Raw genomic sequence first — 72,089 nt, forward strand, 5'->3', positions numbered from 1 at the left:
GATGAGGTTGGAGACCGTCAGTTGTTTGGTCCGGATTTGATTAAAGAGTCAGAAGAGAAAGTTAAGCTGATTCGAGATAGACTGAAGGTAGCTCAGTCCAGATAGAAGAGTTATGCAGACTCAAAACGAAGGAAGTAGTCTATGAAGTCGGAGACAGAGCATATCTGCGAGTGTCACCCTTGCGAGGAGTTAAACATTTGGAGTTAAGGGAAAGTTAGCCCCGAGATTTGTAGGACCGTACCGTGTCTTGGAACGCATGGGAGAGGTTGCCTACAAGTTGGAGTTACCTGAAGGACTATTGGGAGTTCATGATGTGTTTCACGTTTCCCGGTTGAAGAAGTGCCATGCAGAGATGGCCGACATTCCTTTGAGAGATACAGTGCCCCTGGGAGAAATTCAGTTGGACAGTGATTTGACATACGAGGAGAAACCTGTCAAGATTCTCGAATTTGCCAGCCGAGTTACTCGTAGCAAGGTTATCAAGTTTTGGAAAGTTCAGTGGAGCCACCATACCGAGGATGAAGCCACTTGGGAATGAGAGGATGATCTACTTAAGGACCACCCACACCTATTTTCTAGCCAATCCAAATCTCGGGGACGAGATTCATCTTAAGGGGGTAGGTTTGTAACATCCCAAATTTTCAATTTGGAATGTTATACATAGGTCATTCATGCATATCATATTTTATTGCATTTCATTTCGCGATCCTCGAAATTCTAAGCAACTCAAGGACCCACGGAGAGAGTTCGGGATTTCACGTTTTTCATATTTGAATTTTATCAAATATTGAAACAAGGATCATTTTGGTTTTAAATAATTTTTCTCTCCTAAAATATTTTGTATTAAAATATATGAGAGGAGATAATATGACTTCTCAAAAATAAATGAAATATTGGAGGAAAAACATTAAAATCAATATATAAATTTTATTTGGAGTTTATTGCAATTTTATTTGAATTAGGAAAAATATTTGTTTTTCAAAATTGCATTAGAGGCCCAAGTAAATGTTCACTTTGTCTTCTATATTTTTAGAGTACGGGGAAAATTTATTTCAGGATTTTTAGAGTCCGTTTAGTATTTCTTTTAATCATTTTTCTGCGCGTCAGAATATATATATATTAAAAAAGTTACCGACCTTACCAGGCCGTGTCCGCCAGGGACACTAACCCGGCCGGCCCTTTAAGAGCCGCAGCCCCGAGCCGCTAGCCCACCCCACCGCACCCCAAACCCTAGCCCGACCCCGTCGCCGCCGGATCCACCGCCGTGTCCCACGCCGCCGCCGCGTCGTCTCACCGCTGACCCCGCCGGAGTTGCCCAGAGCCGCACCGCTGTCCCGCCGCCGCCTCGCCGACCGTCGCCGGAGGTAGCCGCTGCCGGTTTTCGCGAGAAAATCGATCGGTTTTATTTCGAAAACCCTAGATCTCGTTTTTTTATTTTAGATCGGTTTTGTTTCGGTTTTCCCGGTTTAGTTAAATAGCGGACGTATGTTTCAACGAACGGTGTTCATCCATTACTCACAGACAGCGAACATTCGTTCATTAGCCTGTTCGTCAGTTTTTCTTTTTCCAGGGTTTTTCCGCGATTATTTTCGATCGCGATTTCTGCCCTGATCTTCGTTTTAGTTTATCTTTTTGCTCGTCTATCGGAATCAGGCGATTCAAGCGACTAGATCTTCGTCTCGAAGCCCTCTTTATGTTTTACCAACTTGAACAAGATTTTGGTACTGTAAAATTTGACTTTAGTCCATATTAGTAATTGGATCTTGTTTCTTTCACAGTTTGAGTTTCGTTGCTCCGTTTGATTTGATTCTTTTTGCAAACCGGAGTTCTTCAGTTTAAATTTCTGGTTATATCTTCTTATTTGAGTTTTACCCGTGCATCTTTGCTTGATTTATTATGTATGCTATTGTTTGCTTGCGATAGAATACCCTGAGTGCGAAGCGTGCTACTACGAGTCACTAGGTTTTGCAGATCGTCAGCAAGGCAAGTAACACATTGATCATACCCCTTTCATACCCAGTTTTATGCATTAGTTACAATCCTTACACATTGCATGAGTAGGATCTCTTAACATGTGGGTTTGGGAAGTAGATGATGAGGTAGAACCTATTGCCCTTTTATTATCAAACCCTGGGAGTTACTTCTACGTTATGCTTATATTGCTATGCTATGCTCGTAGACGTGGATTGGGTTTGAGTGTTCCATGATAGATGTGAGTTGTTAATTAATGATTCAACTTAAGGTGGCAACTTTAATACACATCTGGGTGGATTGCTTGTGGGCACTTGGAGAATCCAGTGTTGTCCTAGGATATCCCGGATGACCCGTGTGATCATCCTACGGTCCGCCACCTAGGCTCAAAGGGATCATAAGATTATTCATGCTAGAAACTTACGTGTGCAGACACAAGCTATTATGGGCTCTGGCATAGTGGAGTAAGTTGTGTGACCTATTCCAGTGGTAGGCTAGCAGATGTAGGGGATGTAGGTTGGTACTGTCTACCCGGGGTTAGAGTTAATGCTTCTGAAAAAACTGTGTCTCGGTCATCCGCTTCTCAAACACCATGTAGTGCGAGAAATCCAACATAGGAGATCGAGTCTTGTGGGGAAAAGTGCGTAAATCTCTGCAGAGTGTATAAACTAATCATGGTTAGTCGTGTCCCCGGTTATGGACATCTTGAGTATCTGGTACTTGAATTATTGATTTGATCTCATCACTCTAAATTAATTTGTTGGGTTGTTAATGATTACTTTAATGGGGATTGAGTTGGAGGAACCTTCTCAGTGATGTTTCAACCACCATGATCGTTAAATAAAATTTATTCCTTTGATGTAGGGAAAAATTGGCTTTCCGCAAAAACAATATAACCATAGAGCCTCCACAAGCCATATATGCATGTACTGATAGCATTTATCTGTTCATTGCTCTACTGTGTTATATTGTCAGCATATTCCATGTGATGACCCATTTTCGGGTTGCAACGTATCATGTTGCAGACTTTTCAGACGACCCTTAGGAAATTTGAAGGCTTGATGGTCGAAGAGGTGCAGAAAGTGTTGATGGAAGCGCATGAAGCTCTCTCTTCAACCCTCGATGATCTATAACATGATCTCTTGAACAAGAATCAAGAACTTGAATCATTGAAAGATTCTGATGATGAGCTCATAGAAGAAAAGGTTTCTCTCTCTGCCGAGCAAACTAAAAAACTTCCTGACACTTCATGCCACCCTCCATCTGGAGTCCGTTTGGGGCTTCGGAGAGGGGAATCCGTCGCCATCGTCATCATCAAACATCCTCTATCACCAATTTGATGATGCTCACTGATGACCCACAAGTATATGGGATCTATCGTAGTCCTTTCGATAAGTAAGAGTGTCGAACCCAACGAGGAGCAGAGGGAAATGATAAACGGTTTTCAGCAAGGTATTCTCTGCAAGTACTAAAATAAGTGGTAACAGATAGTTTTGTGATAAGATAATTTGTAACGAGCAACAAGTAACAAAAGTAAATAAAGTGCAGCAAGGTGGCCCAATCCTTTTTGTAGCAAAGGACAAGCCTGGACAAACTCTTCTATAAGGAAAAGTGCTCCCGAGGACACATGGGAATATCGTCAAGCTAGTTTTCATCACGTTCATATGATTCACGTTCGGTACTTTGATAATTTGACATGTGGGTGGATTGGTGCTTGGGTGCTGTTCTTACTTGAACAAGCATCCCACTTATGATTAACCTCTATTGCAAGCATCCGCAACTACAACAAAAGTATTAAGGTAAACCTAACCATCCGATGGACAAAGGGAATTGCATACGGGATTGATTGAATCCTCGACATCGTGGTTCATCCAATGAGATCATTGTGGAACATGTGGGAGCCAACATGGGTATCCAGATCCCGCTGTTGGTTATTGACCGGAGAACGTCTCGGTCATGTCTACATGGTTCCCGAACCCGTAGGGTCTACACACTTAAGGTTCGGTGACGCTAGGGTTGTAGGGATATGTATATGCAGTAACCCGAATGTTGTTCGGAGTCCCGGATGAGATCCCGGACGTCACGAGGAGTTCCGGAATGGTCCGGAGGTAAAGAATTATATATAGGAAGTGCTATTTCGGCCATCGGGACAAGTTTCAGGGTCACCGGTATTGTACCGGGACCATCGGAAGGGTCCCGGGGGTCCACCGGGTGGGGCCACCTATCCCGGAGGGCCCCATGGGCTGAAGTGGGAAGGGATCCAGCCCAAAGTGGGCTGGGGCGCCACTTCCCCCTAGGGCCCATGCGCCTAGAGTGGGGAAACCCTAAAGGAAGAGTCCTAGAAGGGAAAGGCACCTCCTAGGTGCCTTGGGGAGGAGGGATTCCTCCCTTGGCCGCTGCCCCCCAGGAGATTGGATCTTCTAGGGCCGGCGCCCCACTAGGCCCCCTATATATAGTGGGGGGAAGGGAGGACCTCTTACCTTGCCTTTGGTGCCTCCCTCTCCCTCTCCAACACATCCTCCTCCTCCATAGTGCTTAGCGAAGCCCTGCCGGAGTACTGCGGCTCCACCACCACCACGCCGTCGTGCTGCTGTTGGGGCCATCTTCCTCAACCTCTCCTTCCCCCTTGCTGGATCAAGAAGGAGGAGACGTCGCTGCTCCGTACGTGTGTTGAACACGGAGGTGCCGTCCGTTCGGCGCTAGGATCATCGGTGATTTGGATCACGACGAGTACGACTCCATCAACCCCGTTCTCTTGAACGCTTCCATGCGCGATCTACAAGGGTATGTAGATCCACTCCTCCCTCATTGCTAGATGACTCCATAGATAGATCTTGGTGACACGTAGGAAAATTTTGAATTTATGCTACGTTCCCCAACAGTGGCATCATGAGCTAGGTCTATGCGTAGTTTCTATGCACGAGTAGAACACAAAGTAGTTGTGGGCGTTGATTTTGTTCAATATGCTTACCATTACTAGTCCAATCTTGATTCGGTGGCATTTTGGGATGAAGCGGCCCGGACCGACCTTACACGTACTCTTACGTGAGACTGGTTCCACCGACAGACATGCACTAGTTGCATAAGGTGGCTAGCGGGTGTCTGTCTCTCCCACTTTAGTCAGATCGGATTCGATGAAAAGGGTCCTTATGAAGGGTAAATAGCAATTGGCATATCACGTTGTGGTTTTTGCGTAGGTAAGAAACGTTCTTGCTAGAAACCCATAGCAGCCACGTAAAACATGCAAACAACAATTAGAGGACGTCTAACTTGTTTTTGCAGGGTATGCTATGTGATGTGATATGGCCAAAGGATGTGATGAATGATATGTGATGTATGAGATTGATCATGTTCTTGTAATAGGAATCATGACTTGCATGTCGATGAGTATGACAACCGGCAGGAGTCATAGGAGTTGTCTTTATTAATTGTATGACCTGCGTGTCATTGAACAACGCCATGTAATTACTTTACTTTATTGCTAACCAGTAGCCATAGTAGTAGAAGTAATAGTTGGCGAGCAACTTCATGGAGACACGATGATGGAGATCATGATGATGGAGATCATGGTGTCATGCCGGTGACAAGATGATCATGGAGCCCCAAGATGGAGATCAAAGGAGCTATATGATATTGGCCATATCATGTCACTATTATTTGATTGCATGTGATGTTTATCATGTTTTTGCATCTTGTTTACTTAGAACAACGGTAGTAAATAAGATGATCCCTCATAATAATTTCAAGAAGGTGTTCCCCCTAACTGTGCACCGTTGTGAAAGTTCGTCGTTTCGAAGCACCACGTGATGATCGGGTGTGATAGATTCTAACGTTCATATACAACGGGTGTTGACGAGCCTAGCATGTACAGACATGGCCTCGGAACACATGCAAACACTTAGGTTGACTTGACGAGCCTAGCATGTACAGACATGGCCTCGGAACACAGAAGACCGAAAGGTCGAGCATGAGTCGTATGGTAGATACGATCAACATGAAGATGTTCACCGATGTTGACTAGTCCGTCTCACGTGATGATCGGACACGGCCTAGTTGACTCGGATCATGTAATCACTTAGATGACTAGAGGGATGTCTATCTGAGTGGGAGTTCATAAGATGAACTTAATTATCCTGAACATAGTCAAAGGTCTTCGCAAATTATGTCGTAGCTCGCGCTTCAGTTCTACCATTTAGATATGTTCCTAGAGAAAAATTTAGTTGAAAGTTGATAGTAGAAATTATGCGGACTAGGTCCGCAAACTAAGGATTGTCCTCATTGCTTCATAGAAGGCTTATGTCCTTAATGCACCACTCAGTGTGCTGAACCTTGAACGTTGTCTGTGGATGTTACGAACATCTGACATACACATTTTGATAACTACGTGATAGTTCAGTTAAATGGTTTAGAGTTGAGGCACTGAAGACGTTTTGAAACGTCGCGAAACATATGAGATGTTTCGAGGGCTGAAATTGGGATTTCAGGCTCGTGCCCACATCAAGAGGTATAAGACCTCCGACGATTTTCTTAGCCTGCAAACTAAGGGAGAAAAGCTCAATTGTTGAGCTTGTGCTCAGATTGTCTGAGTACAACAATCATTTGAACGAGTGGGAGTTGATCTTCCAGATGAGAAAGTGATGTTTCTCCGAAGTCATTACCACCAAGCTGCTAGAGCTTCGTAATGAACTATAATATATCAGGGACATATATGATGATCCTTGAGATATTCGCGATGTTTGACACCACAAAAGTAGAAATCAAGAAGGAGCATCAATTGTTGATGGTTAGTGAAACCACTAGTTTCAAGAAGGGCAAGGGCAAGAAGGGATACTTCATGAAACGGCAATTCAGCTGCTGCTCTAGTGAAGAAACCCAAGGTTGAACCCAAACCCGAGACTAAGTGCTTCTGTAATAAGGGGAACAGCCACTGGAGCAGAATTACCCTAGATACTTGGTAGATTAGAAGGCTGGCAAGGTCGATAGAAGTATATTGGATATACATTGTGTTGATGTGTACTTTACTAGTACTCCTAGTAGCACCAGGGTATTAGATACCGGTTCGGTTGCTAAGTGTTAGTAACTCGAAATAAAAGCTACGGAATAAACGGAGACTAGCTAAAGGTGAGCTGACGATATGTGTTGGAAGTGTTTCCAATGTTGATATGATCAAGCATCGCACGCTCCCTCTACCATCAAGATTGGGGTTAAACCTAAATAATTGTCATTTGGTGTTTGCGTTGAGCATAGACATGATTGGATTATGACTATCGCAATACGGTTATTCATTTAAGGAGAATAATAGTTACTCTATTTATTTGAATAATACCTTCAATGGTCTTGCACCTAAAATGAATGGTTTATTGAATCTCGATCGTAGTGATACACATGTGCATGCCAAAAGATATAAGGTAGTAATGATAGTACCACCTACTTGTGGCACTACCACTTAAGTCATATCGGTATAAAACGCATGAAGAAGCTCCATGTTGATGGATCTTTGGACTCACTCATTTTTGAAAGGATTGAGACATGCGAACCATGTTTGTTGGTAGATATGCATGAAGAAACTCTATACAGATGGATCGTTTGGACTCACTTGATTTTGAATCACTTGAGACATACAAATCATACCACATGGGCAAGATGACTGAAAGCCTCATTTTCAGTAAAATGGAACAAGAAAGCAACTTGTTGGAAGTAATACATTTTGATGTGTGCAATCCAATGAGTGCTGAGGCATGTAGTGGATATCGTTATGTTCTTACTTCACAGATGATTTGAGTAGATGTTGAGTATATTTACTTGATGAATCACGAGTCTGAATTATTGAAAGGTTCAAGTAATTTCAGGGTGAAGTTGAAAGATCATCGTGACAAGAGGATAAAATATCTATGATATGATCATAGAGATGAATATCTGAATTATGAGTTTGGCACAGAATTAAGACATTGTGGAAGTTGTTTCACAACCAATACAGGCAGGAACACCATGGTGTGATGATGTGTCTGCATCGTAACTGCACCCTATCGGATATGATGCATACCATGATGTCTCTTATCGAATTACCACAATAGTTTATGGGTTAGGCATTAGAGACAACCACATTCACTTTAAAAGGGGCACCACGTAATTCCGATGAGATGACACCATATGAACTATGGTTTAGGGAAACCTAAGCTGTCATTTCTTAAAAGTTTGGGGCTGCGACGCGTATGTGAAAAATTTCAGGCTGATAAGCTCGAACCCGAAGCGGATAAATGCATCTTCATAGGACACCCAAAACAGTTGGGTATTGTTGGGTTTCATAGTAATTTCAAAAAATTTCCTACGCACATGCAAGATCATGTGATGCATAGCAACGAGAGGGGAGAGTGTTTTCTATGTACCCAACGCAGACCGACTGCAGAAGCGCTGACACGACGTAGAGGAAGTAGTCGTACGTCTTCACGATCCAACCGATCAAGCACCGAAACTACGGCACCTCCGAGTCCGAGCACACGTTCAGCTCGATGACGATCCCCGGACTCCGATCCAGCAAAGTGTCGGGGAAGAGTTCCGTCAGCACGATGGCGTGGTGACGATATTGATGTATTACAGCAGCAGGGCTTCGCCTAAACTCCGCTACAGTATTATCGAGGAATATGGTGGCTGGGGGCACTGCACACGGCTAAGGAATAGATCACGTGGATCAACTTGTGTCCTTGTGGGGTGCCTCTGCCTCAGTATATAAAGGAGCCAAGGGGGAGGGGGGCCCTGGCCAAGAGGAGGGCGCAGGAGGAGTCCTTATCCTTCCGGGAGTAGGACTCCCCCCCCCAATCCTAGTTGGACTAGGATTCCCCGAGGGGGAAAGAGAGAGAAGGGGGGCCGGCCACCTCTCCTAGTCCTAATAGGACTAGGGGAAGGGGGAGGCGTGCAGCCCATGTAGGGCTGCCTCTTCTCTTTCCCACTAAGGCCCATCATGGCCCATTTAGCTCCCGGGGGGTTCCGGTAACCTCCCGGTACTCCGATAAAATCCCGATTTCACCCGGAACACTTCCGATATCCAAACATAGGCTTCCAATATATCAATCTTTATGTCTCGACCATTTCGAGACTCCTCGTCATGTCCGTGATCATATCCGGGACTCCGAACAACCTTCGGTACATCAAAATGCATAAACTCATAATATAACTGTCATCGTAACCTTAAGCGTGCGGACCCTACGGGTTCGAGAACAATGTAGACATGATCGAGACACGTCTCCGGTCAATAACCAATAGCGGGACCTGGATGCCCATATTGGCTCCTACATATTCTACGAAGATCTTTATCGGTCAAACCGCATAACAACATACGTTGTTCCCTTTGTCATCGGTATGTTACTTGCCCGAGATTCGATCGTCGGTATCCAATACCTAGTTCAATCTCGTTACCGGCAAGTCTCTTTACTCGTTCCGTAATACATCATCTCACAACTAACATATTAGTTGTAATGCTTGCAAGGCTTATGTGATGTGCATTACCGAGAGGGCCTAGAGATACCTCTCCGACAATCGGAGTGACAAAACCTAATCTCGAAATACGCCAACCCAACATGTACCTTTGGAGACACCTGTAGTACTCCTTTATAATCACCCAGTTACGTTGTGACGTTTTGTAGTACCCAAAGTGTTCCTCCGGCAAATGGGAGTTGCATAATCTCATAGTTATAGGAACATGTATAAGTCATGAAGAAAGCAATAGCAACATACTAAACGATCGGGTGCTAAGCTAATGGAATGGGTCATGTCAATCAGATCATTCAACTAATGATGTGACCTCGTTAATCAAATAACAACACTTTGTTCATGGTTAGGAAACATAACCATCTTTGATTAACGAGCTAGTCAAGTAGAGGCATACTAGTGACACTAAGTTTGTCTATGTATTCACACATGTATTATGTTTCCGGTTAATACAGTTCTAGCATGAATAATAAACATTTATCATGATATAAGGAAATAAATAATAACTTTATTATTGCCTCTAGGGCATATTTCCTTCAGTCTCCCACTTGCACTAGAGTCAATAATCTAGATTACACCGTAGTGATTCTAACACCCATTGAGCTTTGGTGCTGATCATGTTTTGCTCGTGGAAGAGGCTTAGTCAACGGGTCTGCAACATTTAGATCCGCATGTATCTTGCAAATCTCTATGTCTCCCACCTGGACTAGATCCCGGATGGAATTGAAGCGTCTCTTGATGTGTTTGGTCCATTTTGTGAAATCTGGATTCCTTTGCCAAGGCAATTGCACCAGTATTGTCACAAAAGATTTTCATTGGACCCGATGCACCAGGTATGACACTTAGATCGGATATGAACTCCTTCATCCAGACTCCTTCGTTCGCTCCTTCCGAAGCAGCTATGTACTCCGCTTCACATGTAGATCCCACTACGACGCTTTGTTTAGAACTGCACCAACTAACAGCTCCACCGTTTAATTTAAAAACGTATCCGGTTTGCGATTTAGAATCGTCCGGATCAGTGTCAAAGCTTGCATCAACGTAACCTTTTACGGTGAGCTCTTTGTCACCTCCATATACGAGAAACATATCCTTAGTCCTTTTCAGGTATTTCAGGATGTTCTTGACCGCTGTCCAGTGATCCACTCCTGGATTACTTTGGTACCTCCCTGCTAAACTTATAGCAAGGCACACATCAGGTCTGGTACACAGCATTGCATACATGATAGAGCCTATGGCTGAAGCATAGGGAACATCTTTCATTTTCTCTCTATCTTCTGCAGTGGTCGGGCATTGAGTCTGACTCAACTTTATACCTTGTAACACAGGCAAGAACCCTTTCTTTGCTTGATCCATTTTGAACTTCTTCAAAATCGTGTCAAGGTATGTGCTTTGTGAAAGTCCAATTAAGCGTCTTGATCTATCTCTATAGATCTTTATGCCTAATATGTAAGCAGCTTCACCGAGGTCTTTCATTGAAAAACTTTTATTAAAGTATCCCTTTATGCTATCCAGAAATTCTATATCATTTCCAATTAGTAATATGTCATCCATATATAATATCAGAAATGCTACAGAGCTCCCACTCACTTTATTGTAAATACAAGCTTCTCCGAAAGTCTGTATAAAACCAAATGCTTTGATCACACTATCAAAACGTTTATTCCAACTCCGAGAGGCTTGCACTAGTCCATAAATGGATCGCTGGAGCTTGCACACTTTGTTAGCTCCCTTTGGATCGACAAAACCTTCCGGTTGCATCATATACAACTCTTCTTCCAAAAATCCATTCAGGAATGCAGTTTTGACATCCACCTGCCAAATTTCATAATCATAAAATGCGGCAATTGCTAACATGATTCGGACAGACTTAAGCATCGCTACGGGTGAGAAGGTCTCATCGTAGTCAATCCCTTGAACTTGTCGAAAACCTTTTGTGACAAGTCGAGCTTTGTAGACAGTAACATTACCATCAGCGTCAGTCTTCTTCTTGAAGATCCATTTATTCTCAATTGCTTGCCGATCATCGGGCAAGTCAACCAAAGTCCATACTTTGTTCTCATACATGGATCCCATCTCAGATTTCATGGCTTCGAGCCACTTTGCGGAATCTGGGCTCACCATCGCTTCTTCATAGTTCGTAGGTTCATCATGATCTAGTAGCATGACTTCCAGAACAGGATTACCGTACCACTCTGGCGCGGATCTTACTCTGGTTGATCTACGAGGTTCAGTAGTGTCTTGATCTAAAGTTTCATGATCATTATCATTAGCTTCCTCACTAACTGGTGTAGGTGTCACTGAAACAGTTTTCTGTGATGTACTACTTTCCAGTAAGGGAGCAGGTACAGTTACCTCGTCAAGTTCTACTTTCCTCCCACTCACTTCTTTCGAGAGAAACTCCTTCTCTAGAAAGGATCCATTCTTAGCAACGAATGTCTTGCCTTCGGATCTGTGATAGAAGGTGTACCCAACAGTCTCCTTTTGGGTATCCTATGAAGACACATTTCTCCGATTTGGGTTCGAGCTTATCAGGTTGAAGCTTTTTCACATAAGCATCGCAGCCCCAAACTTTAAGAAACGAAAACTTTGGTTTCTTGCCAAACCATAGTTCATAAGGTGTCGTCTCAACGGATTTTGATGTTGTCCTATTTAACGTGAATGCGGCCATCTCTAGAGCGTATCCCCAAAACGATAGCGGTAAATCAGTAAGAGACATCATAGATCGCACCATATCTAGTAAAGTACGATTACGACGTTCAGACACACCATTACGCTGTGGTGTTCCGGGTGGCGTGAGTTGCGAAACTATACCACACTTTTTCAAATGTACACCAAACTCGTAACTCAAATATTCTCCTCCACGATCAGATCGTAGAAACTTTATTTTCTTGTTACGATGATTTTCAACTTCACTCTGAAATTCTTTGAACTTTTCAAATGTTTCAGATTTATGTTTCATTAAGTAGATATACCCATATCTGCTTAAATCATCTGTGAAGGTGAGAAAATAACGATATCCGCCACGAGCCTCAATATTCATCGGACCACATACATCGGTATGTATGATTTCCAACAAATCTGTTGCTCTCTCCATAGTACCAGAGAACGGTGTTTTTGTCATCTTGCCCATGAGGCACGGTTCGCAAGTACCAAGTGATTCATAATCAAGTGGTTCCAAAAGTCCATTAGTATGGAGTTTCTTCATGCGCTTTACACCGATATGACCTAAACGACAGTGCCACAAATAAGTTGCACTTTCATTATCAACTCTGCATCTTTTGGCTTCAACATTATGAACATGTGTATTACTACTATCGAGATTCAATAAGAATAGACCACTCTTCAAGGGTGCATGACCATAAAAGATATTACTCATATAAATAGAACAACCATTATTCTCTGATTTAAATGAATAACCGTCTCGCATTAAACAAGATCCAGATATAATGTTCATGCTCAACGCTGGCACCAAATAACAATTATTTAGGTCTAATACTAATCCCGAAGGTAGATGTAGAGGTAGTGTGCCTACCGCGATCACATCGACTTTGGAACCGTTTCCCACGCGCATCGTCACCTCGTCCTTTGCCAGTGCCCGCTTATTCCGTAGTCCCTATTTCGAGTTGCAAATATTAGCAACAGAACCAGTATCAAATACCCAGGTGCTACTGCGAGCTCTAGTAAGGTACACATCAATAACATGTATATCACATATACCTTTCTTCACCTTGCCATCCTTCTTATCCGCCAAATACTTGGGGCAGTTCCGCTTCCAGTGACCAGTCTGCTTGCAGTAGAAGCACTCAATTTCAGGCTTAGGTCCAGACTTGGGTTTCTTCTCCTGAGCAGCAACTTGCTTGCTGTTCTTCTTGAAGTTCCCCTTGTTCTTCCCTTTGCCCTTTTTTCTTGAAACTAGTGGTCTTGTTAACCATCAACACTTGATGCTCCTTCTTGATTTCTACCTCCGCAGCTTTCAGCATTGCGAAGAGCTCGGGAATAGTCTTGTTCATCCCTTGCATATTATAGTTCATCACGAAGCTCTTGTAGCTTGGTGGCAGTGATTGGAGAATTCTGTCAATGACGCAATCATCCGGAAGATTAACTCCCAATTGAATCAAGTGATTATTATACCCAGACATTTTGAGTATATGCTCACTGACAGAACTGTTCTCCTCCATCTTGCAGCTATAGAACTTATTGGAGACTTCATATCTCTCAATCCGGGCATTTGCTTGAAATATTAACTTCAACTCCTGGAACATCTCATATGCTCCATGACGTTCAAAACATCGTTGAAGTCCCGATTCTAAGCCGTAAAGCATGGCACACTGAACTATCAAGTAGTCATCAGCTTTGCTCTGCCAGACATTCATAACATCTGGTGTTGCTCCAGCAGCAGGCCTGGCACCCAGCGGTGCTTCCAGGACGTAATTCTTCTGTGCAGCAATGAGGATAATCCTCAAGTTACGGACCCAGTCCGTGTAATTGCTACCATCATCTTTCAGCTTTGCTTTCTCAAGGAACGCATTAAAATTCAACGGAACAACAGCACGAGCCATCTATCTACAATCAACATAAACAAGCAAGATACTATCAGGTACTAAGTTCATGATAAGTTTAAGTTCAATTAATCAAATTATTTAAGAACTCCCACTTAGATAGACATCCCTCTAATCTTCTAAGTGATTACGTGATCCAAATCAACTAAACCATAACCGATCATCACGTGAGATGGAGTAGTTTTCAATGGTGAACATCGTTATGTTGATCATATCTACTATATGATTCATGCTTGACCTTTCGGTCTCCGTGTTCCGAGGCCATATCTGCATATGCTAGGCTCGTCAAGTTTAACCTGAGTATTCTGCGTGTGCAAAAACTGGCTTGCACCCGTTGTAGATGGACGTAGAGCTTATCACACTCGATCATCATGTGGTGTCTGGGCACGACGAACTTTGGCAACGGTGCATACTCAGGGAGAACACTTCTTGATAATTTAGTGAGAGATCATCTTATAATGCTACCGTCAAACAAAGCAAGATAAGATGCATAAAAAGATAAACATCACATGCAATCAATATAAGTGATATGATATGGCCATCATCATCTTGTGCTTGTGATCTCCATCTCCGAAGCAACGTCATGATCACCATCGTCACCGGCGCGACACCTTGATCTCCATCGTAGCATCGTTGTCGTCTCACCAATCTTATGCTTCCACGACTATCACTACCGTTTAGTAATAAAGTAAAGCATTACATCGCGATTGCATTGCATACAATAAAGCGACAACCATATGGCTCCTGCCAGTTGCCGATAACTCGGTTACAAAACATGATCATCTCATACAATAAAATTCAGCATCATGCCTTGACCATATTACATCACAACATGCCCTGCAAAAACAAGTTAGACGTCCTCTACTTTGTTGTTGCAAGTTTTACGTGGCTGCTACGGGGTTAAGCAAGAACCAATCTCACCTACGCATCAAAACCACAACGATAGTTTGTCAAATAGACTCCGTTTTAACCTTCGCAAGGACCGGGCGTAGCCACACTTGGTTCAACTAAAGTTGGAGAGACAGTCGCCCGCAAGCCACCTATGTGCAAAGCACGTCGGGGGAACCGGTCTCGCGTAAGCGTACGCGTAATGTTGGTCCAGGTCGTCTCGTCCAACAATGGCGCCGAACCAAAGTATGACATGCTGGTAGGCAGTATGACTTATATCGCCCACAACTCACTTGTGTTCTAGTCGTGCATATAACATCAACATAAATAACCTAGGCTTGGATGCCACTGTTGGGTTTCGTAGTAATTTCAAAAAAATTCCTACGCACATGCAAGATCATGTGATGCATAGCAACGAGAGGGGAGAGTGTTGTCTACGTACCCAACGCAGACCGACTGTGGAAGCACTGACACAACGTAGAGGAAGTAGTCGTACGTCTTCACGATCCAACCGATCAAGCACCGAAACTACGGCACCTCCGAGTTCGAGCACACGTTCAGCTCGATGACGATCCCCGGACTCCGATCCAGCAAAGTGTCGGGGAAGAGTTCCGTCAGCACGACGGCGTGGTGATGATATTGATGTATTACAGCAGCAGGGCTTCGCCTAAACTCCGCTACAGTATTATCGAGGAATATGGTGGCTGGGGGCACCGCACACGGCTAAGCAATAGATCACGTGGATCAACTTGTGTCCTTGTGGGGTGCCTCTGCCTCAGTATATAAAGGAGCCAAGGGGGAGGGGGGCGCCGGCCAGGAGGAGGGCACAGGAGGAGTCCTTCTCCTTCCGGGAGTAGGACTCCCCCCAATCCTAGTAGGACTAGGATTCCCCGAGGGGGAAAGAGAGAGAAGGAGGGCCGGCCACCTCTCCTAGTCCTAATAGGACTAGGGGAAGGGGGAGGCGCGCAGCCCATGTAGGGCTGCCTCTTCTCTTTCCCACTAAGGCCCATCATGGCCCATTTAGCTCCCGGGGGGGTTCCGGTAACCTCCCGGTACTCCGGTAAAATCCCGATTTCACCCGGAACACTTCCGATATCCAAACATAGGCTTCCAATATATCAATCTTTATGTCTCGACCATTTCGAGACTCCTCTTCATGTCCGTGATCATATCCGGGACTCCAAACAACCTTCGGTACATCAAAATGCATAAACTCATAATATAATTGTCATCGTAACCTTAAGCGTGCGGACCCTACGGGTTCGAGAACAATGTAGACATGACCGAGACACGTCTCCGGTCAATAACCAATAGCAGGACCTGGATGCCCATATTGGCTCCTACATATTCTACGAAGATCTTTATCGGTCAGACCGCATAACAACATACGTTGTTCCCTTTGTCATCGGTATGTTACTTGCCCGAGATTCGATCGTCGGTATCCAATACCTAGTTCAATCTCGTTACCGGCAAGTCTCTTTACTCGTTCTGTAATACATCATCTCACAACTAACATATTAGTTGTAATGCTTGCAAGGCTTATGTGATGTGCATTACCGAGAGGGCCCAGAGATACCTCTCCGACAATCGGAGTGACAAAACCTAATCTCGAAATACGCCAACCCAACATGTACCTTTGGAGACACTTGTAGTACTCCTTTATAATCACCCAGTTACGTTGTGACGTTTGGTAGTACCCAAAGTGTTCCTCCGGCAAACGGGAGTTGCATAATCTCATAGTTATAGGAACATGTATAAGTCATGAAGAAAGCAATAGCAACATACTAAACGATCGGGTGCTAAGCTAATGGAATGGGTCATGTCAATCAGATCATTCAACTAATGATGTGACCTCATTAATCAAATAACAACACTTTGTTCATGGTTAGGAAACATAACCATCTTTGATTAACGAGCTAGTCAAGTAGAGGCATACTAGTGACACTAAGTTTGTCTATGTATTCACACATGTATTATGTTTCCGGTTAATACAATTCTAGCATGAATAATAAACATTTATCATGATATAAGGAAATAAATAATAACTTTATTATTGCCTCTAGGGCATATTTCCTTCAGGTATACCTCCTGTCTCAGAACCGAAAGCAATAAGGGATTGTTTCTAGAATCGGGTCCTTTCTCGAGGAAAAGTTTCTCTCGAAAGAATTGAGTGGGAGGATGGTGGAGACTTGATGAGGTTATTGAACCGTCTCTTCAACTAGTGTGTGGCAGGGCACAGGAAGTTGTTCCTGTGGCACCTACACCAATTGAAGTGGAAGCTTATGATAGTGATCATGAAACTTCAGATCAAGTCACTACCAAACCTCGTGGGATGACAAGGATGCGTACTACTTCAGAGTGGTACGTGATACTGTCTTGGAAGTCATGTTGCTAGACAACAATGAACCTACAAGCCATGGAGAAGCGATGGTGGGCCCGGATTCCGATAAATGGCTCGAGGCCATAAAAACTGAGATAGGATCCATGTATGAAACCAAAGTGTAGACTTTGGAAGAACTACTTGATGGTCGTAAGGCTGTTAAGTACATATGGATTTTAAAAGGAAGACGGACAACGATGGTAAATGTCACCATTAAGAAAGCTCGACTTGTCGTTAAGAAGTTTCTCGACAAGTTCAAGGAGTTGACTGCGGTGAGACTTTCTCACTCGTAGCGATGCTAAGAATCTGTTGGAATTATATTAGCAATTACTACATTATTTGTGAAATCTTGCAGATAGGATGCCAAAAACCATTGTTTCCTCGACGATTTTTGAGGAAAGGTTGTATGTGATACAACCAGAAGGTTTTGTCAATCCTGAAAGATGCTAATAAGTATGCAAAGCTCCAGCAATCCTTCTAAGGACTGGAGTAAGCATCTCGGAGTTGGAATGTATGCTTTGATGAGATGATCAAAGATTTTGGGTGTATACAAAGTTTATGAGAAACTTGTATTTCCAAAGAAGTGAGTGGGAGCACTATAGAATTTCCGATGAGTATGTGTTGTTAACATGTTGTTGATCAGAAATGACGTAGGATTTCTGGAAAGCATATAGGGTTATTTGAAAAGTGTTTTTCAATGGAAAGCCTGGATTAAGCTACTTGAACATTGAGCATCAAGATCTATAAGGATAGATCAAAACGCTTAATGGTACTTTCAAATGAGCACATACCTTGACATGATCTTGAAGGTGTTCAAGATGGATCAGTCAAAGAAGGAGTTCTTGCCTGAGTTGTAAGGTATGAAGTTAAGACTTAAAGCTCGACCACGGCATAATAGAGAGAAAGGACGAAGGTCGTCCCCTATGCTTAAGACATAGGCTCTACAGTATGCTATGCTGTGTACCGCACCTGAAGTGTGCCTTGCCATGAGTCAGTCAAGGGGTACAAGAGTGATCTAAGAATGGATCACAGGACATCGGTCAAAGTTATCCTTAGTAACTAGTGGACTAAGGAATTTTCTCGATAATGGAAGTGGTAAAAGAGTTCATCGTAAAGGGTTACGCCAATGCAAACTTTGACACTAATCCAGATTATTCTGAGTAGTAAACTGGATTCGTATAGTAGAACAGTTATTTGGAATAGCTCCAAATAGAACGTGGTAGCTTCATCTAGGAGATGACATAGAGATTTGTAAAGCACACACGGATCTGAAAGATTCAGACCCGTTGACTATAACATCTCTCACAAGCATAACATGATCAAACCCAGAACTCATTCAGTGTTAATCACATGGTAATGTGAACTAGATTATTGACTCCAGTAAACTCTTTGGGTGTTAGTCACATGGGGATGTGACCTTGAGTGTTAATCACATAGCGATGTGAACTGGATTATTGACTCTAGTGCAAGTGGGAGACTGTTGGAAATATGCCCTAGAGGCAATAATAAATTGATTATTATTATATTTCCTTGTTCATGATAATCATTTATTATCCATGCTAGAATTGTATTGATAGGAAACTCAGATACATGTGTGGATACATTGATAACACCATGTCCCTAGTAATCCTCTAGTTGACTAGCTCACTGATCAATAGATGGTTACGGTTTCCTGACCATGGACATTGGATGTCGTTGATAACGGGATCACATCATTAGGAGAATGATGTGATGGACAAGACCCAATCCTAAGCCTAGCACAAAGATCGTGTAGTTCGTATGCTAAAGCTTTTCTAATGTCAAGTATCATTTCCTTAGACCATGAGATTGTGCAACTCCCGGATACCGTAGGAATACTTTGGGTGTGCCAAACGTCACAACGTAACTGGGTGACTATAAAGGTGCACTACGGGTATCTCCGAAAGTGTCTGTTGGGTTGGCACGAATCGAGACTGGGATTTGTCACTCCGTGTGACGGAGAGGTATCTCTGGGCCCACTCGGTAGGACATCATCATAATGTGCACAATGTGATCAAGGAGTTGATCACGGGATGATGTGTTACGGAACGAGTAAAGAGACTTGCCGGTAACAAGATTGAACAAGGTATCGGGATACCGACGATCGAATCTCGGGCAAGTATCGTACCGATGGACAAAGGGAATTGCATACGGGATTGATTGAATCCTCGACATCGTGGTTCATCCGATGAGATCATCGTGGAACATGTGGGAGCCAACATGGGTATCTAGATCCCGCTGTTGGTTATTGACCGGAGAACGTCTCGGTCATGTCTACATGGTTCGCGAACCCGTAGGGTCTACACACTTAAGGTTCGGTGACACTAGGGTTGTAGGGATATGTATATGCAGTAACCCGAATGTTGTTCGGAGTCCCGGATGAGATCCCGGACGTCACGAGGAGTTCCGGAATGGTCCGGAGGTAAAGAATTATATATAGGAAGTGCTATTTCGGCCATCGGGACAAGTTTCGGGGTCACCGGTATTGTACCGGGACCATCGGAAGGGTCCCGGGGGTCCACCGGGTGGGGCCACCTATCCCGGAGGTCCCCATGGGCTGAAGTGGGAAGGGATCCAGCCCAAAGTGGGCTGGGGCGCCACTTCCCCCTAGGGCCCATGCGCCTAGAGTGGGGAAACCCTAAAGGAAGAGTCCTAGAAGGGGAAGGCACCTCCTAGGTGCCTTGGGGAGGAGGGATTCCTCCCTTGGCCGCCGCCCCCCCTAGAAGATTGGATCTCCTAGGGCCGGCGCCCCCCCTAGGCCCCCTATATATAGTGGGGGGAAGGGAGGACCTTTTACCCTTGCCTTTGGTGCCTCCCTCTCCCTCTCCAACACATCCTCCTCCTCCATAGTGCTTAGGGAAGCCCTGCCGGAGTACTGCAGCTCCACCACCACCACGCCGTCGTGCTGCTGTTGGGGCCATCTTCCTCAACCTCTCCTTCCCCCTTGCTGGATCAAGAAGGAGGAGACGTCGCTGCTCCGTACGTGTGTTGAACGCGGAGGTGCCGTCCGTTCGGCGCTAGGATCATCGGTGATTTGGATCACGACGAGTACGACTCCATCAACCCCGTTCTCTTGAACGCTTCCGCACGCGATCTACAAGGGTATGTAGATCCACTCCTCCCTCGTTGCTAGATGACTCCATAGATAGATCTTGGTGACACGTAGGAAAATTTTGAATTTATGCTACGTTCCCCAACAACCTAACCATAGCATGAAACATATGGATCCAAATCAACCCCTTACGAAGCAACACATAAACTAGGGTTTAAGCTTCTGTCACTCTAGCAACCCATCATCTACTTATTACTTCCCAATGCCTTCCTCTAGGCCCAAATAATGGTGAAGTGTTATGTAGTCGACGTTCACATAACACCACTAGAGGCTAGACAACATGCATCTCATCAAAATATCGAACGAATACCAAATTCACATGACTAATAGCAAGACTTCTCCCTTGTCCCCAGGAACAAACGTAACTACTCACAAAGCATAAACATGTTCATAATCAGAGGGGTATTAATATGCACAAAGGATCTGAACATATGATCTTCCACCAATTAAACCAACTAGCATCAACTACAAGGAGTAATTAACACTACTAGCAACCTACTAGCACCAATCCCGGACTTAAAGACAAGAATCGGATACAAGAGATGAACTAGGGTTTTGAGATGAGATGGTGCTGATGAAGATGTTGATGGAGATTTCCCTCTCCCGATGAGAGGAGCGTTGATGATGACGATGGCGATGATTTCCCCCTCCGAGAGGGAAGTTTCCCCGGTAGAACAGCTCTACCGGAGCTCTAGATTGGATCCGCCAAGGTTTCGCCTCGTGGCGGCGGAGTTTCGTCCTGAAAGGTTGCTTCTTATTTTTTCTCGACGAAAGACTTCATATAGGAGAAGATGGTCATCGGAGAGCCACCAGGGGGCCCACGAGGTAGGGGGCGCCCCCACCCTCGTGAGCAGGGTGTGGGCCCTTGGTCTTCATCTTTGGTGAGGATTTTTCATTATTTATTATAAGGTATTCCGTGGAGTTTTAGGACTTTTGGAGTTGTGCAGAATAGGTCTCTAATATTTTCTCCTTTTCCAGCCCAGAATTCCAGCTGTCGGCATTCTCCCTCCTTATGTAAACCTTGTAAAATAAGAGAGAATAGCCATAAGTATTGTGACATAATGTGAAATAACAGCCCATAATGCAATAAATGTCGATATAAAAGCATGATGCAAAATGGACGTATCAACTCCCCCAAGCTTAGACCTCGCTTGTCCTCAAGCGAAAGCCGATAACAATAAATATGTCCCCATGTTTAGAGGTAGCGGCGTCGATAAAAATAAAATACGGACATGAGGGCATCATGATTATTCTCATAACAGCAACATATATAGATATTATCATATGATTACTTATGTTCTAGTGATGATCTATTCACAATGCAAAAGTATGAATCAAAAACCTTATTGAGAACCAACAAACTGTAACCTCAATCATTGAAGCAGTTGCAATTTATCATAACATCAGAAAGAGTCTATGTCAGAGCTAAAAAGCAAGTCCACATACTCAACTATCATCTAGTCCTTCATAATTGCTAACACTCGCGCAATACTTGTGGTTACGGAGTTTTAATCGGACACAAAGAAAGATAGGGGCTTATAGTTTCGCCCCACAACCTTTTACCTCGAGGGTAATGTCAACAATAATAACTCATGCCCCCCCACATCCAATTATATATATATATATATATATATCAGGTTCTTTCCAACATGCTGGGCTTGCCAAAGGATAAAATGAAAAAGGAAAGGTGAAGATCACCATGACACTTGCATAAGGTAGAAGATAATAATAAAAGATAGGCCCTTCGCAGAGGGAAGCAGAGGTTGCCATGCGCTTTTATGGTTGGATGCACAAAATCTTAATGCGAGAGAACGTCACTTTGCCCTTGTGATATGAACCTTTATTATGCAGTCCGTCGCCTTTATTACTTCCACATCACAAGATCGTATAAAGCTTATTTCTCCCACACCAATCAATCATACATATTTAGAGAGCAATTTTTATTGCTTTGCACTGATGACAACTTACTTGAAGGATCTTATTCAATCCATAGGTAGATATGGTGGACTCTCATGGCAAAATTGGTTTAAGGGTATTTGGAAGCACAAGTAGTATCTCTACTTGGTGCTGAGAATTTGGCTAGCATGAGGGGGAAAGGCAAGCTCAACATGTTGGATGATCCATGACAACATACTTTATCTCAGATATAAGAAAACATAACCCATTACGTTGTCTTCCTTGTCCAACATCAACTCTTTAGCATGTCATATTTTGATGAGTGTTCCCAATCATAAAAGATGTCAATAATAGTATATTTATATGTGAAACCTCTCTTTCCTTATTACTTCCTATTAATTGCAACGATGACCAAAGCTGTGTCTGCCAACTCCCAACAACTTTTAATCATCACACTCTTTCTATGTGAAGTCATTACTATCAATAAGATCAATATGAACTTTTGTTTCTTCTTATTCTTTTTCTCTTTTCTTTTATTCACCCAAGATCATAGCAAGAAAATCAAGCCCTTGACTCAACACTAATCTTTATTATATAGCTCACGAACTTGATTACATAGAGAGATCATAAGGCAAAACTCAAAACTATATCATGCCATAAACTTTATTCTACTAGATCAAAATACTACTAATAGGATCGAACTAAGGAAAACGGTAAAGATAGGATTTGTGATTGTGATACGATACCGGGGCACCTCCCCCAAGCTTTGCGGCTGCCAAGGGGAGTGCCCATACCCATGTTATTATATCTCCTTCTTTGTTGTTGGTGAAATATTCTTGGCGATGATTCCTCTCAGGATACGATTCTCCCCCTCGAGCTTGTTGACTTGCTACTTGAGGTCCATTGTTTACTTACGAAGCTTTCATGTGTCGGCTAAAGCTCCTACTCACAGTTTTGGTTTTGCAGGTCATAGATTTGGGCTTGGAGGTGCTCGATCTTCTCATATAGCTTGAAGATGGCCTCCTCGGTGTTCTTGGCATCCGCTTGTAGTTGTTAGTGAACTCCGCGAGCATCGTGTGGCTAGCGTTGATTCCACGCTCCATCCCCTGGCACTTGAAAATTTGTTGCTCCATTGCTTCGAGCCTCGTCTCCACGCTTCGGTTCCCTTTGGTCCCTCAGCATCGCGGATGTGCAGCAACCCATCACGCATCTCAATGGTTTGAGGGTGTCGCAGCACCTCCGCGAGGTAAGGGTTGATGACCTTCTCGAAGAACTTGTCCTTGGAAGCACTTGGGGACGTCATGATAATCTAGATCTGTCAGAAAAACAGCTCGAAACAAAAACAGGAGATTTTTGCGTGATACGGGAGTCAAAACCCCCGGGAGATTATATAATGAACTTTTACCGACCAAAACACGTATCGTGCAAGAAAACAGAGTCCGGAAGGCACACGAGGAGCTCACGAGGTAGGGGGCGCGCCCAGGGGGGTAGGGCGCGCCCTCCACCCTCGTGGGGCCCTCGTGTCCTTCCCGGACTACTACTTAATTTTCTATTTTTCTAAATATTCCAAAACAGAGAAATATTGCCTTAAAAATTGTTTTGGAGTCGGTTTACTTACCGTACCACATACCTATTCCTTTTTGGAGTCTGAAACGTTCTGCAAAGTATCCCTTATGTATTCCTTCGGGGTTACGGTTTCAATAATATTGGTTTCAACATTTATGGGATTACCTGAGATATAATGTTTAATTCTCTGACCGTTTACCACCTTCGGATTTGTGCCTTCGAAGTTGTTGATTTTTATGGCACCGGAACGATAGACCTCCTCGATAACATAGGGGCCTTCCCATTTAGAGAGAAGTTTTCCTGCAAAAAATCTTAAACTAGAGTTGTATAGCAATACATAATGACCTACATTAAACTCACGCTTTTGTATCCTTTTGTCATGCCATCTTTTAACTTTTTCTTTAAACAACTTAGCATTTTCATAAGCTTGGGTTCTCCATTCATCAAGTGAGCTAATATCAAATAACCTATTTTCACCGGCAAGTTTTAAATCATAGTTGAGCTCTTTAATAGCCCAATATGCCTTATGTTCTAGTTCGAGAGGTAAGTGACATGCTTTTCCATATACCATTTTATACGGAGACATACCCATAGGATTTTTATATGCAATTCTATAGGTCCATAATGCATCATCAAGTTTCTTGGACCAATTCTTTCTAGACCTATTGACAGTCTTTTGGAAAATCAATTTGAGTTCTCTATTACTCAATTCTACTTGACCACTAGACTGTGGGTGATACAGAGATGCAATTCTATGATTGACGTCATATTTAGCAAGCATTTTACGGAAAGCACCATGAATAAAATGTGAACCACCATCAGTCATTAAATATCTAGGGACTCCAAACCTCGGAAAAATAACTTCTTTAAGCATTTTAATAGAAGTGTTATGATCAGCACTACTAGTTGGAATAGCTTCTACCCACTTAGTAACGTAATCAACAACAACTAAAATATGTGTATATCCATTAGAGGCAGGAAAAGGTCCCATATAATCAAAGCCCAAAACATCAAATGGTTCAATAACAAGTGAATAATTCATAGGCATTTCTTGACGTCTACTAATATTACCAATTCTTTGACATTCATCACAAGATAGGACAAACTTACGAGCATCCTTGAACAGAGTAGGCCAATAAAAACCGGATTGCAATACCTTATGTGCAGTTCTATCTCCCGCCTGGTGTCCTCCATAAGTTTCGGAGTGGCACTTGCGTAGGATCTGTTCCTGTTCATGCTCAGGTACACAACGTCTAATAACACCATCTACTCCTTCTTTATAAAGATGTGGGTCATCCCAAAAGTAATGTCTCAAATCATAGAAGAACTTTTTCTTTTGTTGGTATGTGAAGCTAGGTGGTATAAATTTAGCAACTATGTAATTAGCATAATCAGCATACCAAGGGGTACTACGAGAAGTACTTATGACATTTAATTGTTCATCAGGAAAGCTATCATCAATAGGTAGTGGGTCATCAAGAACATTCTCTAACCTAGATAAGTTGTCTGCAACGGGGTTCTCAGCTCCTTTTCTATCAACAATATGCAAATCAAATTCTTGTAGCAAGAGAACCCATCTAATAAGTCTAGGTTTAGCATCTTTCTTCTCCATAAGATATTTAATAGCAGCATGATCAGTGTGGATAGTTACTTTAGAATCAACAATATAAGGTCTGAACTTATCACAAGCAAATACAACTGCTAAAAGTTCTTTTTCAGTAGTAGCATAATTTCTTTGAGCATTGTCTAGAGTCTTACTAGCATAATGGATAACATTTAATTTCTTATCAACTCTTTGCCCTAGAACAGCACCTACAGCATAATCACTAGCATCACACATAATTTCAAAGGGTAAATTCCAATCAGGTGGCTGAACAATAGGTGCAGAGACTAATGCTTTCTTAAGTATTTCAAATGCTTCTACACAATCATCATCAAAGACAAATGGTATATCTTTTTGTAATAAATTAGTCAGAGGCCGAGAAATTTTTGAGAAGTCCTTAATGAACCTCCTATAAAATCCGGCGTGACCAAGGAAACTTCTTATACCTTTGATGTCCTTGGGACATGGCATCTTTTCAATAGCATCAACCTTGGCTTTATCAACTTCAATACCTCTTTCAGAAACTTTATGCCCCAAGACAATACCCTCATTAACCATAAAGTGGCACTTTTCCCAATTCAAGACAAGATTAGTTTCTTCACATCTCTGCAAAACTCGATCAAGATTGCTCAAGCAATCATCAAAAGAAGATCCATAGACGGAAAAGTCGTCCATGAAAACCTCACAAATCTTTTCACAAAAGTCAGAGAATATAGCCATCATGCATCTTTGAAAGGTAGCAGGTGCATTACATAAACCAAAAGGCATACGTCTATAAGCAAAAGTACCAAAAGGGCATGTAAAAGTAGTCTTTGATTGATCTTTAGCCGACACAGGTATTTGAGAGAAACCAGAATAACCATCTAGAAAGCAGTAATGTGTATGTTTGCATAATCTTTCTAGCATTTGATCGATAAAAGGTAAGGGGTAATGATCTTTCTTAGTAGCCCTATTTAATTTGCGGAAATCAATTACCATCCTATAACCTGTAATAATTCTTTGTGGAATCAATTCATCTTTATCATTAGGAACAACAGTAATACCTCCCTTCTTAGGGACACAATGAACAGAACTTACCCACTGACTATCAGCAACGGGATAAATTATACCTGCCTCCATAAGCTTTAGTATTTCTTTTCTTACCACTTCTTTCATTTTAGGATCCAGACGTCATTGAGGATCACGAACTGGTTTGGCATCTGCTTCCAAATTTATTTTATGTTGACATAGAGTGGGACTAATGCCCTTAAGATCATCAAGAGTATACCCAATAGCAGCATGGTGCTTCTTCAAAGTTTTCAATAATCTTTCTTCTTCATGCTCTGAAAGGTTAGCACTAATAATAACAGGATATATCTTCTTTTCATCAAGATAAGCATATTTAAGATTATCAGGCAACGGTTTAAGGTCAAACACGGGATCACCCTTAGGTGGAGGGGGATCCCCTAGGATTTCTACAGGCAAATTGTGTTTCAGCATAGGTTCTTGTTTAAAGAATACTTCATCTATTTCCCTTCTTTCATTCATAAACATATCATTCTCATGGTCTAGCAAATATTGTTCTAAAGGATCACTAGGAGGTACGACAATAGAAGCAAGACCAATAATTTCATCCTTACTAGGAAATTCTTCTTCACGGTGTTGTTTACTAAATTTAGAGAAATTAAATTCATGAGTCATATCATCCAAGCCAATAGTAACAAAATTCTTTTCGCAGTCTATCCTAGCATTAACAGGGTTTAAGAAGGGTCTACCAAATATAATGGGACAAAAGCTATCTTGTGGGGAACTAAGAATAAGAAAATCAGTAGGATATTTAGTTTTCCCACACAAGACTTCAACATCTCTAACAATTCCCATTGCTGAAATAGTATCTCTATTAGCAAGTTTAATTGTGACATCAATATCTTCTAACTCAGCAGGTGCAATTCCATGCTTGATTTCTTTATACAAGTCATAAGGTATAACACTAGCACTAGCACCCATATCACATAAGCCATGATAACAATGATCTCCTATATTAACATAAATAACAGGCACGCCTACCACAGGTCTATGTTTATCTTTAGCACAAGGTTTAGCAATTCTAGCAGTTTCACCGCAGAACTGAATAACATACCCATCAATATTATCAGACAAGAGCTCTTTAAAAATAGCAATATTAGGTTCTACTTTAACTTGCTCAGGAGGTGTATATGTTTTAATATTGCTTTTACGAACCATAGTTGAAGCTTTAGCATGATCCTTTATTCTAACAGGGAAAGGTGGTTTCTCAACATAAGAAGTAGGAACAATAGGATCATTATAAGTGACAGTCTTTTCTTCAACTTTAATAGGTGCAGCTACTTTTACTTCTATGGGAGGATGATATTTAAACCACTTCTCCTTAGAGAGATCAACATAAGTAGCAAAAGATTCACAGAAAGAAACTACTATCTCAGAATCAACTCCATATTTAGTGCTAAACTTACGGAAAATATCGGTATCCATAAAAGATTTAACACAATCAAACTTAGGTGTCATACCTGACTCCTTACCATTGTCAAGGTCCCAATCTTCAGAGTTGCATTTAATTTTATCCAATAAATTCCATTTAAATCCAATAGTCTTCATCATAAAAGAGCCAGCACAAGAAGTATCAAGCATGGTGCGATTGTTATCACAAAGCTGAGCATAAATTATTTGAAGAATTGTTTCTCTTGGAAGCTCATGGTTGGGGCATGAATATAACATTGATTTAAGCCTCCCCCAAGCTTGAGCGATGCTTTCTCCTTCGCGAGGCCAAAAATTATATATATAATTATGATCACGATGAACAAGATGCATAGGGTAATACTTTTGATGAAATTCCAATTTCAATCTTCTATAATTCCATGATCTCGTATCATCACATAGCCTATACCATACCAATGCGTCTCCCTTCAAAGATAAAGGGAAGACCTTCTTCTTAGCAACATCATCAGGTATACCTGCAATCTTAAATAATCCACAAACTTCATCCACATATATTAGGTGTTCATCAGGACGCTTTGTTCCATCTCCTGTAAAAGGATTAGCTAGTAGTTTTTCTATCATATCTGAAGGATACTCATAAGGAATTTCATTTTCATATTCATTTTTAATAGGTTCAGTAGGTTAAGGAGCAACTCTTTGCTCTACCGGTCGGGGTGAAGATACCCCGAACAAGCCCCTTAGAGGATTACTTTCCATAGTAACAAGTGACAGTAAATTTCAGCACACTATATAAATTTTTCCTTACCAAATTCCACCTACCAAAGGCGCTTCACTCCCCGGCAACGGCGCCAGAAAAGAGTCTTGATGACCCACAAGTATAGGGGATCTATCGTAGTCCTTTCGATAAGTAAGAGTGTCGAACCCAACGAGGAGCAGAAGGAAATGATAAACGGTTTTCAGCAAGGTATTCTCTGCAAGTACTGAAATAAGTGGTAACAGATAGTTTTGTGATAAGATAATTTGTAACGAGCAACAAGTAACAAAAGTAAATAAAGTGCAGCAAGGTGGCCCAATCCTGGACAAACTCTTATATAAGGAAAAGCGCTCCCGAGGACACATGGGAATATCGTCAAGCTAGTTTTCATCACGTTCATATGATTCGCGTTCGGTACTTTGATAATTTGACATGTGGGTGGACCGGTGCTTGGGTGCTGTTCTTACTTGAACAAGTATCCCACTTATGATTAACCTCTATTGCAAGCATCCGCAACTACAACAAAAGTATTAAGGTAAACCTATGAAGGAAATATGCCCTAGAGGCAATAATAAAGTTATTATTTATTTCCTTATATCATGATAAATGTTTATTAGAATTGTATTATCCGGAAACATAATACTTGTGTGAATACATAGACAAACTAAAACGTCACTAGTATGCCTCTACTTGACTAGCTCGTTAATCAAAGATGGTTATGTTTCCTAACCATAGACATGTGTTGTCATTTGATTAACGGGATCACATCATTAGGAGAATGATGTGATTGACATGACCCATTCCATTAGCTTAGCAACCGATCGTTTAGTATGTTGCTATTGCTTTCTTCATGACTTATACATGTTCCTATGACTATGAGATTATGCAACTCCCGTTTGCCGGAGGAACACTTTGTCTGCTACCAAACGTCACAACGTAACTGGGTGATTATAAAGGAGCTCTATAGGTGTCTCCAAAGGTACATGTTGGGTTGGCGTATTTCGAGATTAGGATTTGTCACTCCGATTGTCGGAGAGGTATCTCTGGGTCCTCTCGGTAATGCACATCACATAAGCCTTGCAAGCATTGCAACTAATGAGTTAGTTGCGAGATGATGTATTACGAAACGAGTAAAGAGACTTGCCGGTAACGAGATTGAACTAGGTATTGAGATACCGACGATCGAATCTGGGGCAAGTAACATACTGATGACAAAGGGAACAATGTATGTTGTTATGCGGTCTGACCGATAAAGATCTTCGTAGAATATGTAGGAGCCAATATGAGCATCCAGGTTCCTCTATTGGTTATTGACCGGAGACGTGTCTCGGTCATGTCTACATTGTTCTCGAACCCGTAGGGTCCGCACGCTTAACGTTACGATGACTTTTTCATTATGAGTTTATATATTTTGATGTACTGAAGTTTGTTCGGAGTCCCGGATGTGGTCATAGACATGACGAGGAGTCTCAAAATGGTCGAGACATAAAGATTGATATATTGGAAGCCTATGTTTGGACATCGGAAGTGTTCCGGTTGAAATCAGCATTTTACCGGAGTACCGGGAGGTTACCGGAACCCCCCGGTAACCTAATGGGCCTTAATGGGCCTAGTGGAGGAAGAGGAGAGGAGGCCTAGGGGCTGCCGCGCGCCCCTCCCCCCCAAGTCCGAATTGGACAAGGAGGGGGGTGGCGCCCCCCCTTTCCTTTCTTCCCTCTCCTCCTTCCCCCCAAGTCCTAATCCAACTAGGGAAATGGGGGAGTCCTACTCCCGATAGGAGTAGGACTCCTCTGGCGCGCCTCTCCTAGGGCCGGCCGCACCCCCCTTGCTCCTTTATATACGGGGGCAGGGGGGCACCTCTAGACACACACATTGATCCTCGTGATCGTTTTCTTAGCCGTGTGCGGTGCCCCCTTCCACCATACTCCTCGATAATATTGTAGCGGTGCTTAGGCAAAGCCTTGTGACGGTAGAACATCAAGATCGTCACCACGCCGTTGTGCTGACGGAAGTCTTCCCCGACACTTTGCTGGATCGGAGTCCGGGGATCGTCATTGAGCTGAACGTGTGCTAAAACTCGGAGGCGCCGTAGTTTCGGTGCTTGATCGGTCGGGCCGTGAAGACGTACGACTACATCAACCGCGTTGTCATAACGCTTCCGCTGTCGGTCTACGAGGGTACGTAGACAACACTCTCCCCTCTCGTTGCTATGCATCACCATGATCTTGCGTGTGCGTAGGAAAATTTTGAAATTACTACGTTACCCAACAGTGGCATCCGAGCCAGGTTTTATGTGTTGATGTGATTTGCACGAGTAGAACACAAGTGAGTTGTGGGCGATATAAGTCATACTTCTTACCAGCATGTCATACTTTGGTTCGGCGGTATTGTTGGATGAAGCGGCCCGGACCGACATTACGCGTACGCTTACGCGAGACTGGTTCTACCGACGTGCTTTGCACACAGGTGGCTGGCGGGTGTCAGTTTCTCCAACTTTAGTTGAACCGAGTGTGGCTACGCCCGGTCCTTGCGAAGGTTAAAACAGCACCAACTTGACAAACTATCGTTGTGGTTTTGATGCGTAGGTAAGATTGGTTCTTGCTTAAGCCCGTAGCAGCCACGTAAAACTTGCAACAACAAAGTAGAGGACGTCTAACTTGTTTTTGCAGGGCATGTTGTGATGTGATATGGTCAAGACATGATGCTAAATTTTATTGTATGAGATGATCATGTTTTGTAACCGAGTTATCGGCAACTGGCAGGAGCCATATGGTTGTCGCTTTATTGTATGCAATGCAATTGCGCTGTAATGCTTTACTTTATCACTAAGCGGTAGCGATAGTCGTGGAAGCATAAGATTGGCGAGACGACAACGATGCTACGATGGTGATCAAGGTGTCGCGCCGGTGACGATGGTGATCATGATGGTGCTTCGAAGATGGAGATCACAAGCACAAGATGATGGCCATATCATATCACTTATATTGATTGCATGTGATGTTTATCTTTTATGCATCTTATCTTGCTTTGATTGACGGTAGCATTTTAAGATGATCTCTCACTAATTATCAAGAAGTGTTCTCCCTGAGTATGCACCGTTGCGAAAGTTCTTCGTGCTGAGACACCACGTGATGATCGGGTGTGATAGGCTCTACGTTCAAATACAACGGGTGCAAAACAGTTGCACACGCGGAATACTCAGGTTATACTTGACGAGCCAAGCATATACAGATATGGCCTCGGAACACGGAGACCGAAAGGTCGAGCGTGAATCATATAGTAGATATGATCAACATAGTGATGTTCACCAATGAAACTACTCCATCTCACGTGATGATCGGACATGGTTTAGTTGATTTGGATCACGTGATCACTTAGAGGATTAGAGGGATGTCTATCTAAGTGGGAGTTCTTTAGTAATATGATTAATTGAACTTAAATTTATCATGAACTTAGTACCTGATAGTATCTTGCTTGTTTATGTTTGATTGTAGATAGATGGCCCGTGCTGTTGTTCCGTTGAATTTTAATGCGTTCCTTGAGAAAGCAAAGTTGAAAGATGATGGTAGCAATTACACGGACTGGGTCCGTAACTTGAGGATTATCCTCATTGCTGCACAGAAGAATTACGTCCTGGAAGCACCGCTGGGTGCCAGGCCTGCTGCTGGAGCAACACCAGATGTTATGAACGTCTGGCAGAGCAAAGCTGATGACTACTCAATAGTTCAGTGTGCCATGCTTTACGGCTTAGAATCGGGACTTCAACGACGTTTTGAACGTCATGGAGCATATGAGATGTTCCAGGAGTTGAAGTTAATATTTCAAGCAAATGCCCGGATTGAGAGATATGAAGTCTCCAATAAGTTCTATAGCTGCAAGATGGAGGAGAACAGTTCTGTCAGTGAGCATATACTCAAAATGTCTGGGTATAATAATCACTTGATTCAATTGGGAGTTAATCTTCCAGATGATTGCGTCATTGACAGAATTCTCCAATCACTTCCACCTAGCTACAAGAGCTTCGTGATGAACTATAATATGCAAGGGATGGTTAAGACAATTCCCGAGCTCTTCGCAATGCTGAAAGCTGCGGAGGTAGAAATCAAGAAGGAGCATCAAGTGTTGATGGTCAACAAGACCACTAGTTTCAAGAAAAAGGGCAAAGGGAAGAAGAAGGGGAACTTCAAAAAGAACAGCAAGCAAGTTGCTGCTCAGGAGAAGAAACCCAAATCTGGACCTAAGCCTGAAACTGAGTGCTTCTACTGCAAGCAGACTGGTCACTGGAAGCGGAACTGCCCCAAGTATTTGGCGGATAAGAAGGATGGCAAGGTGAACAAAGGTATATATGATATACATGTTATTGATGTGTACCTTACTAATGCTCGCAGTAGCACCTGGGTATTTGATACTGGTTCTGTTGCTAATATTTGCAACTCGAAACAGGGACTACGGATTAAGCGAAGATTGGCTAAGGACGAGGTGACGATGCGCGTGGGAAATGGTTCCAAAGTCGATGTGATCGCGGTCGGCACGCTACCTCTACATCTACCTTCGGGATTAGTATTAGACCTAAATAATTGTTATTTGGTGCCAGCGTTGAGCATGAACATTATATCTGGATCTTGTTTGATGCGAGACGGTTATTCATTTAAATCAGAGAATAATGGTTGTTCTATTTATATGAGTAATATCTTTTATGGTCATGCACCCTTGAAGAGTGGTCTATTCTTATTAAATCTCGATAGTAGTGACACACATATTCATAATGTTGAAGCCAAAAGATGCAGAGTTGATAATGATAGTGCAACTTATTTGTGGCACTGCCGTTTAGGTCATATCGGTGTAAAGCGCATGAAGAAACTCCATACTGATGGACTTTTGGAACCACTTGATTATGAATCACTTGGTACTTGCGAACCGTGCCTTATGGGCAAGATGACCAAAACACCATTCTCCGGTACTATGGAGAGAGCAACAGATTTGTTGGAAATCATACATACGGATGTATGTGGTCCGATGAATATTGAGGCTCGTGGCGGATATCGTTATTTTCTCACCTTCACAGATGACTTAAGCAGATATGGGTATATCTACTTAATGAAACATAAGTCTGAAACATTTGAAAAGTTCAAAGAATTTCAGAGTGAAGTTGAAAATCATCGTAACAAGAAAATAAAATTCCTACGATCTGATCGTGGAGGAGAATATTTGAGTTACGAGTTTGGTGTACATTTGAAACAATGCGGAATAGTTTCGCAACTCACGCCACCCGGAACACCATAGCGTAATGGTGTGTCCGAACGTCGTAATCGTACTTTACTAGATATGGTGCGATCTATGATGTCTCTTACTGATTTACCGCTATCGTTTTGGGGTTATGCTTTAGAGACGGCCGCATTCACGTTAAATAGGGCACCATCAAAATCCGTTGAGACGACGCCTTATGAACTGTGGTTTGGCAAGAAACCAAAGTTGTCGTTTCTCAAAGTTTGGGGTTGCGATGCTTATGTGAAAAAGCTTCAACCTGATAAGCTCGAACCCAAATCGGGGAAATGTGTCTTCATAGGATATCCAAAGGAAACTATTGGATACACCTTCTATCACAGATCCGAAGGCAAGAATTTTGTTGCTAAATTCGGAAACTTTCTAGAGAAGGAGTTTCTCTCGAAAGAAGTGAGTGGGAGAAAAGTAGAACTTGATGAAGTAACGGTACCTGCTCCCTTATTGGAAAGTAGTACATCACAGAAACCGGTTTCTATGACACCTACACCAATTAGTGAGGAAGCTAATGATGATGATCATGAAACTTCAGAACAAGTTACTACTGAACCTTGTAGATCAACCAGAGTAAGATCCGCACCAGAGTGGTACGGTAATCCTGTTCTGGAAGTCATGCTACTAGATCATGATGAACCTACGAACTATGAGTAAGCGATGGTGAGCCCAGATTTCGCAAAATGGCTTGAAGCCATGAAATCTGAGATGGGATCCATGTATGAGAAGAAAGTGTGGACTTTGGTTGACTTGCCCAAAGATCGGCAAGCAATTGAAAATAAATGGATCTTCAAGAAGAAGACTGATGCTGACGGTAATGTTACTGTCTACAAAGCTCGACTTGTCGCAAAAGGTTTTCGACAAGTTCAAGGGATTGACTACGATGAGACCTTCTCACCCGTGGCGATGCTTAAGTCTATCCGAATCATGTTAGCAATTGCCGCATTTTATGATTATTAAATTTGGCAGATGGATGTAAAAACTGCATTCCTGAATGGATTTCTGGAAGAAGAGTTGTATATGATGCAGCCGGAAGGTTTTGTCGATCCAAAGGGAGCTAACAAAGTGTGCAAGCTCCAGCGATCCATTTATGGACTGGTGCAAGCCTCTCGGAGTTGGAATAAACGCTTTGATAGTGTGATCAAAGCATTTGGTTTTGTACAGACTTTTGGAGAAGCCTGTATTTACAAGAAAGTGAGTGGGAGCTCTGTAGCATTTCTGATATTATATGTAGATGACATATTACTAATCGGAAATGATATAGAATTTCTGGATAGCATAAAGGGATACTTGAATAAGAGTTTTTCAATGAAAGACCTCGGTGAAGCTACTTACATATTGGGCATTAAGATCTATAGAGATAGATCAAGACGCTTAATTGGACTTTCACAAAGCACATACCTTGACAAAATTTTGAAGAAGTTCAAAATGGATCAAGCAAAGAAAGGATTTTTGCCTGTGTTACAAGGTGTGAGATTGAGTAAGACTCAATGCCCGATCACTGCAGAAGATAGAGAGAAAATGAAAGATGTTCCCTATGCTTCAGCAATAGGCTCTATCATGTATGCAATGATGTGTACCAGACCTGATGTATGTCTTGCTATAAGTCTAGCAGGGAGGTACCAAAGTAATCCAGGAGTGGATCACTAGACAACGGTCAAGAACATCCTAAAATACCTGAAAAGGACTAAGGATATGTTTCTCGTATATGGAGGTGACAAAGAGCTCATCGTAAATGGTTACATTGATGCAAGCTTTGACACTGATCCAGACGATTCTAAATCGCAAACCGGATACATGTTTACATTAAACGGTGGAGCTGTCAGTTGGTGCAGTTCTAAACAAAGCGTTGTGGTGGGATCTACATGTGAAGCAGAGTACATAGTTGCTTCGGAAGCAGCAAACGAAGGAGTCTGGATGAAAGAGTTCATATCCGTTCTAGGTGTCATACCTAGTGCATTGGGTCCAATGAAAATCTTTTGTGACAATACTGGTGAATTTGCCTTGGCAAAGGAATCCAGATTTCACAAGAGAGCCAAGCACATCAAGAGACGCTTCAATTCCATCCGGGATCTAGTCCAAGTGGGAGACATAGAGATTTGCAAGATACATACGGATCTGAATGTAGCAGACCCGTTAACTAAGCCTCTTCCATGAGCAAAACATGATCAGCACCAAAGCTCCATGGGTGTTAGAATCATTACTGTGTAATCTAGATTATTGACTCTAGTGCAAGTGGGAAACTGAAGGAAATATGCCCTAGAGGCAATAATAAAGTTATTATTTATTTCCTTATATCATGATAAATGTTTATTAGAATTGTATTATCCGGAAACATAATACTTGTGTGAATACATAGACAAACTAAAATGTCACTAGTATGCCTCTACTTGACTAGCTCGTTAATCGAAGATGGTTATGTTTCCTAACCATAGACATGTGTTGTCATTTGATTAACGGGATCACATCATTAGGAGAATGATGTGATTGACATGACCCATTCCATTAGCTTAGCAACCGATCGTTTAGTATGTTGCTATTGCTTTCTTCATGACTTATACATGTTCCTATGACTATGAGATTATGCAACTCCCGTTTGCCGGAGGAACACTTTGTGTGCTACCAAACGTCACAACGTAACTGGGTGATTATAAAGGAGCTCTACAGGTGTCTCCAAAGGTACATGTTGGGTTGGCGTATTTCGAGATTAGGATTTGTCACTCCGATTGTCGGAGAGGTATCTCTGGGCCCTCTCGGTAATGCACATCACATAAGCCTTGCAAGCATTGCAACTAATGAGTTAGTTGCGAGATGATGTATTACGAAACGAGTAAAGAGACTTGCCGGTAACGAAATTGAACTAGGTATTGAGATACCGACGATTTAATCTCGGGCAAGTAACATACCGATGACAAAGGGAACAATGTATGTTGTTATGCGGTCTGACCGATAAAGATCTTCGTAGAATATGTAGGAGCCAATATGAGCATTCAGGTTCCGCTATTGGTTATTGACTGGAGACGTGTCTCGGTCATGTCTACATTGTTCTCGAACCCGTAGGGTCCGCACGCTTAACATTATGATGACTTTTTCATTATGAGTTTATATATTTTGATGTATCGAAGTTTGTTCGGAGTCCCGGATGTGGTCACAGACATGACGAGGAGTCTCAAAATGGTCAATACATAAAGATTGATATATTGGAAGCCTATGTTTGGACATCGGAAGTGTTCCGGTTGAAATCGGCATTTTACCGAAGTACCGGGAGGTTACCGGAACCCCCCGGTAACCTAATGGGCCTTAATGGGCCTAGTGGAGGAAGAGGAGAGGAGGCCTAGGGGCTGCCGCGCGCCCCTCCCCCCCAAAGTACGAATTGGACAAGGAGGGGGGCGGCGCCCCCCTTTCCTTTCTTCCCTCTCCTCCTTCCCCCCAAGTCCTAATCCAACTAGGGAAAGGGGGGGAGTCCTACTCCCGGTAGGAGTAGGACTCCTCCGGCGCACCTCCTCCTAGGGTCGGCCGCACCCCCCCTTGCTCCTTTATATACGGCGGCAGGGGGGCACCTCTAGACACACAAGTTGATCCTCGTGATCGTTTTCTTAGCCGTGTGTGGTGCCCCCTTCCACCATACTCCTCGATAATATCGTAGCGGTGCTTAGGCGAAGCCCTGTGACGGTAGAACATCAAGATCGTCACCACGCCGTCGTGCTGACGGAACTCTTCCCCGACACTTTGCTGGATCGGAGTCCAGGGATCGTCATCGAGCTGAACGTGTGCTAAAACTCGGAGGTGCCGTAGTTTCGGTGCTTGATCGGTCGGGCCATGAAGATGTATGACTACATCAACCGCGTTGTCATAACGCTTCCGCTGTTGGTCTACGAGGGTACGTACACAACACTCTCCCCTCTCGTTGCTATGCATCACCATGATCTTGCGTGTGCATAGGAAAATTTTGAAATTACTACGTTACCCAACAACCTAACCATAGCATGAAACATATGGATCCAAATCAGCCCCTTACGAAGCAACGCATAAACTAGGGTTTAACCTTCTATCACTCTAGCAACCCATCATCTACTTATTACTTCCCAATGCCTTCCTCTAGGCCCAAATAAAGGTGAAGTGTTATGTAGTCGACGTTCACATAACACCACTAGAGGCTAGACAACATGCATCTCATCAAAATATCGAATGAATACCAAATTCACATGACTACTAATAGCAATACTTCTCCCTTGTCCTCAGGAACAAACACAACTACTCACAAAGAATAAACATGTTCATAATCAGATGGGTATTAATATGCATAAAGGATCTGAACATATGATCTTCCACCAATTAAACCAACTAGCATCAACTACAAGGAGTAATTAACACTACTAGCAACCTACTAGCACCAATCCCGGTCTTAAAGACAAGAATCGGATACAAGAGATGAACTAGGGTTTTGAGATGAGATGGTGTTGACGAAGATGCTGATGGAGATTGCCCTGTCCCGATGAGAGGAGCGTTGGTGATGACGATGGCGATGATTTCCCCCTCCGAGAGGGAAGTTTCCCCGGCAGAACAGCTCTGCCGCAGCTCTAGATTGGATCCGCCAAGGTTCCACCTCGTGGCGGCGGAGTTTCGTCCCAAAAGGTTGCTTCTTATTTTTTTCTCGACGAAAGACTTCATATAGGAGAAGATGGTCATCGAAGAGCCACAGGGGGCCCACGAGGTAGAGGGCGCGCCCTGGGGGGCGCCCCCCACCCTCGTGAGCAGGGTGTGCCCCCTGGTCTTCATCTTTGGCGAGGATTTTTCATTATTTATTATAAGGTATTCCGTGGAGTTTCAGGACTTTTGGAGTTGTGCAGAATAGGTCTCTAATATTTGCTCCTTTTCCAGCCTAGAATTCCAGCTGTCGGCATTCTCCCTCCTTATGTAAACCTTGTAAAATAAGAGAGAATAGCCATAAGTATTGTGACATAATGTGAAATAACAGCCCATAATGCAATAAATATCGATATAAAAGCATGATGCAAAATGGACATATCACTCACCGCCGTGAGTGAGTAATCTCATCGTAGGCTTGCTGGACGGTGATGGGTTGGATGAGATTTACCGTGTGATCGAGTTAGTTTTGTTAGGGTTTGATCCCTAGTATCCATTATGTTCTAAGATTGATGTTGCTATGACTTTGCCATGCTTAATGTTTGTCATTAGGGCCCGAGTGCCATGATTTCAGATCTGAACCTACTATGTGTTATGATCCGGCAACCCCGAAGTGACAATAATCGATACCACTCCCGGTGATGACCGTAGTTTGAGGAGTTCATGTATTTACTAAGTGTTACTGCTTTGCTCCGGTACTCTATTAAAAGGAGGCCTTAATATCCCTTAGTTTCCAATAGGACCCCGCTGCCACGGGAGGGTAGGACAAAAGATGTCATGCAAGTTCTTTTCCATAAGCACGTATGACTATGTTCAGAATACATGCCTACATTACATTGATGAACTGGAGCTAGTTCTGTGTCACCCTATGTTATAACTTTTGCATGAGGAATCACATCCAACGTAATTATCCATCATTGATCCATTGCCTACGAGCTTTTCACATATTGATCTTTTTTAGTTACTTTTCCGTTGCCACTGTTACCATTGCTAGAAAAACTACTACTGCTACTTTTGCCACCGTCACCGTTACTTCCATACTACTTTGGTACTAAATACTTTGTTGCAGATATTAAGTCTTTCAGGTGTGGTTGAATTGACAACTCAACTGCTAATACTTGAGAATATTCTTTGGCTCCCCTTGTGTCGAATCAATAAATTTGGGTTGAATACTCTACCCTTGAAAATTGTTGTGATCCCCTATACTTGTGGGTTATCAAGATTATTTTCTAGCACCGTTGTCGGGGAGCATAGCTCTATTCTTTGAGTCACTTGGGATTTATATCTGTTGATCACTATGAGGAACTTGAAAGATGAAAGAACCAAGATTTTTCCCTCAACTACGAGGGGAGGTAAGGAACTGACATCTAGCTCTGCACTTGATTCACCTTCTATTATGAGTAAATTTGCGACACCTACACCTGTTATTGATTCTGATATGTCGCATGTTATTGATGATGCCACTTCTGCTATGCATGATGCTTATGATGAAACTACTTCTATGTTTGATAATATTGTGCCATTAGGTGAATTTCTTGATGAACAACTTGCTAGGGTTAGAGAGAATGAAATTATTGAAACAGATAATATTGATGAAAGTGATGATGAAGATTCTCCCCCTAGATATGAATTGCCTGATGTGCCTGAGGGTTATGTTATGGATGAAGAAACTGCTAGAGACCTTTTTGCTTGCAAAGATAGATATGATCTTAAAAAACTATTAGCTAAGCTGAAAGAAAAGTCTTTGATTGCTAGAATGAAATATGACGCTGATTTTGCTACTTCACCTACTTGTATTTCTGATAAGGATTATGATTTCTCTGTTGATCCTGAGTTAATTACTTTGATTGAATCTGATCCTTTTTATGGCTATGAATCTGAAACTGTTGTGGCACATCTTGCTAAATTGAATGATATAGACACCTTATTCACTCATGAGGAAAAAATCCGTTACCACTATATCCTCAAGTTATTTCTGTTCTCATTAAAGGGTGATGCTAAAACATGGTTTAATTCTCTTGCTCCTGGTTGTGTGCATAGTCCCCAGGATATGATTTATTACTTCTCTGCTAAATATTTCCCCGCTCATAAGAAAAAAGCTGCCTTAAGGGAAATATATAATTTTGTGAAAATTGAAGAAGAGAGTCTCCCACAAGTTTGGGGGAGGCTTCTCCGATTACTTAATGCTTTGCCTGATCATCCTCTCAAGAAAAATGAAATACTTGATATCTTTTATAATGGACTAACCGATGCTTCCAGAGACCGCCTGGATAGTTGTGCCGGTTGTGTTTTCAGGGAAAGAACTGTTGAGCAAGCTGAATTGCTATTGAATAATATATTGAGTAATGATAATGATTGGACACTTCCTGAATCAACTCCTAAGCCAACTCCGAAGAAAAGGGGTATTCTATTTCTCAGTCCTGAAGATATGAAGAGGTAAAGAAATCTATGAAATAAAATGGTATTAAAGCTGAAGATGTTAAGAATTTACCACCTATTGAAGAAATACATGGTATTAATAACCCGACACATGTAGTAAAGGTAAATTCTCTCTATAGATTTGATGAAGGTGATATTCCTCGTAATAAGTCTGCTAGCCAATGCTTGGATGAGTTTGATAATTTTATTATTAAACAAGAAAACTTCAATGCTTATGTTGGTAGACAATTGAAATGTAATGCTTATATGGTTGAACACTTGAGTGATTATATGTCTAGAGTTTAAGGTGACCCTAAACTTATTAGTAAACATGCTTCTATAGTTACCACTTAGGTAGAACAAGTGCTTAAAGCACAAGATAATTTGCTCAATGAATTAAATAATAAGAAAAATGATAATGTTGTTAGAGTTATGACTAGATGGGGTGGAATGACTCAGGAACCTTTGTATCCTGAGGGCTACCCTAAGAGAGTTGAGCAAGATTCTCAGAGAACTAATGTTGATGCACCTAGTCCTTCCAAGAAGAAGAAAAAGAAAAATGATAGGACTTTGCATGCTTCTAGTGAACCTGTTGTTGACACATCTGAGAATCCCAATGATATTTCTGTTTCTGATGCGGAAACACAATCTGGTAATGAACATGAACCTAGTGATAATGATGATGTTCATGTTGATGCTCAACCTAGCAATAACAATGATGTAGAGATTGAACCTGATGTTGATCTTGATAACCCACAATCAAAGAACCAACGTTATGATAAGAGAGACTTCGTTGCTAGGAAGCACAGTAAAGAAAGAGAACCATGGGTTCAGAAACCCATGCCTTTTCCTCCTAAACCATCCAAGAAAAAGGATGATGAGGATTTTGAGCACTTTGCTGAAATGATTAGACCTATCTTTTTGCGTATGCGTTTGACTGACATGCTTAAAATGAATCCTTATGCTAAGTATATGAAAGATATTGTTACAAATAAAAGAAAAATACCAGAAGCTGAAATTTCCACCATGCCAATTATACTTTTAAAGGTGGAATACCAAAGAAACTAGGAGATCCAGGAGTAGCAACTATACCATGCTCCATTAAAAGAAACTAAGTTAAAACTACTTTATGTGATCTTGGAGCCGGTGTCAGTGTTATGCCTCTCTCTTTATATCGTAGACTTGATTTGAATAAGTTGACACCTACTGAAATATCTTTGCAAATGGCCGATAAATCAACTACTATACCTATCGGTATTTGTGAGGATGTGCCTATTGTGGTTGCAAATGTTACTATTTTAATGGGCTTCATTATTCTTGATATTCCTGAGGACGATAGTATGTCGATTATCCTTGGTAGACCCTTTTTGAATACTGCAGGGGCTGTTATTGATTGCAACAAAGGCAATGTCACTTTTCATGTTAATGGTAATGAGCATACGGTATACTTTCCAAGGGAACAACCTCAAGTCCACAGTATCAATTCTATTGGAAAATTTTCAATGATTACTATTGGAGGTTTTGAATTCCCTCTTCCTACTGTCAAGAAGAAATATGATATTCTTATTGTTGGGAACATGCATATCCCCGTTGAGAAAAAGAAAAATGATGAAGAGATTGTTGAGGAGCTCTTCAAGCCGAAACTCGAATGATAAGCATAATGAGGAGAATAAAAAGCCCAAATACAATCTTCCTCGCACTACAGAGGTTCGGTCGTGTGAATGGCCTTGTGATGCGTTCTTGAGAGCCGCCGGAATTTACGATGACTTTTATTACTTGGCTGAGAATGCAGGCCTCACCGACTTCCTCCATGACCAGCACAAATAGTACCTCCTAATCACTAATATTTTCGTGTGAAATTTTTATTTCCATGCTAAGAAATCACCACCTTTAGTGGAGTTTCACTTATATGATGAGGTTAAGGAGATGTCACTCCATGATTTTTGTCGGGTCTGCAAGATAACCTTTGTGGGCAGCATCGAGGAACCACATCGTTGTGATGTGGATGGATTTATTGATAGAATTGCTATAGGGGAAACGAGGAAAGTTTCCGATGCAAGAATTACTAGTATACATTTTCCTGTTTTATGTTACTTTGCGATATTTGCTAGTAGATGCTTAATTGGTCGCGGGAACAATGGAAATCTTAGTTCTCCTGATCTTGTCATTTTGCGCCATGCTTTGTTTCATGATACAAATTTCAGCTTAGGTGTTATTGTTGCTAAACGGTTAAGTATGAACCATACAAAGGGCCCCATCTTCGGAGGCATCTGTAACGCCCCGGACACACCCGCCGGTGGTCGTTACTCCTGGCGGGATCTAGACTAGCCCCACAGATCAATACTAGTCTTTTCTGCGCACTTTGTCCTTACTCATGCGCACCGGGGAGCAACTTCCCGGTCGGTCACCCATCCTGACACTACTCCAAGCTGAGCACGCTTAACTTTGGAGTTCTGTCCGAATGGGCCACCGGAAAAGAAGGAATTCCTTATTGATATGAGTAGTCTATCATCCCTAATAAGCCAGGCCATCACATACACCCCCACTCAGAGGAACCGACGTCCTCGTCGGGCCACAGGAACGTTCCCTCTTGGCACATACGTCTGTGCATCCAGCCCGGTACATGTGCCATGCCGGGTGCCACGACGGGTCACAAACGTCATGAACAACATGACCGCGCACCTGTCCGCAAACATCCGTGTAACCGCGAGGGTCGGCTCTGATACCAACTTGTAACGCCCCGGACACACCCGCCGGTGGTCGTTACTCCTGGCGGGATCTAGACTGGCCCCATAGATCAATACTAGTCATTTCTGCGCACTTTGTCCTCACTCATGCGCACCCGGGAGCAACTTCCCGGTCGGTCACCCATCCTGACACTACTCCAAGCTGAGCATGCTTAACTTTGGAGTTCTGTCCGAATGGGCTACCGGAAAAGAAGGAATTCCTTATTGATATGAGTAGTCTATCATCCCTAATAAGCTAGGCCATCACAGCATCTTTGCTTCACGCCTTGCTAAACACTTTGAGATACCTATTAGGCATTATGAGAAAGAGGAAAAGTTGTTGCCCCCTATTTTTCTAGATTATAAGAGTATGGTAGCACATAAATTTATTGTTAAAAATAAGAAGAAGATGCTTAAGTATAATTTGATATTTGATAAAACTCACCGTGAGACTATTACCTTGCCTGCACCCTCTTTGTTTAACATACTTTTAGGCACGTACCTCATCTTACCCGAGGCCATTTATGCATACTAGAGGCTGACACAAGTCCCAGAGCCAGAGCCTGAGCCTGAGCCAGCACTTGACCCTTATTGACAGTCTATTTATCAGTGGGATCCGGAGGAGATCGCCAACCAGTGGCACCCTCAGGACCCTCCTCAGTATACCAGAGAGAGTAGCTTCGATCTGTGGCCATAGACCAACTTAGGACAAAAGCCTAAGCTTGGGGGAGTACGTATTTCTCACCGACATTACATTCATGTTCACACACTCATTCTAGTTGTCGGTGCTCATACTTTTTCATCGTACTATCCATGCTAGTTTCTTTTCTTTTCTAAGCCTTCTTCTTTTGTGTTTGAAAAACCTTAAGAAAAACCAAAAAAATTAGTTGTAGCTTTTAGCTAGTTTACTTTCCATGCCTGTAGTAGCAGTAGTAATTAAAAGAAAACCCAAAAATATTACTCGCTCTTCTTTTGCTTATTGGGAGCTTTCCCGTGTAAATAGTTTTATTTCTTTTCTTATTCTTTGGGGGTCGAGAGGAGAAGACCATGATGAAAATGTTGAGTGGCTCTCATATGCATTATTGTTGATTTAACCAAGAGCCCATATTACCTTGTCTTCTCCCTTGTATTAAATGCTTGCAGATTCTAGCTTAGTCCAATGCACGTGCACTATTATTATTATCCACACCGTTCGGTCGTGCGAGTGAAAGGCAATAATGACGATATATGATGAACTGAGTGAGATGAGAGAAGCTGGTATGAACTCGGCCTATCTTGTTTTTGTAAATATGATTAGTTCATCATTCCTGATTCAACCTATTATTGAATGAAACATGTTTGCAATGACAATTAGAGATTATAGTTGCTCATGCCATGCTTAATTAGCTAGGAGTTTATAATGGTTTACCTTGCGTGCCAACATGCTATTAAAATGGTTGTGATGTGGTATGATAGGGTGGTATCCTCCTTTGAACGATTTGAGTGGCTTGACTTGGCACATGTTCACGCATGTAGTTGAAACAAAATCAACATAGCCTCCATGATATTTATGTTCAAGGTGATATATATCCTACTCATGCTTGCACTCATTGTTGATTAATCTTAATGCATGTTCATGACTGTTTTCGCTCTCTAGTTGGTCGCTTCCCAGTCTCTTTCTAGCCTTCACTTGTACTAAGCGGGAATACTGCTTGTGCATCCACTTCCATAAACCCCAAAGTTATTCCATATGAGTCCACCATACCTTCCTATATGCGGTATTTACCAGCCGTTCCAAGTAAATTTGTATGTGCCAAACTCTAAACCTTCAAATGAAATTCTGTTTTGTATGCTCGAATAGCTCATGTATCAACTAGGGTTGTCTATATCTTCCATGCTAGGTGGGTTATTCTCACAATGAGTGGACTCCGCTCATCATTCACGAGAAAATGGCCGGTAACCAGGACGCCCAGTCCCATGCTCAAATCAAATCAAAATAATTGCAAACAAAACTCCCCCAGGATTGTTGTTAGTTGGACGACACCCGTTGTGTCGGACAAGCCATGGATTGATGTTTGTTGGTGGTGGGGGAGTATAAACTTTACCATTCTGTTTGGGAATCGCCTATAATGTGTGTAGCATGGAAGATATCGAGATCTCTTGGTTGTTATGTTGACAATGAAAGTATGCCACTCAAAATATTATTTATCTCTATTTCAAAACTCGAGCTCTGGCACCTCTCCAAATCCCTGATTCCTTCTGCGAGGGGCCTATATATATACTTTTATGTTGAGTCATCATCCTTTTATTAAAAAGCACCAGTTGGAGAGCACCGCTGATATTCGCATGCATTGCTATTAATTGACATTCAGTATGACTGTGACTGGATCTCTTTTACCATGAATTACAATGTCTAGTCAGTCCTTGATCTTCAGGGGTGCTCTACATTTATGTTTTGCGGTCTCAGAAAGGCCTAGCGAGATACCATCTTGTTATATATCATGTTATGATTGTTTTGAGGAAGTGTCGTCATCTGAGATTTATTATTATTGTTGAAGGAAATATGCCCTAGAGGCAATAATAATGTTGTTATTTGTATTTCCTTATATCATGATAAATGTTTATTATTCATGCTAGAATTGTATTAACCGGAAACTTAGTACATGTGTGAATACATAGACAAAGAGAGTGTCACTAGTTTGCCTCTACTTGACTAGCTCGTTGAATCAATGATGGTTATGATTCCTAACCACAGACACGAGTTGTCATTTGATTAATGGGATCCCATCATTAGAGAATGATGTGATTGACTTGACCCATCCGTTAGCTTAGCACGATGATCGTTTAGTTTGTTGCTATTGCTTTCTTCATGACTTATACATGTTCCTATGACTATGAGATTATGCAACTCCCAAGTACCGGAGGAACACTTTGTGTGCTACCAAATGTCACAACGTAACTGGGTGATTATATAGGTGCTCTACAGGTGTCTCCGATGGTACTTGTTGAGTTGGCATAGATCGAGATTAGGATTTGTCACACCGATTGTCGGAGAGGTATCTCTGGGCCCTCTCGGTAATGCAGATCACTATAAGACTTGCAAGCATTGTGATTAATGAGTTAGTTACGGGATGATGCATTACGGAATGAGTAAAGAGACTTGCTGGTAACGAGATTGAACTAGGTATAAGGATACCGATGATCGAATCTCAGGCAAGTAACATACCGATGACAAAGGGAACAACGTATGTTGTTATGTGGTTTGACCGATAAAGATCTTCGTAGAATATGTAGGAACCAATATGACCATCCAGGTTCTGCTATTGGTTATTGACCAAAGACGAGTCTCGGTCATGTCTACATAGTTCTTGAACCCGTAGGGTCCGCACGCTTAAAGTTCGGTGACGATCGGTAATATGAGTTTATGTGTTTTGATGTACTGAAGGTAGTTCAGAGTCCCGGATATGATCACAGACATGACGAGGAGTCTCAAAATGGTTGAGACATAAAGATCGATATATTGGAAGCCTATATTTGGACATCTGAATAGTTCCGGGTGAAATCGGGATTTTACCGGAGTACCGGGAGGTTATTGGAACCCCCCGGTAAATGTATGGGCCTTATTGGGCCATAGTGGAGAGAGAGAGGAGACCAGGGTAGGCCGCGCGTGCCCTTTCCCTCTGGTCTGAATTGGACTAGGAGGGGGGCGGCACCCCCCTTTCCTTCCTCCCACTCTCCCCCTTCCTTCTCTCCTAGTCCAACTAGGAAGGGGGGAATCCTACTCCCAGTGGGAGTAGGACTCCTCCTGGCGCGCCCTGCTAGGGCCGGATGGCCTCCCCCCTTGCTCCTTTATATACGGGGGCAGGGGCACCCCAAGACACACAAGTTGATCAGTTGATCTTTTAGCCGTGTGCGGTGCCCCCCTCCACCATAATCCACCTCGATCATATCGTAGCGGTGCTTAGGCGAAGCCCTGCGTCGGTAGCATCATCATCACCGTCATCATGCCGTCGTGCTGACGGAACTCTCCCTCGAAGCTCTGCTGGATCAGATTTCGTGGGATGTCACCGAGCTGAACGTGTGCTGAACTCGGAGGTGCCGTACGTTCGGTACTTGGATCAGTCGGATCATGAAGACGTACGACTACATCAACCGCGTTCTCATAACGCTTCCGCTTACGGTCTACGAGTGTACGTGGATGACACTCTCCCCTCTCGTTGCTATGCATCACCATGATCTTGCGTGTGTGTAGGATTTTTTTTTTGAAATTACTGCGTTCACCAACAGGGGCATCCGAGCCAGGTTTATGCATAGATGTTATATGCACGAGTTGAACACAAAGGAGTTGTGGGCGTGGGTATATACATATTTCTTGCCGTCACTAGTTGATTCTTGATTCAGCGGCATTGTTGGATGAAGCGGCCCAGACCGACATTACGCGTACGCTTACGCGAGACTGGTTCTACCGACGTGCTTCACACACAGGTGGCTAGTGGGTGTCTGTTTCTCTAGCTTTAGTTGAATTGGATTCAATGAATAGGGTTCTTTCTGAAGATCAAAAAGCAATCACTATACCGCATTGTGGTTTTTGATGCGTAGGTCAGAACGGTTCTTGCTTAGCCCGTAGCAGCCATGTAAAACTTGCAACAACAAAGTAGAGGACGTCTAACTTGTTTTTGCAGGGAATGTTGTGATGTGATATGGTCAAGATATGATGCTAAATTTTATTGTAAGAGATGATCATGTTTTGTAACACAGTTATCGGCAACTGGCAGGAGCCATATGGTTGTCGCTTTATTGTATGAAATGCAATCGCCATGTAATTGCTTTACTTTATCACTAAGCGGTAGTGATAGTCATGGAGACAATAGTTGGCGTGATGACAACGATGCTTCGATGGAGATCAAGGTGTCAAGCCGGTGACGATGGTAATCATGACGGTGCATTGGCGATAGAGATCATAGGCACAAGATGATGATGGCCATATCATATCACTTATATTGATTGCATGTGATGTTTATCTTTTATGCATCTTAGTTTGCTTAGATCGACGGTAGCATTATAAGATGATCTCTCACTAAATTTCAAGGTATAAGTGTTCTCCCTGAGTATGCACTGTTGCGAAAGTTCGTCGTGCCGAGACACCACGTGATGATCGGGTGTGATAAGCTCTACGTTCACATACAATGGGTTGTAGGATCGAAAGTATGTCTAGAGGGGGGTGATTAGACTATGTGACCAAATAAAAGTCTATCATTTTCCCAATTTTAGTCTTTGGCAGATTTTAGCTATCTTAGCACAAGTCAAGCAATCTTAACACAATTCAAGCAAGCATGCAAAGAGTCTATGAGCAGCGGAAAGTAAAGCATGCAACTTGCAATAATGTAAAGGGAATGGTTTGGAGAATTCAAACGCAATTGGAGACACCGATGTTTTTGTCGTGGTTCCAATAGGTGGTGCTATCGTACATCCACGTTGATGGAGACTTCAACCCACGGAGGGTAACGGTTGCGCGAGTCCACGGAGGGCTCCACCCACGAAGGGTCCACGAAGAAGCAACCTTGTCTATCCCATCATGGTCATCGCCCACGAAGGACTTGCCTCACTAGCGGTAGATCTTCACGAAGTAGGCGATCTCCTTGCCCTTACAAACTCCTTGGTTCAACTCCACAATCTTTGTCGGAGGCTCCCAAGTGACACCTAGCCAATCTAGGAGACACCACTCTCCAAGAAGTAACAAATGGTGTGTTGATGATGAACTCCTTGCTCTTGTGCTTCAAATGATAGTCTCCCCAACACTCAACTCTCTCTCACAGGATATGGATTTGGTGGAAAGAAGGTTTGAGTGGAAAGCAACTTGGGGAAGGCTAGAGATCAAGATTCATATGGTAGGAATGGAATATCTTGGCCTCAACACATGAGTAGGTGGTTCTCTCTCAGAAAATGTGTATTGGAAGTGTAGGTATGTTCTGATGGCTCTCTCCACGAATGAAGAGTGGGTGGAGGGGTATATATAGCCTCCACACAAAAACTAACCGTTACACACAATTTACCAATCTCGGTGAGACCGAAGTGAAAAACTCGGTCGGACCGATTTAGCAAACCTAGTGACCGTTAGGATTTTCGGTGGGACTGAGATGCAACTCGGTAGGACCGATATGGTTAGGGTTAGGGCATAACGTAATCTCGGTGTGACCGATTACACAAACTCGGTGGGACCGATTTTGGTAATAAGCTAACCAGAGAGTTGGTCAGGTAAACTCGATGGGACCGATTGCTCATTTCGGTGGGACCGAAATGTTACGAAAGAGAAACAGAGAGTTTACATTGCAATCTCGGTGGGACCGATCGCTCATCTCGGTAGGACCGAAACGTTACGAAGGAAAACAGAGAGATTACAACCCCATCTCGGTGTGACCGAAATCCCTATCGGTGAGACCGATTTGCCTAGGGTTTGTGGCAGTGGCTATGACATTTGAAACTCGGTGGCGCCGGATAGAAAGAATCGGTAGGGCCGAGTTTGACTTTTAGTTTAGGTCATATGTGGATGTGGGAAGGCAGTTGAGGGTTTTGGAGCATATCACTAAGCACTTTGAGCAAGCAAGCCATTAAGCAACACCTCATCCCTCCTTGATAGTATTGGCTTTTCCTATAGACTCAATGTGATCTTGGATCACTAAAATATAAAATGTAGAGTCTTGAGCTTTGAGCTTGAGCCAATCTTTTTGTCCTTAATATTTTGAGGGGTCCACATTCCTCATCCATGCCATGCCATTCATTGAGCTTTTCCTGAAATATTAATCTTGGAATAGCATTAGCTCAATGAGCTATATGTTGTTAGGAATTACCAAAACCACCTAGGGATAGTTGCACTTTCAATCTCCCCTTTTTGGTAATTGATGACAACATATAGATCAAAGCTTCGACAAATGATAATAAGAGTGAAAAACATTGTCGCTTTGAGAAGTATGTGAAAGGCAAGAGCTCCCCCTAAATTTGTGCATAGTTTATGGTTTGCTTTGGACTGCAAATGCACAAAGAGTTAGGCTCATGGGTTACTCTTCCATGTCACATACATCTTGGTGGAGCGCTCAAAATGATAATAATTAAATGCATGCACTCATCACCAAGCAAAGTGAATGATTATATAGGGATAAAAAGATAATGTCATCCAACAAGCATTAATGTAGCATATGATCAAACACATGATCATCCAAGTATCACGCAGACAGAAAGTATCTCAAACAAGCAAAGCAAATAAAGTTCAACCACCAAAGCAAGAGAGAATAAAAAGCAACGCTCTCTCTCGAAGCCTATGATCTATACATTTTTCTCCCCCTTTGGCAACAAGTTACCAAAAAGTTCCTAGAAAATGCATAGCACTAAATCGTCTCTCAGGCTTGGTCTTCAGGTGGTGGTGTCCAGATAACTCCAAGAACAAAGGCTTCAGTCGAAGTAGATGGAGCTGATGGAGTAGGTGCTGGAGCTGGTGGCACTGAAGCTGTAGCTGGTGCAGATGACGTGGATCTGGTGTCTGGAACAGGCACTGCAGCAGACCTCTGAGCTCTAGGCACTCTGGCAAATGCATCAGTGGTTGTCTTGCCCTTCCTCTCCTGCATATCATCTTGAAGTTGCTCCACAACAGACTGGATCTCAGTTACCTTCACATCCAAGTCATAGAACTTTTGCTCGACGATTCTTTCCAAGCTCTCCTGGTTTTGAGTCAGGGTGGCCAGTCCCTTCTTAATCCTCAGAGTAGATGCAATCAGGTAGCCAAGCTGATCTTGCTTGCTCTTCAGGAGATACTGAGATGCTTCTTCAGTAGTTGGCATCCTTGCAGCCTTTTCAGCTTTTGCCTTCTCCTTCTTGGCTTGTGCGTGCACAGAAGATGGTTCTTCCTCATTCATAACCACAGTGTTGTCCTTGAAGTCTGGATAGATAGGCATGTGTTCCTTGTCGAGCAGATATGTACCGGTGCCCATATTGGAGTTGATCAGCTCCTGGATCTGTGGGGCATTCCCACAACTCCTCTTCTGATCTACAGCTGTCCTCTCGATAGTTTCAACTATTAGGCTCATGACTTTGAACTTCTGTGGGACATCAAAGATGTGAAGCAAGTTAATTGCTTGGCCTCTGATCATCTTGTGATCACCTAACTTTGGCAAGAGAGTGTGCCTGAGGATCCAGTTGATGGTTGGCAAGCCTGACAGAAGGTAATGTATAGATCCAAACTTATGTGTCTCAAGAGCAGCATCTGGATCTCCTTGTACATGTGTGCCATGGTGTTGTGATCCTTCTTCTTGTTGGCATAGACATCCAAGTCATCTTCACTCTCTTTTGGGGCATTGATCAACTTCGCCCATTCAGCAACCGTGGACTGGTACCTCGTACCTTCAGACATCCAGACAATCCTTCCATCTGGGTAGAAATGAGCTGTGGAGTAGAACTGCATGATGAGCTCATCATTCCATTTTGTGAGCTTCTGAGCCACAAACTCATCGACTCCACAAGCCTTGAAACTGTCATGTACACCTGGATAGTGATCCTCATTCTCCTTGATGTAGTCCCAGTCGACCCATCTCATGTCACACACTATGGGCTTCTTGTCAAGCAACACTGTCTCATAGAAGTCCTGTTGTTCCTTTGTATGGAACATGTAGTCCACAACAGTCCTCCTCCTGGTGGCATATGGATCTGACTCTCTCCACAGCCTCAGACCTGAGTCCTTCCTGATCTTCATGTTCTCAGCAACTGGATGAGCATCATTGTGATCTGGGATTTTTGTGCTTCAGCTTCCTCAAGACATGTGACTCATCATCTTCTTCTTCCATTTCAGCTTCAGGCACTGGGGCCTTGTTCTTTTCCTCAGCAGGGATGTTCCTGGTGCTCCTCTTCGGTTTTGGCTTTGGAGCTGGAGCAGCAGCCTTTGGATCAGTCTTAGGCTTAGATGGAACAGCCCCTGCCCTGATGGCATCACCCATAAGCTTCTGAGCTTTGGGTGCTGGTGCAAGCATCTTCTTCCTCTTCCTCTTCAGAATCTCTCATGATTGAGGATCTCCCAAGCACTCTAGCAGTGGTCTTTTTGACCCTCTCCTTCCTCTTCTTCCCTTCTACAGCAGCCTCTTTGGGTTTAGATTCCAAAGGGACTTGAGTAGATGCTCTGGCCTTAGACATTGGAATTCTCTTTGCAGGCACTTTGCTTTTCATGCCAGACTTAGTGGCAGCAGCAGTGCTATATTCCTTATTAACCACTTTCTTCTTGGAAGTGGCCTCATCCTCAACTGCCACATAGTCTTCATCCTTAGATTCAGAGGTCTTCTTTTTTGGCCCTGGTGGCAGCTTTGGGTAAGTTGCTTGGGGTGCTCCTGCTACCATCATCTAATCTGCTAGAGGGACTAGTGCCCTCACTCAGGTGAACCTGCTCCTCTGACCTGTTCTGGCTGTCACTCTGATCAGACATATTGCAAACACTAACAACAGACCCTGTGAATAGATATAGATGAGATAGAGTGGATGAGCATCACAAAATGCAGAGGTTTTTGCAAAAGAATGAGTCAAAAACTTAGTTTTAGTTTTCCATAGAAAGCATTTTGGATCAACTGATTTGTAAACTCGGTGATACCGAAGCAGCTGTTGGAACCTAAACTAGTGAACTCGGTCAGACCGAGTTACAGTTTGGTGGCACCGAGACTGCTAGGGTTTCACAAAGTCCTGAACTCGGTCACACCGATTTGCAATCCTCGGTCAGACCGAAAATTACATGTGTAATGGCCTAAGACGAATCGGTGGTACCAAGTTCCACAACTCGGTGGGTCCGAGATGGTTTCGGCAGAAACCTAACCCTAAATTCTCAATTCACGACTAAACTACGGAGTGTTTTGACTGGATAAGAATGATCTAAGTCGTGGCAAGATACATGGCGAACACAATGTGCTAGGAATCAGATAGGGATATCAGAGTGATCGAGTTCATACCCTAGTTCGGTGATGAACTCGCTACGGCAGCAACGGCGGGGTTGATTCCCGTTGACGGCGGCGGAGACCAGCGGCAGGAGGCGGCTGGCGACGAGGAAGATGATCTGGAGACCCTGGATGCAGAGCGGGCTAAGCGCGGGTCGAGGAGGTTCGGAAAGTTTTCCAAAATTTGACCCGTGGGTATATATAGCCCGACCCATGTCGGTGTGACCGAGTGGAACAACTCGGTGGCACTGAGATGCATAACTGCAAGCAGTTACTGCAACTCGGTGGCACCGAGATGCATAACTGCAAGCAGTTACTGCAACTCGGTGTGACCGAAAAGTTCAAATTGGTTGCACCGAGATTGAAAACCTAGATCGACTTAGTGATCTCGGTATGACCGAAATGGGTGAATTGGTCAGACCGAAACACACAAAGAAGTTTTGGAAGTTTAATTTTATGACGAATCGGGGACTCCGAGTGCTCCTCACACAGAGTGGTTCAAATCTGACTTGATCAAATTTTGTGATGCAACATGAATAGAGTTTGAGACGAGAAAAGCATAGATAGCTAGAGAAGGTTCTTAGGCATTCTTGTCCATCCACTTGGCCAAAAGAAAAGGAAACCAATCAATCAAAACAACTAGTGGATGTCCTCAAATGAGTAAATTATGCAACCAACATGCTCACACAATAAAATGGCAAATGAAATATGTGGCAAATCATGCACAAAAAATTCTAGCATCTATCAAGCAATTGGCGATGACTAGGTCATCTATATATGAGTATATTGACTTAGGAGTCAAATGAGAACATTTGATCATAGGTCATACTCATCGTTTAAGCACAAGTGGGGTTACCACTTTTACATAAAGCGTTGTTGTGTTCACACCATTAGAGTTGCTTTAACTCAATTGTTAGAGTAAAGCTCCCCCTAGATGTGAGACGCCCCCCTAAGAGGGATGAACTAACCTTGGGTTTTTTCGATGATGACTTCATGTAGGTGTTGAAGATGTGGATGCTCTAAGTTGATGTAGATCATTTGGAGCTATCCTTTGGAGTGAGTTGCACTTTCAATACCTACACGGGTTAGTCCCACAAGGAACAAACAAGGATATCCATAGACATAGAATGATGCACACACAGGATGATGTCTATGAAAGCTTTAGGTTACTTTGTCCCTTGTCTTACCAACAAGAGGGTTTGTGACTCCTTGAACTAGTGCAAGATGTGGAAGTTGATTGCACTTGTTCTTGCCAAAATAATAAGACTGAAGTATGTTGGCGGAGTCACCCTCAAGAACTCTTCTAGTTCTTCTTCTTCGGGATCCACACCATCTTGATGGGAATCCTCGGAGTTGTAGTTGTACTTGATGAAGTGGAACTTGATGTAGTCTTGGGAACCCACTTGACCAAGGCCTTAGGAGCTTCTTCAAATGCATCAATTTCCTCTTGAAGCTTATCCTTGCCTTTTTGCTTGTGGTCTTGTGGTGGAAGATCATCTTGAGCTTGTGTCCCTTTGGATGAAGTAGGATCATACTTCTCTTGTTGAGGAACAAACTTCTCTTGGGGTATTGATCTTCTTCCCACTCAACTCCATTGGCATTGAACTTTCGTTCAAAACCAATACCTTGATTCTTCCGATGCCTTCCTTGCTTGCGTACAATTTCTTCGAATTGCTTACTCCCAGCAAGGCTCTTGTAAACACCTTTCTCTATAATTCCCTTCAATAAGCTATTTTCTTGCTCAAGTGTAACTTGGCTAAGAGAATCATTAGTGGAATCAAGAGAACTACTAGAAGCGACAATATTGGATTTAGCATGATTATTGTTACTACTAGATGAAGAATCCTTCTTGTTCTTGTTACTAGACTTGACTTGAGGCATGTAAGTGGATAAGAGTAAACACTTGGCAATGTAAGAAGAACTTTTCTTGTGAAGATCATCATTGATTGCTTTTAAGATCTCATGCTCTTGCTCAAGATTGAGCTTCTCAAAACGTAATTTCTGATGAGTCCTTAAAACTTCTCGATGATCTCCTAAGATAGTTTCATGAGCTAACTTAAGAGTGTTTAGTTCTTTAGTTAGAGACTCAATCTTCTCCTTATCATTGTCATTCGTTTCATTATAGTATTCATCACCAAAGTTGTCAACAAGTAACTCATCATCACCTAAAAGGTCATCTTCATCACTATTGAAATCAACATACTCGGGGTGTGATACCTTTGGACCTTTGGCCATGAAGCATCTTCCAATTCCTTCATTTGGTGAATCAAATATGTCGTAGGAGTTGGTTGACACAAGTGCTAGACCGTCAACACCTTCATCTTGAGTACATTCGGAGTCGGTGTGATAGCTTCTCTCGGAGTCATTGTCGGAGTCGGAGCTGGATACCCATTCACCAACATGAGCTTGATGTCTTCGTTTTATGTAGCTCCTTGATGACTTGTCCTTCCTTTCCGAATCCTTGCTTCTCCGTGAGGGTCTTCGTTCATACCGATCATCCCTACTCCTTCTCTCCCTTGATGGTGATTCTTCTCTTCTACTTCTTCTTTTGGGAGAATCTTCTCTTCTCTTGTGGGGAGTCGTACACTCGTTGGAGTAGTGTCCGGGTCTTCCACAATTATAGCAGTTTCGCTCTCGACTAGAAGATCTTTTGTCATTGTAGGACCTTGACTTGAAACTTCTCTCTTTGCTTCTATTCTTGTAGAACTTGTTGAAGTTCTTCACCATTAAGCTCAATTCTTCATTGGAGGTTTGTTTCTCACTTGATGATGTGGGGGCTTCACATGAGGCTTTGTAAGCACCACTTGACTTGTTATGGAGCTCCTCCTTATCCTTGAGTGACATCTCATGAGCAACAATTCTTCCAATGACTTCCGTTGGCTTGAGATCTTTGTAATTTGGCATCATTTGGATCAATGTGCATACGGTATCGTATTTTCCATCCAAGGCTCTTAGGATCTTCTTGATGATGAATTTGTCGGTCATCTCTTCACTTCCTAAGCCGGCAATCTCATTTGTGATAAGAGCAAGCCTAGAGTACATTTCAGCGACACCTTCACCATCCTTCATTTTGAACTTGTCAAGTTGACTTTGGAGCACATCCAACTTGGATTCCTTGACGGAGTCGGTACCTTCATGCATATCAATTAAAGTATCCCAAATTTCCTTTGCATTCTCAAGACGGCTGATTTTGTTGAATTCTTCGGGGCACAATCCGTTGAAGAGGATATCACAAGCTTGAGCATTGTATTGTAGCATCTTCAACTCATCCGCAGTAGCTTCACGATTCAGTTCTCTCCCATCAAAGAATTCACCTTGCAATCCAACACACACAATAGCCCAAACGGCGGGGTTATGTCCAAGAATATGCATTTTCATCTTATGCTTCCAACTAGCAAAATTAGTGCCATCAAAGTAAGGACCTCTACGGTGATAATTTCCTTTGCTAGACGCCATACTCTCCTAGGTTGTGAAACCAAGGCTATGACCACCAAAATCTATGGAAATCAAAGCAAATGGAGACCAATTCTCTGATACCACTTGTAGGATCGAAAGTATGTCTAGAGGGGGGTGATTAGACTACTTGACCAAATAAAAGTCTATCTTTTTCCCAATTTTAGTCTTTGGCAGATTTTAGCTATCTTAGCACAAGTCAAGCAATCTTAACACAATTCAAGCAAGCATGCAAAGAGTCTATGAGCAGAGGAAAGTAAAGCATGCAACTTGCAATAATGTAAAGGGAAGGGTTTGGAGAATTCAAATGCAATTGGAGACACGGATGTTTTTGTCGTGGTTCCAATAGGTGGTGCTATCGTACATCCACGTTAATGGAGACTTCAATCCACGGAGGGTAACGGTTGCGCGAGTCCACGGAGGGCTCCACCCACGAAGGGTCCACAAAGAAGCAACCTTGTCTATCCCATCATGGCCATCGCCCACGAAGGACTTGCCTCACTAGCGGTAGATCTTCACAAAGTAGGCGATCACCTTGCCCTTACAAACTCCTTGGTTCAAATCCACAATCTTTGTCGGAGGCTCCCAAGTGACACCTAGCCAATCTAGGAGACACCACTCTCCAAGAAGTAACAAATGGTGTGTTGATGATGAACTCCTTGCTCTTGTGCTTCAAATGATAGTCTCCCCAACACTCAACTCTCTCTCACAGGATATGGATTTGGTGGAAAGAAGGTTTGAGTGGAAAGCAACTTGGGGAAGGCCAGAGATCAAGATTCATATGGTAGTAATGGAATATCTTGCCCTCAACACATGAGTAGGTGGTTCTCTCTCAAAAGATGTGTATTGGAAGTGTAGGTATGTTCTGATGGCTCTCTCCACGAATGAAGAGTGGGTGGAGGGGTATATATAGCCTCCACACAAAAACTAACCATTACACACAATTTACCAATCTCGGTGAGACCGAAGTGAAAAACTCGGTCGGACCGATTTAGCAAACCTAGTGACCGTTAGGATTTTCTTTGGGACTGAGATGCAACTCGGTAGGACCGATATGGTTAGGGTTAGGGCATAACGTAATCTCGGTGTGACCGATTACACAAACTCGGTGGGACCGATTTTGGTAATAAGCTAACCAGAGAGTTGGTCAGGTAAACTCAGTGGGACCGATTGCTCATTTCGGTGGGACCGAAATGTGACGAAGGAGAAACATAGAGTTTACATTACAATCTCGGTGGGACCGATTGCTCATCTCGGTAGGACCGAAATGTTACGAAGGGAAACAGAGAGATTACAACCCCATCTCAGTGTGACCGAAATCCCTATCGGTGAGACTGATTTGCCTAGAGTTTGTGGTATTGGCTATGACATTTGAAACTCGGTGGCGCCGGATAGAAAGAATCGGTAGGGCCGAGTTTGACTTTTGGTTTAGGTCATATGTGGATGTGGGAAGGTAGTTGAGGGTTTTGGAGCATATCACTAAGCACTATGAGGCAAGCAAGCCATTAAGAAACACCTCATCCCTCCTTGATAGTATTGGCTTTTCCTATAGACTCAATGTGATCTTGGATCACTAAAATATAAAATGTAGAGTCTTGAGCTTTGAGCTTGAGCCAATATTTTTGTCCTTAATATTTTGAGGGGTCCACATTCCTCATCCATGCCATGCCATTCATTGAGCTTTTCCTGAAATATTAATCTTGGAATAGCATTAGCTCAGTGAGCTATATGTTGTTAGGAATTACCAAAACCACCTAGGGATAGTTGCACTTTTAGCAAGCCAGTTTTGTACACGCAGAATACTCGGGTTAAACTTCACGAGCCTAGCATATGCAGATATGGCCTCGGAACACTGAGACCGAAAGGTCGAGTGTGAATCATATAGTAGATATGATCAACATAGTGGTGTTCACCATTGAAAACTATTCCATCTCACGTGATGATCGGATTTGGTTTAGTTGATATGGATCACGTGATCACTTAGATGATTAGAGGGATGTCTGTCTAAGTGGGAGTTCTCAAGTAATATGATTAATTGAACTTTAATTTATCATGAACTTAGTACCTGATAGTATTTTGCATGTCTATGTTGTTGTAGATAGATGGCCCGTGCTGTTGTTCCGTTGAATTTTAATGCGTTCCTTGAGAAAGCAAAGTTGAAAGATGATGGTAGCAATTACACAGACTGGGTCCGTAACTTGAGGATTATCCTCATTGCTGCACAGAAGAATTACGTCCTGGAAAAACCGCTAGGTGCCAAACCCGCAGCAGGAACAACGCCAGATGTTATGAACGTCTGGCAGAGCAAAGCTGATGACTACTCGATAGTTCAGTGTGCCATGCTTTACGGCTTAGAACCGGACTTCAACGACGTTTTGAACGTCATGGAGCATATGAGATGTTCCAGGAGTTGAAGTTAATATTTCAAGCAAATACCCGGATTGAGAGATATGAAGTCTCCAATAAGTTCTACAGCTGCAAGATGGAGGAGAATAGTTCTGTCAGTGAACATATACTCAACATGTCTGGGTACCACAACCACTTGACTCAACTAGGAGTTAATCTTCCTGATGATAGTGTCATTGAGAGAGTTCTTCATTCACTGCCACCAAGCTACAAGAGCCTTGTGATGAACTATAATATGCAAGGGATGAATACGATGATTCCCAAGCTCTTCGCAATGCTAAAGGCTACGGAGGTAGAAATCAAGAAGGAGCATCAAGTATTGATGGTCAACAAGACCACTAGTTTCAAGAAAAAGGGTAAAGGGAAGAAGGGGAACTTCAAGAAGAACGGCAAGCAAGTTGCTGCTCAACTGAAGAAGCCCAAGTCCGGACCTAAGCCTGAGACTGAGTGCTTCTACTGCAAAGGGATTGGTCACTAGAAGCGGAACTGCCCCAAGTATTTGGGGGATAAGAAGGATGGCAAGGTAAACAAAGGTATATGTGATATACATGTTATTGATGTGTACCTTACTAATGCTCGCAGTAGCACCTGGGTATTTGATATTGGTTCTGTTGCTAATATTTGTAACTCAAAACAGGGGCTACGGATTAAGCGAAGATTGGCTAAGGACGAGGTGACGATACGCATGGGAAATGGTTCCAAAGTCGATGTGATCGCGGTCGGCACGCTACCTCTACATCTACCTTCGGGATTAGTTTTAGAACTATATAATTGTTATTTGGTGCCGACATTGAGCATGAACATTATATCTGGATCTTGTTTGATGCGAGACGGTTATTCATTTAAATCTAAGAATAATGGTTGTTTTATTTATATGAGTAATATCTTTTATGGTCATGTACCCTTTAAGAGTGGTCTATTTTTGATGAATCTCGATAGTAGTGATACACATATTCATAAGATTGAAGCTAAAAGATGCAGAGTTGATAATGATAGTGCAACTTATTTGTGGCACTGCCGTTTAGGTCATATTGGTGTAAAGCGCATGAAGAAACTCCATTCTGATGGACTTTTGGAATCACTTGATTATGAATCACTTGGTACTTGCGAACCATGCTTCATGGGCAAGATGAATAAAACGCCGTTCTCCGGAACTATGGAGCAAGCAACAGATTTGTTGGAAATCGTACATACTGATGTGTGTGGTCCAATGAATGTTGAGGCTCGCGGCTGGTATCGTTATTTTCTCACCATCACAGATGATTTGAGCATATATGGGTATATCTACTTGATGAAACATAAGTCTGAAACATTTGAAAAGTTCAAAGAATTTCAGAGTGAAGTGGAAAATCATCGTAACAAGAAAATAAAGTTTCTACAATCTGATCGTGAAGGAGAATATTTGAGTTACGAGTTTGGTCTTCATTTGAAACAATGCGGAATAGTTTCGCAACTCACACCACCCGGAACACCACATCTTAATGGTGTGTCCGAACGTCGTAATCGTACTTTACTAGATATGGTGCGATCTATGATGTCTCTTACTGATTTACCGCTATCATTTTGTGGTTATGGTTTAGAGATTACTGCATTCACATTAAATAGGGCACCATCTAAATCCGTTGAGACTACGCCTTATGAACTGTGGTTTGGCAAGAAACCAAAGTTGTCATTTCTTAAAGTTTGGTGCTGCGATGCTTATGTGAAAAGGCTTCAACCTGATAAGCTCGAACCCAAATCGGAGAAATGTATCTTCATAGGATACCCAAAGGAGACTGTTGGGTACACCTTCTATCACAGATCCGAAGGCAAGACATTTGTTGCTAAGAATGGATCCTTTCTAGAGAAGGAGTTTCTCTCGAAAGAAGTGAGAGGGAGGAAAGTAGAACTTGATGAGGTAACTGTACCTGCTCCCTTATTGGAAAGTAGTTCATCACAGAAATCTGTTCTCGTGACTCCTACACCAATTAGTGAGGAAGGAAGCTAATGATGAAGATCATGTAACTTCAGATCAAGTTACTACGGAACCTCGTAGGTCAACCAGAGTAAGATCCGCACCAGAGTGGTACAGTAATCCTGTTCTGGAGGTCATGTTACTTGACCATGACGTACCTACGAACTATGAGGAAGCGATGATGAGCCCAGATTCCGCAAAATGGCTTGAGGCCATGAAATCTGAGATGGGATCCATGTATGAGAACAAAGTGTGGACTTTGGTTGACTTGCCCGATGATCGGCAAGCCATCGATAATAAATGGATCTTCAAGAAGAAGACTGACGCTAACAGTAATGTTACTGTCTACAAAGCTCGACTTGTTGCGAAATCTTTTCGACAAGTTCAAGGAGTTGACTACGATGAGACTTTCTCACCCATAGCGATGCTTAAGTCCGTCCGAATCATGTTAGCAATTGCCGCATTTTATGATTATGAAATTTGGCAAATGGATGTAAAGACAACATTCCTGAATGGCTTTCTCGAAGAAGAGTTGTATATGATACAACTTATAGGTTTTATCGATCCAAAGGGTACTAACAAAGTTTGCAAGCTCCAGCGATCCATCTATGGACTGATGCAAGCATCTTGGAGTTGGAATAAACGTTTTGCTAGTGTGATCAAAGCATATGGTTTTATACAGACTTTTGGAGAAGCCTGTATTTACAAGAAAGTGAGTGGGAGCTCTGTAGCATTTCTAATATTATACGTGGATGACATATTGCTGATTGGAAATGATATAGAATTTCTGGATAGCATAAAAGGATAATTGAATAAGAGTTTTTCAATGAAAGACCTCGGTGAAGCTGCTTATATATTGGGCATCAAGATCTATAGAGATAGATCAAGACACTTAATTGGACTTTCACAAAGCACATACCTTGATCAAGTTTTGAAGAAGTTCAAAATGGATCAAGCAAAGAAAGGGTTCTTGCCTATGTTACAAGGTGTGAAGTTGAGTCAGACTCAATGCCCGACCACTGCAAAAGATAGAGAGAAAATGAAAGATGTTCCCTGTGCTTCAGCCATAGGCTCTATCATGTATGCAATGCTGGGTACCAGACCTGATGTGTGCCTTGCTATTAGTTTAGGAAGGAGGTACCAAAGTAATCCAGGAGTGGATCACTGGATAGCGGTCAAGAACATCCTGAAATACCTGAAAAGGACTAAGGATATCTTTCTCGTTTATGGAGGTAACAAAGAGCTTGTCGTAAATGGTTATGTCGATGCAAGCTTTGACACTGATCCGGATGACTCTAAGTCACAAACCGGATACATGTTTTTACTAAACGGTGGAGCTGTCAGTTGGTGCAGTTCTAAGAAAAGCGTCGTGGCGGGATCTACATGTGAAGCGGAGTACATAGCTGCTTCGGAAGCAGCAAATAAAGGAGTCTGGATGAAGGAGTTCATATCCGATCTAGGTGTCATACCTAGTGCATCGGGTCCAATGAAAATCTTTTGTGACAATACCCGTGCAATTGCCTTGGCAAAGGAATCCAGATTTCACAAAAGAACCAAGCACATCAAGAGACGCTTCAATTCCATCCACGATCAAGTCAAGGAGGGAGACATAGAGATTTCCAAGATACATACGGATCTGAATGTTGCAGACCTGTTGACTAAGCCTCTCTCATGAGCAAAACATGATCAACACCAAGACTCCATGGGTGTTAGAATCATTACTGTGTAATCTAGATTATTGACTCTAGTGCAAGTGGGAGACTAAAGGAAATATGCCCTAGAGGCAATAATAAAGTTGTTATTTATATTTCCTTATATCATGATAAATGTTTATTATTCATGCTAGAATTGTATTAGCCGGAAACTTAGTACATGTGTGAATACATAGACAAACATAGTGTCACTAGTTTGCCTCTACTTGACTAGCTCGTTAAATCAATGATGGTTATGTTTCCTAACCATAGACCCGAGTTGTCATTTGATTAACGGGATCACATCATTAGAGAATGATGTGATTGACTTGATTCATCCGTTAGCTTAGCACGATGATCGTTTAGTTTGTTGCTATTGCTTTCTTCATGACTTATACATGTTCCTATGACTATGAGATTATGCAACTCCCGAGTACCGGAGGAAACTTTGTGTGCTACCAAACGTCACAACGTAACTGGGTGATTATAAAGGTGCTCTATAGGTGTCTCTGATGGTACTTGTTGACTTGGCATAGATCGAGATTAGGATTTGTCACTCCGTGTCAGGACCCCGACTCGATGTCACATCGATCTAGCTGGTAACACCTCATATCACTTTGCGGCCTCACGCACGGTATCCCCACGGGTGTCGTCTTACCTTTTTCCCGGGACCGTTTGCGCCTTTTGGCTCACGTATATGATAGTGTCGCTAGCATCCATATGATAAAGAGCCCGGGCTGACATGACTAGTCGTAAACCCAAAGTGGCACAGACTTACAGGGACAGGCATCCATGACCCAACTTCGAACGTGTCGGTCATCAGCAAGTGGGTCCGGGCTGTAGCACTGGGCTAGCAGGACTCCGGTAAACCGGGCTGTAGCGGGCTAACAGGACTCCGGTACTCAAAGCGTGACATTTCCCCGAAGGGACAGACACAGGAACGAAGAAGGACACATGCCGGCCAGCCTAAGTGTTCCAGAGCAGTAGCAAGCTACCATGGCTCAGCGGTAACACTAGGAGACATTTCCCGGTAAGAGAGGCTACTAAAGATAAACAACTAGATAGTCAGATCCCGCACATACCAAGCATTTCAATCATACACACAATATGCTCGATATGTGCAAATACAACAAAGCATCACAACATGACTCTACGACACAAGTACTTTATTTAAGGCTCAGGGAGCCATACATAACATACACAAAGGTACGGGTCTCACGACCCAACATTCAAGTCATACAATCATACAAACCAGCAGCGGAAGTAACTTGTCTGAGTACAGACAACTAGTAAAATAAAAGAGGCTTGGAAAGCCTAGCTATACTACAAGGTCCTTCACAAGCTCAGGGTCACCACCTGGGTCTTTAGCCTACTCGTTGATGTCAACGTCTACATAGAACCCATCAGAAGGGGTTGCAGCGTCTTCTGTAAAAATGTAGATTATAGCAACATGAGTACAAAGGTACTCAGCAAGACTTACATCAGATCCTACATACATGCATATTATCAAGAAGGGTTGGTGGAGTTATTGCAGCAAGCCAGCTTTGACTCTTGGCTAGACTATCCTACGATACTTCAACTTGAAATGGTTTTTCGCACACGAGTCCACTACTCACCACTTCAATACACTACCGAGGATCCACCTCCGTCTTCCTACGGAAGAGCCATCCTCGGCACTCACACTTATCTTGAGGCTTTTAGTAGTTTCCATTTACTTGTCTATGAACTGTATAGGCAACCAAGTAGTCCTTTACCGCGGACGCGGCTATTCGAATAGATCATGTTAACCCTGCAGGGGTGTACTTCTTCATACACGCTCTCACCACTTACCGTCGTTTACACGACATGTACTCGGCAACCTTCAAGCGGAAGCCCAACGTGGGTGTCGGCCACGACCTACCTAATCACCTAAGCCTCTAGTCCAGGTTTATCGCCTATTCAGGTTCCATCCGCAGGGAGTCCGGCCGAGGTTTCCCATACGGCCCCGAACGATGTGAACAGGGTTCCCGAGATACCTAACGGGTATTCGGTACACCCGGCCACGTACCTACCGCATCACAGCCCACCCCTACGGTCAGCGCTGTCCACGGCCTCCAGTAGGCTACAAACACCAGAAACTACTTGCAACTCCTGGACAGAGAGCTAAGGTGAATAAGAAGTCGAGCGGGGTCATATTTCAGGGCCCAATGTATGGTAGTAGCTGATTCTTAAATCACACATACAGATCTCAGTGCTTAAGGTCGGCTTCAATGAAACAACCCACCATGTACTCCTACATGGCCTCTCATCGATACCTTTACCAAATCGTGTTCACCACACCACTCCCATTACCGACATAATCATTTCACTCTAGCCCATCACCCAGATGAACCAGACCTGACACAACTCTAAGCATAGCAGGCATAGCAAGGTAGGAACAACACATACATATGGCTCAATCAACTCCTACACATGCTAGTGGGTTTCATCTAGTTACTGTGGCAATGACAGGTCATGCAGAGGAAATGGGTTCAACTACCGTAGCACACAGCAGTTTGAATCGCGTTGTCTTAATGCAGTAAAAGAGAGCAGGAGCGAGAACATGGGATTGTATCGATATGATCAAATGGTTGGTTGCTTGCCTGATGGTTCGTTGCACGGATACGGTTCTTCGTTAGGGTAATCACGGTACTCCTCGGGGACAGATCCTATCGCAAAGGATAACGATACACAGGCATCACCAAACAATGTGCAACAATATGATGCATGCATGAAACATGGCAATATGAGTGTGTTGGGCTAATGCAACTAAAGCCAGAAGTGTTTGAGCAAATTTGAATCAAAGATTCAAATTCCAAATTCAATTATGGCCTTTTAAAGTGCTTTTCCTTGTTCTGATTAAAACATCAATTTAACTTGTTTGATCATGCATGAAAATAGTACAGATGGATAGATTGGATTTTTCTGATCATTTTTCATATATAATTTGTCCAATTTGGAGTTACAGAATAAAAGTTATGAATTTTTGAAGTTTAACTAATATTCTGGAATTTCCTGATTTAATTTAAATCCAGAAATTCAATTACTGCGTCAGCCTGACGTCACAGTGACATCAGCAGGTCAACAGGGCTGGCTCGGGTCAAACCTGACGTGTGGGGTCCACACGTCAGTGACACAGGGGCTAATCCCGTGTTGACCCGGGCTGGTTAGCTTTGACTAAGCCCTGGGGCCCACTTGTCAGCGTCAGTAGGTGGTGGGTTAGTGGCTAATTAACTAGGCCACGTCAGCTCGCCGGAGTTCTGGCCGGCGGCGACCAACAGTGCGGCGGCGATAGTGGTTTTGGTCGTTTCGGCCACCAAATGAACCGCGGAGGCCACCGGAGTGAAGCTGAGGACGACCCGCGGCTCTTGGCGGAGTCCGTTGGGGTCGGGGTGGCCGGAGTCGACGGCGGCGAGCTCGGTTGCGGCCGCCGGGGTTCGGTCGTGCACGGGAACGGTGTTGCAGGGCGTTAGGGGGGGTGTTGGAGCGTGCTACGTGCTCCTAGTGAGATGTGGAGCACGATGGTGAGCTCGGTTGGGCGCTACGGCGACCGTGGCCACGACGGCGACATCGCCGGCGGCGTGAAGCTTTCGGCCGCGGTGGGGCTAGGGCCTAGGGGTCGGGAGAGAGCAGGGAAGAAGGGGGAAACGGTGGCGTAGCTCACCGCGGTTGCAGTGGGCGTCGAAACGGGCTCGGGGACGCGCTGGAGACGGCGAATTCGTCGGCGACGGTGATCGGAGCCCGAAGAGGGGAACGGCGACGTGGCGGCGATGCAGGGCTTCCGGGGACTCGTGGAGCGGTGGGGAGGAAGAGGGAGTCGAGGCGGAGCTCCTGAGCTGGTCGGGGGAGCGAGGGGTGGTCGGAGACAGTGGCTAAGGCGAACGGCGGCGACGGTCGTGTTCGGCCGAGCGAGAGAGAGAGCGAGAGAGAGGAAGGAGAGAGCCAGGGAGAGTGAGAGAGAGGAGGGGGAATCGGGACGGGCTGCGGGCGTCGTCCACGCGGCCAGGAGGGCGTCGGCAAGCAGGAGGTGGCCGCGCGGCCGCGCGCGCGCGAGCACGCAGCAGCTTCGGGGCGTGGGGAGGAAGACGACGGGGAGCTACAGTGCTGGGCTGGGTCGGTCGCTGGCTGGGCCGGCCGGCTGGCTGGGCCGCACAGGTAAGTCTTTCTCCCTCTCTTTTCTGTTTTCTGTTTTATTTAATACTTCTGCAACTTTGTTGAATTAAATAAAATACCTAGGCAACTCCAAAAATCACCAAACAACTCCTGGCTCATGGTTGGATTATTTCCAACATGAAACATTTTAGTTTGGAGATATTTGAGCATTTAAATATTTTATATAATTTTAAATGCCCAAATTCAAATAGCTATGATTTAATTCAAAACCCTAGGATGGCCTAGGAAAATGTGCACCACTTTTGGCAGAGGTTCTGAACCAAGGCAAAAATGATGGGCATTTTAGAAGGGCATTTCAGGTTCATTGAAAATTATTTTAGTAAACCCTAGTTGGTTTCAGAGGGGACTGGGGGTTCTGTCATCCCCATTTCAAGTTTCTGATGAAAGAGTAAACATGATGCAGCACTCTAATGCATGACTAGCTAGGGTGTGACAACTCACCCCCACTCAAAAGAATCTCGTCCCGAGATTTGGGTTCCTCCGAGAAGAAGGCGGGGTATTCAAGTCGAAGACGATCCTCCCTTTCCCAAGTTGCTTCATCTTCAGAATGGTGCAACCATTGAACCTTGAGAAACTTGATATTATGACGTCGGGTGGTACGCTCGGCTTGATCGAGGATACGAATGGGGTACTCCCGATATGTAAGATTATCTTGGAGATCAAGCGTTTCGTGGTCCACTTCACGGATAGGATCCGAGAAGCAACGCCTGAGTTGAGAAACGTGGAAGACATCGTGAACTCTGGAGAGGTGCGGAGGTAGTTCCAATTGGTAGGCAACTTCTCCTCGTTTGGCAAGAATGCGAAAAGGTCCAATGTAACGAGGAGCCAATTTGCCTTTGATACCGAAGCGATGGGTTCCCTTCAGAGGGGTGACCCGAAGATAAGCCTTCTCGTCAACCTCGAAAGTCATAGCCTTATGTTTTCGGTCATATTGACTCTTTTGACGAGATTGGGCTGTTTTCAACTTCTCACGAACGATACGAACTTGTTCTTCTGCTTCCTGAATCATATCCGGGCCAAAGAATTGTCTTTCCCCGGTTTCTGACCAGTTAAGGGGTGTTCGACATCGTCGTCCATAGAGAACTTCAAAAGGGGCTTTACCCAAGCTAGATTGATAGCTGTTGTTGTAAGCAAATTCGGCAAATGGAAGGCACTTCTCCCAGTCCATTCCGAAAGAGATAACAGAGGCTCGAAGCATGTCTTCTAGAATTTGGTTGACGCGTTCCACTTGACCACTTGACTGAGGGTGGAAAGCGGTGCTAAAGGAGAGACGAGTTCCCATAGCATTTTGGAAACTTTCCCAAAATCGAGAGGTGAAAAGACTTCCTCGATCCGAATTGATTTCCAAAGGAACACCATGGAGGGACACTATTCGGGAGATGTATAAGTCTGCCAGTTGGCTAGCGGTTATACTCTCACGAACAGGTAAGAAATGAGCTACTTTGGAAAGACGATCGACCACGACGAAAATAGCATTATTCCCTCTTTTGGTTCTGGGAAAACCGGTAATGAAATCCATACCAATTTTATCCCATTTCCATTCAGGAATAGCTAAGGGTTGAAGGGTGCCAGCAGGCCGTTGATGCTCTGCTTTTACACGATGACAGACGTCGCAATTTGCAATATACTGAGCAATTTCTCTCTTCATCCTAGTCCACCAGAACCTCTGGCGTAGGTCCTGATACATTTTTGTGCTACCGGGATGAATGGTGAGAGGAGATTCATGAGCTTCCTTAAGGATCAATCGCCTCAGGTTACGCACCTTGGGAACCACTAGTCGATCCCCGAAGTATACGACTCCTTGATCATTAACGGAGAAGCAATTCGCAATTCCCTTCTGAATGTTTCTCTTGATGCGGGAGATTCCCGGATCTACCTTCTGTGCTTTGATAATTTGATCCGTAAGGGTAGGTTTTGCCACCAAGGTGGAGAGAAAACCTTGAGGAACAATGTGAAGGTTAAGCTTTCGAAATTCCTCATGGAGAAGCGGTTGACTTCGTTGTAACATCAGGTTGTTACAATAAGATTTACGACTTAGCGCATCAGCCATGACGTTGGCTTTCCCTGGGGTATAGGTTATCCCTAAGTCGAAGTCTGTGATCAATTCAACCCAACGTCTTTGCCTGAGATTAAGATCCGGTTGGGTGAAGATGTACTTCAGACTTTGGTGATCAGTAAATATTTCGCAACGATTACCGAGAAGGTAATGTCGCCAGGTCTTAAGTGCATAGACTACGGCTGCAAGTTCTAAATCATGAGTAGGATAATTCTCCTCATGTGGGTGCAATTGCCGTGAAGCGTAAGCAATTACGTGTCGATCTTGCATAAGAATGCAACCTAGTCCTTGTCGCGAGGCGTCGCAGTAGATAACAAAGTCCTTGGAGAAGTCTGGCGGTACCAGCACGGGAGCAGAGGTCAGGCGTCTTTTCAGTTCCTGAAAACTGTGCTCACATTGTGGAGTCCATTCGAACTTCTTATCTTTCTTGAGGAGTTCAGTTAGAGGTTTGGCAACCTTGGAGAAGTTCTCGACAAAGCGACGACAATAGCTCGCTAAGCCTAGAAAACTCCGAACTTGCTTGACCGATTCGGGTGGAGTCCAATCAAGGACGGCTTGAACTCGCTCAGGGTTAACAGCAATACCTTTACCAGATATTACATGACCCAGATAGGTCACTTCTGATAACCAGAATTCACATTTAGAAAATTTGGCATAAAGGCGATGCTCTCGAAGTTTCTTCAACACTAGCCTTAGATGTTCGGCATGTTCTTCCTCGTTCTTGGAGTAGATGAGTATATCATCGAGATAAACTACGACGAATTTATCCAAATACTCCATGAAGATTGAGTTCATTAACCGAGAAAAAGTGGCTGGAGCGTTGGTTAATCCGAAGGACATGACGGTGTACTCGTATTGGCCATAACGAGTAACAAAGGCCGTTTTAGGAATGTCCCCGTTTCTGATTTTGATTTGATGGTAGCCCAACCTCAAATCCATCTTAGAGAAGACTGAGGATCCAGCGAGCTGATCATACAGGTCGTTGATCCTGGGAAGTGGATATTTGTTTTTGATTTTGACCAAATTGACAGGTCGGTAATCTACAACCATCCGGTCCGTACCATCTTTCTTCTTGACGAATAGGACAGGGCAAGCCCACGGAGATGAGCTAGGTCGGATGAAACCCTTTTTCAAGGATTCATCGAGTTGTTTCTTAAGCTCGGCTAGTTCTAGGGGTGCCATTTTGTAAGGTCTTCTAGCAATCGGAACGGTTCCGGGGATGAGGTCTATTACGAACTCAACATCCCTGTCAGGTGGAACACCTGGCAATTCCTCTGGAAAGACATCCGGAAAGTCACGGACTACCGAAACGTCCTCAAGGTCTGGCAAAGGGCTGGCGTTAAGAGAATATAATTGTCGCTTGGCTATTCGAGTCAAAACATTGACTATCTTCCCCGAAGGATGGTGAGTTGAACGGTCCTAGAGAAGCAATCAATTTTGGCTTGATGAGCTGACATCCAGTCCATACCCAAAATGATATTAATATCTGAAGATTTAAGGGCTATCAAAGATGCGAGGAAAACAAGTCTATCGACTTGGATTTCATTTCCATGGCTTACTCTAGAAGTTTGCCATTTGGATCCCGGAGTTTGAATTACCATGGAGGATGGCAAGTCACAGAATGCAACGTTATGCAAACGAGCATAATTTTCAGATATAAAAGAATGAGAGGCTCCTGTATCGAAAAGAACAGATGCCGGGTGGCAATTAACAAGAAGCGTACCAAGAACGACGTTGGGATCTTCTTGAGCTTCTTCGGCAGAGATACAATTGACCTGGCCACGTGAAGCGGTGACCGGTTTAGCGTGGAATACTTTCCCTGTCGGCTTGCCACGGCCAACAGCTTTAGCAGATTGATTGGGGTTGGTCTGGGGGCACTCCCGCATATAGTGACCAGATTCCCCACACTTGAAACAAGTCACGGAACTGGTACGTGGAGGAGCATTATTGGTTGGACCCCCATAGGGCTTGGCTGGAGCAGACTGTTGAGCGGGGCGAGGCGCCTGGAAGGATGGCCTCGGTGTGAACCTGGGTGGCAGGGCGGTGTTGGGTACCCACACGCGGCGCTTCTGAAGACCAGCACCGGATGAGGAACCCATGTCACGTCCATGCTTGCGTGTTGCGTCGTAGTCAGTCTGACCAGTTTCAGCACTGATGGCTTTGTTGACAAGTTTCGAAAAGGATGTGCACTCATGCAGACGGAGGTCGCGGCGAAGCTCAGGACTAAGGCCCTTGCGGAACCTTGCTTGCTTCTTGGCGTCAGTAGAAACTTCCTCGGTTGCATATCGTGCAAGATTACCAAACTCCCTGCTATAGACATCCACAGAAAGTCGGCCTTGGATGAAATTGCAAAATTCTTCACGCTTACGGTCCATGAGACCCTCCGGAATGTGATGTTCACGGAAAGCCTCACTGAACTCAGCCCAAGTAGTGACATGGCCCGCTGGGCGCATAGCTCCATAATTCTCCCACCATAGACTGGCGGGGCCTTCAAGATGATATGCAGCAAAGGTGACTTTGTCAGCCTCCGCTACCAGCGCGGAACGCAGTTTGTGAGAGATACTGCGAAGCCAGTCATCAGCGTCGAGAGGTTCGACGGAGTGGTGGAACGTGGGTGGATGCAATTTGATAAAATCACTGAGTGAC

Source organism: Triticum aestivum, chromosome 6A (assembly GCF_018294505.1).
Source record: "Triticum aestivum cultivar Chinese Spring chromosome 6A, IWGSC CS RefSeq v2.1, whole genome shotgun sequence".
In the NCBI taxonomy this organism is placed as follows: Eukaryota; Viridiplantae; Streptophyta; class Magnoliopsida; order Poales; family Poaceae; genus Triticum; species Triticum aestivum.